This window comes from Neltuma alba, unplaced genomic scaffold, assembly GCF_004799145.2.
Source record: "Neltuma alba isolate B1F8T4 unplaced genomic scaffold, ASM479914v2 tig00013514_pilon, whole genome shotgun sequence".
Classification (NCBI taxonomy): Eukaryota; Viridiplantae; Streptophyta; class Magnoliopsida; order Fabales; family Fabaceae; genus Neltuma; species Neltuma alba.
In genome coordinates, this window is record NW_021637736.1 from 1 (window position 1) to 71,155 (window position 71,155).

The window sequence follows — 71,155 nt, forward strand, 5'->3', positions numbered from 1 at the left end:
TATTCTACATATGCATCTTAAACGCTATTATTGTTCTAAAACATTTCATTGGTGAATTTCAGGTTAGTCTCGAGGTGCTGAGAAGGAAGCATGTGTTGCTGCTGATATCAGATCTTGATCTCTCACAAGAAGAGATCATAATACTTGATAACTTGTATAAAGATGCAAGAGCAAGGGTTGAGACACAGTACGAAATGGTGTGGATTCCAGTAGTGGAACAGAGCGACCTGGAATGATTTGGCTCGACAGAAGTTTGAACATTTGCAAGCATTAATGCCATGGTACAGTGTGAGGGACCCCCTGATTATTGAATCATATGTGATAAGGTATATCAGAGAGGTATGGAATTTCATAAAGAGGGCTATCTTAGTGGCCCTTGATCCGAACGGCAGGCTATGCTCTCCCAATGCCCTCCACATGTACTGGATTTGGGGCAACCTGGCCTTTCCCTTCACTCGTGAGAAAGAAGAATCCTTGTGGAAGTCAGAAGTCTGGAGCCTTGAGCTGCTTGTGTTGATGGCATTGATCCTACAGTTCTAGAATGGGTAAGTCTCCATACACCTTCACCTGATGGCTTGAATTCGAAGAACAACCTTTTTACTGACGTATAGATATTAATGTGATTGAATGTGTACCAGATCGCAGAGAGCAAATACATATGCCTGTATGGAGGTGAAGATCTTGAATGGATTCAAACATTCACAAGCACTACAATGAGTGTGGCGAGAGCTAACAACCTGTCATTGGAGATGGTTTATGTAGGAAAGAACAACGCCAAAGAGAGGATGTTGAGAATGATCAACACGTTTGCCACCAGAAAGTTCAGCTACTTCTGGCCGAACGTCACGTCCATATGGTTCTTCTGGACGAGATTGGAGAGCATGTTATACTCAAACTACAGCACGGGAAAAAAGTGGAGGACGACCAGATTATGAGTGAAGTGATGTCGGTGCTGAGCTTCGACGGCAGCGATCAGGGGTGGACCATATTCTGCAGAGGAGCACATGAAATGGCGAAAGCTAAGGGAGAGACGGCACTAAAATGCCTGAAAGAGTTCGAGAATTGGAAGGAGAGTGCAACAAGAGATGGATTCATTCCGGCCATGAATGAATATCTGAAGCAGCTTCAGTCGCCACATCACTGTAATCGCCTCATACTTCCAGGCACCGCTGGGGGAATTCCAGAGCAGGTGGTGTGTGCTGAGTGTGGGGTCCAATGGAGAGGTACTTCATGTATCGCTGTTGTGTGGAGTGAGAGGCAGAGAACATTATATAGAGGCGTTATGTATATGTGTGTGTCTATGTTGCTTGGCGAAATAATGTGTTTGGTTTGAGAGCTAGTGGGAGCTCTATTCTGGGCTTGAATCGTTGTGGTTGGTGTAGTTAGCTAGGAATGAATGATGAAGATGTGAAGTTAAAGAAGGATGATGTTTGCGTGTGTTTGTTTTAAGGGCTCTAAGCGTTTGGTACTGAAATAAAATACCTGAAGTGTGCATTTTCACTATTTCCTCATTCTCTCTAAGCGCCTTCTTCTCGTCATCTATTTTAAATTTTGTTTAGAAATATTAAATCCACCCTTAATATATGTTCATTGTAGTTTCTTTCACACAAACTTTAAACCTGAGAGGATCCATTCTTGTTGAAGCCAAGTGGACAGTGTTCTTGCATCAGAAGGGGAATAAAACAGTATGACATCATCTTTTTTTTATTTTTGTTAAATCTTTTTCTTGTTAAACAGCTGAAATGGTGGTCCCGTACTTAATATAAGATTTCGTTTGATTTTTATTTTGATTCTAAATATAAGATTTCTATCCACTTGTCTCTCATATTTATGCATTTTTTCTAAGATAGTTTTTCTAATAATAGTAGTTCTACTTAATATATTTGATTAGCAAGAATATTTTAAGAAATGTAACACCTATTTATTACAAATAACTAACTTAATTTTTTTAATCTATTTAAATTAGTCAACTAACTCTTATATTTAGAACCAAAGATAGTGTGTATATATATGTATATATAAGCAATAAATAGTAGAAGGCATGCTCCTTATAACCTGCCTTTGGATGGAAGGGCTAATTTCTTATAACACAATAAATTAATATTCAAATCTCTACTAAGAAAGTGTTCAAATTTAGTATTCCAGATGGGATTATGCTTCTCTAGTACTGGGAAAACGGCCCGGCCCTGCAGGGCTGCTTTTGTTGACTGATATGTGACCCAGTTCAGGGGAAGAAAGAAATGAACTTTCCAAGTAATTATCTGTGTTTTGCATTTGCATCTTTTTTCCTTTTAAAAAATAAATGAATATGGATGCCTTTTTTCCTTCTTTTTCTTTATTATTTAAAGTGGAAATACCACTGAGTGAAAAGCAAAACTATAAAGTGATCAACTATATAGCACTACGTATACTACTTGTAATGTAATAATCAATATTCTACCTCCACTCCTCAATATGAAACTAGTTAACTAATTTGAGACGATTGAAGAAATAAATTAAGTTAGTTATTTGTAATAAATAGACGTTATCTTTCTTAAATATCATTGCTAATCAAATGTATTGACTAGAACTATCATTAGTAGAAAGATTATCTTAAAAAAATAATAAATATAATAGATAAAGTGGATTGGGGTCTCATATTTAAAACCAAAATAAAAATCAAATAAAATATTATATTATGTACTGGAAGTAGCATTATGGTTGATAGAGCAAGATGAATTAATCATGAATATCTTCGTCGTGTGATACGTACGGCAAAAAATGATTTCATATTTAATATTTTAATCGTCACGACAAAATTGTAAGAATTGTGAGTAGCAGCAAATGTTCATGAGTGAGAAACCTAGGCCCGCACTTCAGATTTCTGCGACCCATTTGGGTAAATTTTAGTTTGGTCTATTTTAGTAAATTGTTTTAGACTCGACACTAATACTATTAAAATTAGTTTGGTCTGGTTTAATTCGTGCAAAGACCAGTTAGATAACAACAAAGACTTGTTGACTTGAAGAGTTGAGTGAGGAAAGGAGCGTTGTGTTGACCCAACTAATTTCATTCTCAAACCAATCAAATTCATTGATCATTCCACCTCCATCAATTTTTTTGAACGCCACTTCTACGCCGGCCGTTCCATTTACGCCCTGCCGATGTGCTCAAAGAAAATAAATCAACTTGACTGTCTTACCCCCACGCCTCCCTTAAAAACCAATTTTTCCTAATGACAACGATATGGGGTCGTTAGCACATTCATATTGTCTTTTAATATATACTATCTTGTGAATTGAATTTAACTTTTTGGTGACTTGATTTTACACGTGAGACTTTAATTCTATTATTTATTATTTGCTCTAAATTAATTTATATAAGTTAATATATAATATAGTGTTATATATGTTAAAAAAATTTTAAAGAGACCATATCATATCTATTATAATTAATTGATTTATTTAAATCTTTTAATTTATTCAAATTAGTTAAATTAGCTATTATATTACCAATCAAAGAGAATATTATTTACAACTATTAATTAGAGAGCTCCATATGTCTTTTTTTTTTTTTTTAAAGTTCTTTGAGAATCTCCTTTTGGACATTTTTGTTTGGTATGCGTTACAAAAGAGCTTAACTTGGCTATGCATTGTTGTATTGGATTTAGCCATCCTTTGCTTAAAAAAATTTATAATTATCAAGAGGATTATTGATGATGACTCCTACTTCATAACCTTATGTTAAACACGTTTTCTCCTAGTAATTTTATCAAAAGAAAAACAACCAACTTTAACCCTATTTTGGTGTAAAGAGAATGGAAGGAAAGGGAGAAGAGAAATTTTTTTTAATAAAGCTGGTTTAAAAAGTAAAAAAAAGAATGACCATTTGTCTCATGCCAAACAGACCTTAAAGTGTCATAGATAGTGGCTTTACACAATGGCGTATTTTTGTGTTTTGCTCTAATTAGGGGTGAAAATAGGCCTGGCGATCTATTTCAAAACAGAAAAAAACTCAGACCTTTTTTATGGCCTATTTAACCTAATGGGCCAAGACTAGACTTTTTGAAAAGCTTATTAGGCCTATCAAGTCTAGTCTGGCCTGTTTTTTAATTTTATTTTTATTTTTTATTTTATACTTATATCTAGTTTTATTTTAAATTTTAATATATAATTATAACTTGTTTTTAATAATATTAACTGTAATTAAGATTTAAAATACTACTTATGACATTAAAATTTAAATATAAGATAATGATAAAAAATAATTATTATGTAGTATGTATATTTTATATTTTTTTATTAGCATATGTGTTTTGAAAATATTAAAATTAAATTTTTTTTAACAGGTTTAGGCTAGGTCAAGCCTTTATACAAGCCAGACTTAGGCAAGAACAAAAAGACTATTACAGGCCAGTGTGTTACTAAACAGGTCTGGTCTATTAAGGACGAAACCTGACTTGACCTTTTTCTACCTCTAACTCTAGTTTACATTTTATTGGGTAACTAAACAGGTCTGACCTATTAAGGACGAAGCCTGACTTGACCTGTTTCTAACCCTAACTCTAGTTTACATTTTATTGGGCACACAAATATCTAATCAAAATTACACATTATTCCCTTGGTCACCCTTAATTCTCTATATATGAACCACTACCACTGTCTATTCTTTAAAACAAGCTAGCTCTTATTTTACTTCGTTAATACTGCTGTAAAGTATTAGTCAATTTTTTAAAAAATATTGTAGCTATTATTATTTATTACCGCAAAATTTATCATAAGAAATGCACCATGCATCCTCAACTCAGAAACACAATGATTGAAAAAGTTATCGCTTCATTTTCTGGAATATTTTAAATGAAGTTGAAAAGTTAAAACAATAATAGATTATTTTTTTATTCAATTTTTTTAACCAAAAAAGTACAACACACGCTTTAAGTTGAAGGTAATAAAATCAAAACCTTTCCCAAAAAAAAAATCAATGTAACCTACACACAACTCACGAACCAGAAAGTAAATTAAACTATACTACGACACCAACCACTAAAAACACAAAAAACAGCAAAACATTATCTATTAAGGAAAGCCTGTCCATTAGCCAATGCCTTTCTCGCTGAAATAATGGGGTGTGTGATCTTAAGAACCCTTTTAATTTGTTAAAATGCCAACATAGAAAATGTGGGTACCATCACTCATTAATTATGGAACATTTTCTTACAAAACAAACATCAAATGCAAGATAATCTGTAGCTCTAATTTCCCCATGATATATGCTAGTATATTCATATAGTTGGCTTGTTTGGATTAATATTAATATAAATGTGATTTTAATAAATCAAAATTAAGATAATGTTATGAATATAATAATATCTTCGTGGATGTCCATATATCTCCTATAATCTCTAATATCTCATATTATCTCTCTATCCCACAATTATCTCATATTATTATGTAATCTGTAGATTCTATCAAATGTGTAAAGCTGTATCTATAAGTAAAGGCCATGTATAATGTATTGAACATATCTGAATGGAATGAGAAATACTCTCTCTTGTTGATCCTCTCTTCCTCTGTATGATTCTTCTCTTTATTTCTTCTTTATTTATGACAGATAAAAGTTAATTAGGGTAATATGTCATTTATATTTGGATAAACTTTTCTGAAAAAATTAATTTTTAAAAAAGTTTGAATAAATAATATATTAAAAATTTAATTTCAGAAAATTCAAATTTAAAAACTAGAAGTCAGAAGTCAGAAGTTAAAAAAAATTACTTAACTTTAGTTTCACTTTTAAGGTCGCCGTAGGAAAGAAGGACTATTGGCCGCCGGGACTGAGATTTTGCTCCCTGTTCTTTATTTAGTTTTTTCTTTTCTCCATGTTTCTCTTCCTTTTCAGTATTATATCCCCAAGCTCCAGGTGTCCGCTGCATATTATTGAAGGGGCATGCACCACGCAACTGAATAAAAACTGTTCACCTTTTGTCTCTATTTAAATAGGAGGAGTTGCCATGGAACTTGGAGGATGTAAACTTTGCTACACAAGAAAAATGAGTGCAGGGAATGGTATTGATATCATCGTTGATAGAATATGAAAAAAGAATGTGGTGGAGGTTAAAAGGTTTGAGAACAGAATAATATCTTTAAAATAATTGTTGGTAAGGATACTATCAATATTATTAGTACCTATGCACCTCAGGTTGTGACAGAGGCACATCTTAAAGATAAGTTTTTGAAAGATATGGAGGGGTTGGTTCAAAACATACCACTTGAAGAAAAAAAATTTGATCGGTGAGGATCTTAATGGACATGTTGGTAAGGAAGCAGGACAATTTGGTGGGGCTCATGGTGGTTTTGATTTTGGGGAGCTTAACAATAGAAGACAATATATTCTTGACTTTTCTCTTACATATAATCTCAAAATTGTCGACACTTGTTTTAAGAAGTGAGAGGAGCATTTAATCACATACAAGAGTAGTGCCTTGATTTCTTTTTGGTTAAGAATCCGGATAGAAGACTGTGTACTAATTGCAAATGATTACTGGGGATGGGATGACTGCCCAACATAGAATACTTATCCTTAATGAACATTTCAAGAGTATTAGACAAAAGCATCATCAAGTGGTAAAACCTAGGGTTAAGTGGTGGCAGTTAAAGAGTGAGAAGCGGGAGTTATTCAAAAGGACTCTTTTGGAGGAAGGGATCTGGGAGTTGTAGGGAAATGCAAACATAATGTGGGAAGATATAGTTATAAGGGTTCGTTTGGTAGCTAAAGCAATTTTGACAGAATCTAAAGGTCGTGGTCAGAGAGATAAGGAGACTTGTTGGTGGGATAAGAGTGTGCAAGAGAAAGTCAAACAAAAAGAGATTGTTTTAAGGCCATATATGTGTGCAATAGTACAGAAAACTAGAAAAGTGTCATTTGACTCTAAAAAAAAAAAGATGAAGAGAACAATGAGCGAAGCACGTACTAAAGCTTATGAGAAGTTTTATAAGGAGTTAGGAACAAAGGTAGGGAAAAGAAATATTTACAAGATTGCGAAGCAAAAGGGGGGAAAAAGAGAGATCTGAACCAAATGAAATGTATAAAGGATGAAGATGGTAAAATTCTAGTTACTAATAGTGATATTAAAGACAAATAAGAGGCTTATTTTTACAAGTTGTTTAATGAGGGAAGTGAATGTGCGACTTAGAATTTACAAGACTTGCTAATTAGCGAAGATGATACGAATTTGGCCTTTTACTACAAGATCCACATCGGAGAGGTTAAGGCAGCTCTCAAGAAAATAGACAATAGTAAAGCCGTTGAGCCTGATAATATTCCTATTGAAATTTGGAAATGTTTAGGCGATAAGGATAAATTGTAGCTAACAAAGCTTTTTAATGAAATTTTATGCTCCAAGAATATGCCGGATGGTTAGTGAAAAAGCGTTTTAGTTCCTATTTACAAGAATAAAAGAGACATTTGAAACTATGCAAGCTATAAAGGGATAAAACTTATGAGCCATATGATGAAGTTGTGGGAAAAAGTGATTGAACATAAGTTGAGGTTGGAGGCTTCTATTTCAGAGAACCAATTTGGATTTATACCAAGAAGATCTACAACTGAAGCAATCTATATTTACAAAAAGGGTTAATGAAAAGATATAGGAGTAAAAGAAGGGATTTATATATGATTTTTATTGACTTGAAAAAACTTATGATTGTGTGCTAGGAGAAGTACTTCGAAAGGCTTCAGAAAAGAAAGGTGTACGGATTGCTTATATCAAAGCCATACAAGATATGTATGAGAGGATAACTACTAGTGTAAGAATGCCTAGAGGTAAAACAAAAGACTTCCCTATTAAGATTGGCCTACGTTAGGGATCTTCTTTGAGTCCTTACTTGTTTAAAATTGTTCTAGACGTACTAACCAAACTTATTCAAGAAAGAATCCCTAAGTCTATGCTCTTCACAAATGGCATAGTCTTCATGGCAGAATCAAAAGAAGATATTAATCTATATTAGAGTTATGGAGAAAGACTTTGGAGTTGAAAGGTTTTTGCTTGAGTAGGAATAAAACAGAATATATGCATTGTAATTTTGAGACGAGGCAAGGCAGTGGTGATTTGGAGGTAAAGATGAGGGATTAAATCATTCCTCAAGTATCAAAGTTTAAATACTTAGGATCTATTGTACATGAGAATGGTGAAATTGATGAAAACGTTTCTCACAGAATACAAGCTAGCTAGTTAAAGTGGACGAAAGCTACAGGAGTTATTTGCAATAAGAAGGTACCTGAGAAGTTTAAAGGAAAATTTTATCAGGTTACTATAAGACTAGCTATGTTGTACGGTGGTGAATGTTAGGCAATAAAAGGAAATGAAGATGTTGAGATGAATGTGTGGTCATACAAGAAAAAATAATATTCAAAATGAAAATATTAAAGCAAGAGTTGGTGTGGCACCTATTCAAGAGAAAATGGTTAAACACCACTTAAGACTGTTTGGACATATGCAAAGAAGGCCATTGGAGGCCCTGGTGAGGAGGGTAAATCAGATAGTATGAAGTTCCATAAAAAGGGGCAGAGGAAGACTAAGAAGAATGCTCAATAAGGTTATTGAACGAAACCCGTTAGTTAACAACATATCTAAGGACTGGGTTGTTGACAACGTACAAAGGCATCGTGTGATTTATATAACTGACTCCACTTTGTAAGATAAGGCTTATTGTTATTGTTGTTGTTTTGTCTCTATTTACCTATAAAGTAGAACTCTAATCCATATTATGTGGACCCATAATCCCAGATCTTTTCAAATAATTAATGTCTACCGTAGAAGAGATAGAGAGGATCCATAAATTTATTAGGACGGAAGCATATGTATTTATGCTTGATGCACTGATGACGCACTATAACAGACACAAAAATACCACCTATAAACATGCACTGTAACTGCATAATCTTGTCCAAATCAAGAGGCCACTTTTGCTTTTGTTTTATACCCAGTTGCAAGCAAAGTACATGGTCAATAAGACTTTATTCCACGTCCTCTCATTATACAAGTCTTGCTCCTTAGGAGGCTACCTCACACACACACGTACATATAAAAACCGAACACTACTTCTTATATTCTGTGTTCTGATAACATCAAGTGTTGAGGACGATATGGCAAGCAACCACCCTCGCCAACTGGCAGCGATTCCCCCCAGTAAGATGAAGCAGAGAAGACAACGTAGGATGTTTTCAACCTCGGACAACACTGCTATGATGAAGCAAGTTCAAGCCACTCATGCCTCTGATGGTCGTGAAGTTGATGTCAAGCCTGTTCTCCAAATCATAGAGGAAATCTTGATTAATGTCATTGGTAGTGCCGTTGATGGTGATGTTGATGTATTATTTACCATTTTGTGTTTTTATGTCCATTTTTATCATTTCTGTGTTATAATCAAATAGTAAACTAAGCATCTAGCTGTGTGGTGTATTTTGTTCATAGGGGAAAAGAGAACATGCTGATCCTATGGAGAAGGCTGCTATTTTTGCTGAGTTGGACATGCTTGATACCTTGTCCTTTATCATATACAAAATTTCCTGCGAGGTTGTTTTCTTATGCCAAAATATGCAAAACTTTAACCAAAGTTATGTTTATTTATTACTATCGTTAAGGTTGAATGGATTTTCTAAAAAAAGAACTGACAATTTTCCCTCCCCTATTTTCTTTTCTTGCTTTTCCCGAGGGCAAATAATATATACTTATCTTGACGACTACGGTAATTTCTTTAAGTATATACCCTTACTATGAAAATACTTCTACAAGCATTAATAGTTCTGTAACTCGCCATTCAGTGTGATAATAACGTTAATTTTCTGCCTCTAAACGAACGTAGGAGAGTGAAAAGTTACTGTGAAAACGGATTGCATGACTATAAATGTACATTGGCAGTTATGTTACCGGTGCCAAAGAGGTGGAGATGTACATATGACAACCATGGGGATCCTAAACATGTTGTCTAGCTCTTCATGGCATGCAAAAGTAGTGCTAACTTTATTAGCCTTCGCTGTTAACTTTGGAGAATTTTGGCTCGCTGCTCAATTGGGTGCTACAAATACACTTACTAAATCTGTGGCACTGCTCAAGCAACTCCTTGATCTCGTAGGGAACTACGCCTATTTGAAGCAGCAATTTGATACACTGATCAAGCTAGTGAAGGCGATTCTGGATGTGACTAGATGTATCATCGTGTTCAAAGATCTACCCTTTGAGTACATTTCAGAGGACACTCCTCCAACATCCGATGCCAGTGCTCATATTCCTGTTACCACCTATTGGACCATCCGAAGTATCGTGGCTTGTTCTTCGCAGATTGCAAGTCTTGTAGGATTGAGGAACGAGTAAGTTTGGAAGCTCTTACACTCCATTCCCTTACTTTAATCAAGAAGTGACTAATAAGCTCTGTTTTTTTTAATGGTTATAATGATTATAGGTAGGGATCAACCCCCACGGAGGAATGGGAACTGTCAAGCTTGGCACATAAGATGAGTAGTATATATGAGCATCTTCAGAATCAACTGGCCATCTGCTACTAATACATAGGTGAGAATATCAGAATTAGCATTTTAGTGCAAGAATCTTTAATCTGAATTAACATAATATGGTTTATAAGAATATCTATGGAAGTGCAGATGAGAAGAGGCACATCGAGGCCTTTCGCAATTTGGTTCGTCTTTTTGAGACAGCCCACGTAGACAGCATGAAAATTTTCAGGGCATTGATATACGCCAAGGAAGATCCACCCCTCTCGTAGATGGTTCTACCAAAACAAGGGTTGGCTCTAAATTCCTGTACTTTTACTGTTCTACATATGCATCTAAAACCCCTATCATTATTCTAAAACATTTCATTGGTTAAATTTTAGGTTAGTCTCGAGGTGCTGAGAAGGAAGCATGTGTTGCTGCTGATATCAGATCTTGATCTCTCACAAGAAGAGATCATAATAATTGATAACTTGTACAAAGATGCAAGAGCAAGGATTGTGATGTACTACGAAATGGTGTGGATTCCGGTCTTGGACAAAGCGACCTGGAATGATTTGGCTCGACAGAAGTTTAAACATTTACAAGCATTAATGCCATGGTACAGGGTGAGGGACCCGCTGATTATTGAATCATATGTGATAAAGTATATCAGAGAGGCGTGGAATTTCATAAAGAGAGCTATCTTAGTGGCCCTTGATCTGAAAGGCAGGCTATGCTCTCCCAGTGCCCTCCACATGTACTGGATTTGGGGCAACATGGCCTTTCCCTTTACCCGTGAGACAGAAGAATCCTTGTGGAAGTCAGAAATCTGGAGCCTTGAGCTGCTTGTTCATGGCATTGATCCTACAGTGGGTAAGTCTTCATACACCTTCACCTGATGGCTTGAATTCGAAGAACAACCTTCTTACTGACGTATAGATATTATTGTGATTGAATTGTGTACCAAATGAAAGAAAGGAAATACATATGCCTGTGTGGAGGTGAAGATCTTGATTGGATTCAAACATTCACAAGCACTGTAATGAGTGTGGCGAGAGCTAACAACCTGTCATTGGAGATGGTTTATGTAGGGAAGAACAACACCAAAGAGAGGATGCTAAGAATGATCAACACGTTTGCCACCAGAAAGTTCAGCTACTTCTGGCCGAACGTCACATCCATATGGTTCTTCTGGAGGAGACTAGAGAGCATGTTATACCCAAAACAACAGCACAGGAAAACAGTGGAGCACGACCAGATTTTAAGTGAAGTGATGTCGGTGCTGAGCTTCGACCGCAGTGATCAGGGGTCGACCATATTCTGCAGAGAAGCACATGAAATGGCGAGAGCCAAGGGAGACGCGGTGCTAGCATGCCTGATAGAGATCAAGAATTGGAAGGAAAGTGCAATAAGAGAAGGATTCATTCCAGCCATGAATGAATATCTAAAGCAGCTTCACCAGCCAATGCACTGTTATCGCCTCATACTTCCGGCCAGCACTAAGGAAATTCCAGAGAATGTGGTGTGTGCTGAATGTGGGCGTCCAATGGAGAGGTACTTCATGTATTGCTGTTGTGTGGAGTAAGAGGCACAGAACATTATATAAAGGCGTTATATATACATATATATATGTTGCTTGGCGAAATAATGTGCTTGGTTTGAGAGCTAGTGGGAGCAGTATTCTGAGCTTGAATCGTTGTGGTTGGTGTAGTTAGCTAGGAATGATAAAGATGTGAGGTTGAAGAAGGATGATGTTTGTGTGTTTGGCTTTAAGGGCCCCAAGCGTGTAGGTTTGGTACTGAAATAAAATACTTGGAATGTGCATTTTCACTATTTTCTCATTCTTTCTCAACGCCTTCTTCTCGTTATCTATTGTAAATTTTATTTAGAAATATTAAATCCACCCTTATATATGTTCGTTGTAGTTTCTTTCACACTAAACTTTAGAGGATCCATTCTTGTTGAAGCCAAGCGAGGCGGTGTTCTTGCATCAGAAGGGGAATAAAACAATATGACATTATCTTATTTTTATTTTTGTTAAATCTTTTTCTTGTTAAACAGCTGAAGTGTTGGTCCCGGCCGCTGGGCCCAAAACGAAACCATGTGGTTGGCATATAATAGTTTCCATATTTAATGTAAGATTTTATTTAATTTTTATTTTAATTTTAAATATAAAATTTTAATTTATTTTGTCTTTTAGATTTATGTATTTTTTTTTTAAAGTGGTCCTTCTAATAATAGTAGTTCTAACCAATACGCTTGATTAGTAGGAATATTTTAAAAAAGATAACACTTATTTATTACAAATAACTAATTTAATTTATTTTCTTAATATATTCAAATTAATCAACTAGCTCTTATATTTAGTATCAGAGGTAATATATATGCAAACAATAAATAGTAGAATGCATACTCTTTATAATCTGCTTTTGGGTAGAAGGGCTAGTCTTTTATAACACAAAAAATTAATATTCAAATCTCTACTAAGAAAGTATTCAAAATAGGATTATGCTTCTCATAGAGATTCTCATAAGAGAATGACTGTATCCACCCCAAAAAAAAGAAACAACATCAATACCTTTTGTAATACAAAAATTCATCAAATCATTTTTACCAGTAAAATTTAGTGGGTGATTTTTTTCTCAGTTTTTTTCTAAAACTTGTTCTATTTTAACTCATCTTTTATTCTTTTTCCCCCGTTTCTTTAAAGACTAACCGTGATTCACACATAAATTTTTTGTGACTTTTAAGGGATGTTTGGTTGACCTAAAAAAACATTTTAAAAAGTGTTTTCAAGTAAATTGAGATAAAATTTTTATGTAACATATTTATTTCATATATGATAAAATTACTTTTAAAATAATAATTGGTTTCCACTCAAACAGTCCATGAGTCTTATTTTGAGACTTAGAGGGTGTTTGGATATCCCAATAAGTACTTTTTAAAAGAAAAAATTCACAAATTAAGACAAACTCATTTACATATTTATTTTGTATATCGTAAAATTATTTTTAAAATCATGATTTAGTTTTCATCCAATCAGTTTTTTACAAGCTATTAGGCCTGTGGTTTTTTACCAGACAATTTATTAATTTAGCAATGAGAGGACATACAAGGTAATAACTAAGAAGGTTCATAAGAGAGGTTGAATGAAGTTGGGTCTAGCCTTTGGTATGAATATAAAATGAGACCATTGAACCTTGGAAGCACGCTAGACTTTTTGTTGCTTTGGTTGACTGGTATGTGACCCGGTTCAAGAAAGAAATGAACTTTCCACGTAATTATCTGTATTTTGCATTTGCATCTTTTTTTTCCTTTAAAAAATATACGAATATGGATGCCTTTTTCCTTATTTTTCTTTATTATATACCACAGCGAAAAAGCAAAGCTATAAAGTGATCAACCACATAGCACTAAACTACTTGTAATGTAATAATCAATATGTTATGGTTGATAGAGCGAGATGAATGAGTCATAAATATCTTCGTCGTGTGACACGTGCAGGAAAAAAACAATTTCATATTTAATATTTTGCTCTTCACGAAAAATTGTAAGAATTGTGAATGGCAGAAACACTTATTATCATGAGCACAATAACACGATAAAAATGACCCTGCTAAAGTCGAGATTATAAATAAATTTGTCCAATAAATTTGCATACAATAACCAATATACTCCTCTAATCCTTAATATAAAACTATTTAACTAGTTTGATTAAATTAAGAAAGTTAAATAAGTTAGTTAATTATAAAAAAAACATGATATGCTTGTCCTAAAATATCATAATTATCTTCATTAATATCCTTTCTCCATTTTCTATTGGATTATGGTTGAAAGAGTATCCATAAGAGTACTTTAAAAAAAATTGATAAATATGATAAATAAATCTTATATTTATGATCAAAATCAGCTCAATAATTAGGTCCTGTATTAAGAGTCGGAGGAGTATTATATCTATCCAACTAACCTTTTGGCAACAAAAAAAACTAACCTCAAATTTTGTCAAAACATAACATATACTCTGATTTTTTTCATCCACATTAAAAAAACTAAGACGTCAAGAAATTCTTAGATACAATCAGTATACCACATCAACTAAACTCTCTTCAATAAAAACGCAACAACTCATTTAGTTTTAATATGTGTCAATTATTTAATTTACATTTTTTGTAACGAAAAAAGTGTGTAGTAATATAATACCCCAACATCGCATGAGATCGGACTCTCCATCCTTCCCCATCCCTGGGCCGTATCCACAGCCTCTCTTCAAGGAAAGCTTGCGGAATAGTTTCCCTCTCTTAATTTTCTTCTCAGGTGTCGGGGACGATGGCCAATTAGTGCTGTGCTGGTTGCTTCTTTTTCAGAAAGCCATTCATGGGTTTCTGTGACAATCTTAGGCTCACACTCCAGACTTCCGCGACCCATTAGGCTAAAACTTAGTTTGGTCTATTTTAGTATAAATTTAGAATCTGCAGAGATCATTTTCGACTTGACACTAATCCTATTAAAATTAGTGAGGTCGATTTTAATTCATGCAAAGGCCAGTTAGGTTACAACAAAGACTTGTTGACTTGAAGAGTTGACTGAGGAAAGGAGCGTTGTGTTGACCCAACTAATTTAATTCTCAAACCAATCAAATTCTTTGATTATTCCACCTCCGTCAATTTTTTGAACCCCACTTCTACTCCGGCCGTTCCATTTACGCCCTGCCGACGCGTTCAAATAAAATACTTCCTCCTGTCATAATTCTACACAAACGAAGTCTTGTTATTAAGACTGAAAAGTAGTGAATTAATTTGACTGACTTATCCCCATACCTCCCCAAAATACCAATCTTTTCCTAGCGACAGTGATATGCCGTCGTCACTCGTCAGGACATTCACATTGTTTTTTTGAATTGAATTTAATTTTTAGTGATTTGATTTTACACATGAGACTTTTAGTTCTATTATTTATTATTTTGCTCTAAATTAATTTGTATAAGTTATAAGTTAATATATAATATAGTGTTATATATGTAAACATTGAATTGAAGGAGATCATATCATATCTATTATAATTTATTTATTTATTTAACTCTCTTAATTTATTAAAATTAGTTAAATTAGTTATTATATTATCAATCAAAGAGAATATTATTTACCACTATTAATTAGAGAGCTTTTTTTTAAAAAAAAAAGTTCATTGGGAATATCCTTTTGGACATTTTTGTTTGGTATGTGTTACAAAAAAGCTTAACTTGGCTATGCATTGTTGTATTGGATTTAGCCATCCTTTACTTACACAAATTTATAATTATCAAGAGGATTATTGATGATGACTCCTGCTTCATAACCTTATGTTAAACCTGTTTTCTCCTACTAACTTTATCAAAAGGAAACACAGCCAACTTTAACCCTATGTTTGGTGGAAAGAGAATGAAAGGAAAGAAAGTTGAGAAAAATTTTAATAAACTTAATTTAAAAAGTTAAAAAAAAAAAAGACCATTTCTCTCATGCCAAGTAGACTGCTAACACTGTCCATTATTTAAAGCAGGCTAGCTTTTATTTTGTTTCGTATGTACTGCTGTAAAGTACTAGTCAAGTTTTTTAAAATTTTGTAGCTATTATTATTTATTACCGAAAAAATTATCATAAGAAATGCACCATGCATCCTCAACTCAGAAACACAATAGCCTTTTAATAGAGTGAAAAAGTTATCGCTTCATTTTCTGGAAGAAAATACGATAAAGAAACTTCGTATTTTAAATGAAGTTGAAAAGTTTAAAACAATAATAGATTATTGTTTTTATTTAAAAATTATTTTTTACCAAAAAAGTACAACACAAGCTTTAAGTTGAAGATAATAAAATCAAAGCCATTCCCCCCCAAAAAAAAAACCCTTAAGCTTCATTTTCTGAAATTATGGAACATTTTCTTACAAAACAATAACCTCAAATGCAAGATAATCTGTACCTCTGTTTTCCCCACGATATATGCCATATTCATATAGTTGGCTTGTTTGGATTAATATTAATATAAAAGTGATTTCAATAAATCAAAGTTGAGATAGAAGTTGATTAGTGTAATGTGTCATTTATATTTGGATAAACTTTTATGAAAAAATATTAATTTTAAAAAGGTTTGAATAAATAATATATTAAAAATTTAATTTCAGAAAATTCAAATTTAAAAAATGACGTAACTTTAGTTTCACTTTTGTTCGCAAAAAATTTTAAAATACCTTTTACTCAGAAAGCAAATTGCCGCTAAAAACATGTTAAGCATCCTTTTTTTTCTCATTCAATTAGTTTTTTCTCAACTGATCTGTGAAGCTTCATAAGGCTATGCCAAACATGCATTGTAACAAGACAAAAGGGCGTCACACACATGTATATCACTACATAAGTCTCTAATTATCACGATATGATACGAGTATACTTATAATTAGTGTTAAGTCATGCTCGTCGACAGAAAACATAACAGCTTCAAGATTCTTTGATAAAAAAAGGGGATATACAACTTTTTGTCCCTCAAATTTAAATCCATTTAGGTTTTAGTCCTTGAAATTTGAGATCCGAGATATTGGTGTCTGAAATTTATTCCATCACAAAACGTTAGTTTTTGAAAGTCAGATGCCATTACACTTTACTGAGTTGACACAAATGGTGTCACTGTGATCATTTGGCTTCTTACTTGGCCACATGGCATGAGGAGTTAAATATCTGACTGCAAAAATTTAAAAAAGAGAGAGAGAGAAGGGCCTCTGCAGAAGTTATGCCACGCCTCCAGCTTCTGTTCCTCGCCTTCAGTAAGCGCCTCGTACATAGAAGTTGCAACGCTTCTTGCAGCTTCTCTCATCTCCGGTAGCCTATCATTCAGCAGATCAGCCGCCACTTTGATCATCTCTCCCAACCCAAACTCCCCCATTTCTTCGAGCCCCTGATGGTGAGGTCATGTCATGTAATTTTTGAAGTACAGGAAGAGGGGTTATTGAAGCCACCATTGAGGTCAGAGCCTTATCTGCTTCTTCACACACAAACCATTTGTCCTGAGACGCTTTTAGCAGCAGCTGCAGAAGCTGTTAAGATTCGACCCTCAGTTAACCGCAATCCATCCATTCACAATATTAATAAACGGAAGCAAGATCGTGGGAAAGGAAAGGGAGTCACACCAGGCTGTCCAATGCATCAGAGGTGGAGGGATCCAGCAATTTATCACCAAAGGATTTGAAAATATCAGAAGCAGCCATAATAGAGGTTTTGCACAGAGCACTTCGAGGATTTTTCATTGCCTTGGCCACCACCGACGCAACTTTCCCCCTGTTTCACAATTTCAAATCATATATTTCAAGAAACCCAAATATACATGCCTATACTAAAATGGACAACGTGCGCTGCGAAAAATTGTGAATGAACGACCCAGACCAGAACAGGTTACTTGCAGTTCTGGGAATAGAAGAAAGGAGTGGTACAACTTCTATGTCATTTTGAACAGAGGCCCTTCTGTCTCCCTCTTTTTTTGTTTTTGTTTTTTTGAATTTTCCTAGTAAGATATCCAGCTCCCCATGTTATATGGCCAAGTTAGAAGCCAAATCACCATAACTGATACCGTCTATGCCAACTCATGTTTGAGGGACTCCCAAGGATTAATGTTTGCAACGGAGTAAATTTCAGAGACCAATACCTCGGGTCTTAAATTTCATGGACCAAAACCTAAATAGTCCTAAATTTGAGGGATGAAAAGTTGTATTTTCTTAAAAAAAAATTAAACAAACATAAAGCGCATTAATTGGCTGAACAACTTTTTGACACAAATTTAATAAAATCTTGCAAAACATGTATTAATAGGTTGAAAACAAAAAATGATATTAAAGAGCCGATCTTTATCTTTACTATGTTAAAAAGTGACCGTCATTAACGCTTTTTTTTAATTTTCCCAAAAAAAAGAAAAAATTGGTAAAAAAATCACTGTTTGAAAATTTAATTAGCTAAATAGATTTGAATTTGAGCAAGTATGATTATAATTCATGAGCATAACATATCTTCTGCTGTATGCAACATATCATTAATGATGTGTAACAATTATCAATACACAAGTCACTAGCACACAATGAAAGATATGCTACACATAGTAAAAGATATGTTGCACTTATTAATCATACTTGCACATGTTTAAATTCAGGTTTTTTTTTCAGCTAATTAAATTTTCAAAAACAAAATTTTAACCAGTTTTTCCGGAAAAACAAACTGCACCATTGATGTGCTTGCCTTGTGGGTGACCGCTGATATTGAAGTTTTCTGGGACCCTCGTACCGCTACATTATTGAAGGTTTTTGTTTTGTTTTGTTTTTTTGCCAGTAGGATTTAGCAATTCTATTAATGGCTTGAGAGGATAGTCTTACTATATTTTTCTTTCTGCCAATATATACTTTAAAGACAAATTATAGCTAAAATAAATAGTCCTGAAAATAGTTAGTATAATCTAATAAACGCGTAAATTATACGCCTCGGTTGTATAATGAAGTTTGAAAGTGTTTCAAAAGCCCCGATGGGCACGTTACTACCACTTGTACAATAGCACTGAGCAAGATTATCAATCAAATGATCCAAATACAATGCATTTTCTACTTTCAAATAAATTCTAAGTTGAAGGTTAAGACTTATAGATCAGTTAATACTTTAAAGGATTTAGTTAGATCCCTTACCCTCATTTTATTTTTTATATGCATCCAACACTCTGATTTTTTTTTTTTTGGCATTTAACATCCTAATTTTATTTTAAATGCATCTACCATTTTAAATATTTAGTATTAAATGACACTAAAAAATAACACTAAAATGCTAGATGCACCAGAAGAATAAGATTAAGGTACTGAATGCATCATAAATAAAATTATGATGTTAGGTACACCATGAAAAATAAAATTAAGGTGCTGAATCCACCTTTACTATACTTTAAAAAGATTTTTTTTTTTTGTATAACTCGGAATATCCTCAAATTACTTTAGACTTGAGATTAAGTTCTGTTGGGTCAGGAGCGTTAAAGAAAGCCTTCCCAATAGATACTCTACCTAATATTCAAACTTGTGTTATCTTTCTTGTAAGGATGAGATTGTTTACCATATTAACTTATAGTTTATTAGTTTGATATAATATTTGATCTCTCAAATTTATATTGATTTTGGTTTTGATAGCTCAAATTTCAAACTATAAGTTTTTTGGTCGCTTAAAAAGCAAAATAATCAAAATTTTTATTAAATTATAAGGATTAATATTTTAAATAAAAAAATTTAAGAAACCAAAATTAACAACAAATTTAAGAGGCTAAAATTTGTATTCAACCTCCTTCATTTCTTTAATTTGTTGACTCCTCGAATTAAATTATAGCGTATATTTAAAAAAAATGAAAAAAGAAAGTAATAAGGAGGACCAATAAACTTTGCCCTTGACATTTGACCCGTTCAGCACTCGATTGGCAGCTCGATAAAAAAATTCCAGCAGTGGAGCCCAGTGCTGCAAGTATTCCACACGGTTAGCCGCTATAAGAATTATCAAACGAGCAAACACTCACATAGGAAGCAGCCTCATCTTCCCCCTATCCTCGCCTTCATCTTCCTTTGTTAATGGCTCTCCCTCCTGCAAAATCACACCTCTTACTCTTTTCATTATTCTCCCTTCTCTTCATCATCCATGCCAAAATTGATATCGATCCTTCAGATCTCAAAGCTTTCTTGGCTTTTCAGAAGCAGTTGGGTTTCAACGGTCAACTCCACCCGTTGACCGCACACCCATGTAACACCGACGGTGTTTTCTGCGAGAGGAGGCTTTCCAGTAATGAGAGCTATGCTCTCAGAATCACCAGAATCATCTTCAAGTCTAAGAAGCTTAATGGTGTCCTGTCCCCAGCGATTGGGCGTCTCTCTGAGCTCAAGGAGCTTTCTCTTTCGGGCAACCAACTCGCGAGCCAGATTCCACCTCATATAGTTGACTGCCGGAAGCTGGAAGTTCTTGACCTCGGAAACAACCACTTCTCCGGCGAGGTCCCGTCTGAATTGTCCTCCCTCATTCGCCTTCGAGTCCTTGACATATCTTCCAACAAATTTTCTGGGAATTTGAATTTCTTGAAGTATTTCCCCAACCTGGAAAGTCTCTCCGTGGCGGACAATCTCTTCACGGGGAGAATTCCGGCGTCTATACGTTCATTTCGCAATCTCCAACGGTTCAACTTTTCTGGGAATCACTTCCTTGAAATTCCCGGGCCATTGATGAAGAGATTTGGACACTCAGCATCTGATATCCCCAGAAGATACATCCTTGCTGAGAATTCAGCTCCAACAACAAGTGAGGGAGCTTTTGCTCATGCTCCAAAATCCAGTAGGAACCATTCAAATCATTCAGGGGCTCAAGCTTCTCCAGCTCCAGCTCCAACAGCGCAACATCACGAACACAAGGAAAAAAGGAGGAAACTAGGTGGGTGGATTCTCGGATTCCTAGCAGGAGCATTCGCTGGGAGCATATCTGGGTTAATATTTTCTTTGCTGTTTAAGTTGGCCGTAGCTGTGATCAAAGGAGGAGGGAAGAGCACAGGCCCTGCAATTTATAGTCCATTGATTGCAAAGGCAGAGGACTTGGCTTTCCTGGAGAAAGAAGATGGAGTGAGTTCATTAGAAATCATTGGAAAAGGTGGGTGTGGAGAAGTTTACAAGGCTGAATTGCCAGGAAGCAACAAACTTGTTGCTATAAAGAAGGTCAAGCAACCTCCAAAAGATGCAGCCGAACTGTCTGAAGAAGACAGTAAGATTTTGAACAAAAAAATGCGTCAAATTCGCTCGGAGATCAACACGGTTGGTCAAATTCGACATCGAAACCTTCTACCTCTGCTAGCTCACGTGTCAAGGCCGGATTGCCACTACCTTGTATACGAGTACATGAAGAACGGAAGCTTACAAGATGTGCTGAATCAAGTTCAAGCAGGCGTAAGAGAGTTAGATTGGTTAGCACGTCACAAGATTACAGTTGGCGTAGCAGCTGGCCTCGAGTACCTTCACATGCACCATACTCCTCGTATAATTCACAGAGATCTCAAGCCCGGAAATATTCTTCTTGATGATGATATGGAAGCTCGAATTGCAGATTTTGGGCTTGCAAAAGCAATGCCAGAAGCTTATACCCATGTCTCAACTTCAAATGTGGCAGGAACGATGGGTTACATAGCACCAGAATATCACCAAACAATGAAATTCACTGACAAGTGCGACATATACAGCTTTGGGGTTGTTCTTGGCATCTTGGTGATGGGAAAGATTCCATCTGATGCGTTCTTTCAGGAAACAGAGGAGCTGAGTTTGGTGAAGTGGATGAGGAATGTGATGACTTCAGCCAATCCTACTAGGGCCATTGATGAAAAGCTCTTAGGCAATGGATATGAAGAGCAGATGCTTCTGGTTCTCAAGATTGCTTGCTTTTGTACTCTTGATGATCCCAAGGAGAGGCCTAACAGTAAGGATATCAGATGCATGTTGTCCCAAATCAAACACTGACAGTGCTCCTACGCTCCTGAAGAATGTCGAATAATAGCATGTAATGCTTTTGTGATAAAGTGTCTATGATCACGCTAGTCTACCTTTAGTAGTTTTGTTGGGTCAAACGTAAGACGACACTGTAAAATATACAGTTTCTGATTACATAATGTAAGATATTTCTATGTCTAAATCCTGGTAAAATGATGTTCATGTATTGTCCAGCTTTTCTATAGAATTCATCTGGACGTTGTTATGATTAAGAACAAGAAACAGCCCTTCGCAGTTCGAGTGTTTACTTTTTCGGTGCGTCTGTGAGTGCTAAAACTGACAGAATATTCCTAGAGTGAAGCTAAAGGGATGTTCCTGTGCTAGGTCTTGAGAGTTAGGACAGAAAGAAAGGGGAAGAGAAGAGAAAGAGAAAGATAAGGGGGAAAGAGCCTGGAACCAGAATCTGAAATTCTAGGAGAAGAGGAAGTTTAAGGCAAACTGAATATTGCTTTTCATTCATCTCCCCTTTTGGCAGAATACATGTATGATATTTATAGTATGGTACATAAACTGAAAATAACTTCCTTATCCTATTCATATAGAACTAACAATGATGTAACCAACGTTAGACACTTGTAACAGTTAACATAAGACACATAATAAAACATAAAACACAAAACATAATAATTCACTGAACAATAAACTAGTAAAGGCCCCTGGTTCCCATCATCCTGAGTTCTGAAAAGTATGGTACTGAGAATAATAAAGTGTTCGATCTGACACAAGATGAAAAAGGAAAACTAAAAAAGGAGGAAGATACGGGAGATGGGGAGAGAGATAACTCCCCAGCAATTGACAAATTTGAACCAACTCGTCAGTCTTCCACTTCCTCTTCTCAGTATCTTCCATTAATCAAAACTACTAATTAATAGTATCAGTCTATCTAGTTCTGCCGGCACCGACTTATAAGGATTAGCGTTCTGCTATAAACTTATACTACCATTCACGATAGGGTGAAGCAAATTAAAAGTAACATACTAGCAGATTTGGTTTGTGATTTTCTCTGACTTCAAAATCTGAGGATTTTTAAAGTTATTTGGGGTTACAGATATATCTTGCTCCTAGGCTAGGTCAATGTACTGCGAAATGTGAGAGATACGACATTTATTTCATTAGTGAGATGTTTGATGTAGAGATTTTTCTGTTTTAATTTTAAAGCCAAAAAAAAAATCAAATTGTTCGTCTTGGAAGATCGTTTTAATTTTTCTCGATGTTTTTAATTTACCAAATGCGGTTATATTGTCTGAAGTTTATACCAGTAGCTTCTGCAATGAATTTTAGATTGGCATTGGCTTATATTGTGGGCATCTTTTTATTTTAGGTCCTTATGGTGAATTTTCAAAATGTGTTTTCATTGTCCTCCTGAAGGCAAAAGCTCAGTTAGGTTCATGTTTGTGCTCGCATATATCTCATTATTTTGAATCTTTATTTGTTTCCCACTGTCAAATTTGTTGATAGAGTGGAATCACACCTGAATAATATAAATAACAATCATGGCTCATGAAATGATCTTAATTTGGCACGGCTATTTGTGTTTCAACTTTAACACTACTTACCCTATTGTATGATTGAAGGAGGTTTGCTAATCAAACGATTTTACTGTGGCAGCTAGCAACTTTTGTGTCTGTTTCAATGAGAAATTATTCCTTGCTGCATAATGTCACACTGACAGAACAAAAAATCCAATCTAATATTAGAAATTAACAAGCAAGTCATATGACAGAACTCATCCGCTTCAAAATATTCTAACATGGATGCTCATGAAGCGAAAATCAAGGACTGGGGGCTCAAAAGGCTGGTTGGTAGGTTTCTTTTGTTAATAGCATCATATTGTTGATTGCTCCAGTATCTCTTAAGACAGAAAATTATGAATCTAATGTGTATAAGGCCCATGCAATGGAGAAAAAGGAGGTTAAATTTATTGTGTTCTAGAAAGCATGTCTGCATACGAAAATATGTGTAAGTTCTCAAATGGCTAGGAAATCTACAAGAGTAGCTCTCTGTCTCAGTCTCAGTCTTTGCAATAGCAGAAGGGTGGTGAACAGACTCTTGCAGGTTTGTGTCAAACTTCATTTACCAATGGGTCAACAAATACAAGTGGCAAATTCCCAAATCGCAAGCCACATTTAATGTCGTGAAATAAATATCAGAAGTTGACTGTTCTTTTTTTTCTTTTTTTTTTGGGGCCTAATGCCCAATGTGCAGTTACGTCGAACTTTCTTTCTGAGGGAGTAGACTTCACGGCCATTGACGTCGTCGCATACACGTACCCAGTTTGAAAATGCACATCACAAGGGTCGCTGTGCAGGCCCTACCGCAGAAATTGTATGTTAGAAAATCCAATGAGGGATGAAAACTTTAGTCGGGTCTGTCATCGTTTTCATACTCTTTACAAGTCAAATTAGCTGTATAGAAAATATTTAATCGCCATAACATAACTCTTTCTCTCTGCAAGAGTCTACGAATAAGGGGGAAATCATCCGATTGAATCCGATCTAAGAAATGAATGATCCAGTGCGTAAAACACGCATGTAAAAGAAGAAGGGGGAAAAATTAAAAACAAAAAGAAATCGACTTTTATCAGTAATAATAATAGGAAAGGGCGGAGGCCAGCGAAGTTTGACGGTGAGGAATTTAACAATTTTCAAATGCCATGACAAGCAGCCCCTATAGCTCAGTGGTAGAGCGTCAGTCTTGTAAACTGAAGGTCTGTAGTTCGATCCTGCATGGGGGCAATTTTTTTTTCTTCTTCTGAAGCATCAGTATTCTGTATTCTTGTCCCTTTTTTTCCCGAGCGTATTATTATTCTCATCTGCAACATCATTTTGTTTCATTATGTATATCTCCGTTTCAACTTTCAAAAACAAGATCAGAAAGATGATACTTTGGGGAAAAAAAATAAAATGAGAACTATTCTCTTTAAGAACTCAATGAAAATAAATGAAAGGATTAAATTAAGTTGTAATGTTTGATATTTTTGCTATCAGATATTTCAATTAAAAAAATGACAAATCTATACTTTAATTAGATAATCATGTAACTAGATATAAACTAGAGATTTGTCATCATATGAAAGATCTATATGATTATCGCGTTTAAGTAAAAATTTTGATAATATATACGATATCATTAGATTTTTTTTGGGTCAAATACTATATCATTATTCATTAGATAATTCTCCCTTTCTTTTGTTGAAGATGAATTTTTTTTTTTTGGGTTGAAACAATTGGTGAATGAGTAAAACAGTATGATCCGCCCTTTGATGGGCTGCAATTTTTTTCCAGGCCGGCCCTTGGAGGCGTCCTGCTGCTTGCCTGTAACAAATACGGCGTCGGTTTTGCCCTTAGCTCCTGAATTTTACCTTCATTAAAAGGGGTGATCGACTGATTGCGTCTGCGAATTCTGAGCTAAATCCTTCGACCTTCGTCTTCCCTTCGACCTTTGTCTATAATTATTCAAATTCGCTGCTTAAATGGCTAGCCTGATACACAAGATCTCCAGAAACTCAACGCCATCTTTTAGAGTACTATCAGCTATTAAACCGCCAACAATTCTGAGACGCACTGATTCTCCAATCCCCCTCGAAACCCTTCCGGGCACACGCTTACCGGATCCCACTAGCAGCGCAGCTTCCTTTTTGAGTCTTTCGGACTACAAGCCGAATTCTTCTCAAAGCTTGGGCTTCCAATTTTTTCCCTCTTTCCCGTTTGGGTTTTGCTGCAATCCTGTTGTTTCGGCTGAGTCCGAAAATTTTGGGGGGGCTGATACTCCGCGAATTGAGGATGATGAAGCACGGACGATTTGGGCGGATAGTGTTAAGAGGAAGAGGAAGCGAAAAATGAATAAGCACAAGTACAAGAAGCTTAGGAAGCGCCTCCGCCGTAAGACTTGAAGAATGGTCCGCTGTGCATACTATACTGTGTTCTAACTACTAATTGGAAGGTTGTTTCACTTTTTCTTTTCTTTTTTTTTTTTAATTTTCTGGGGCTGTTTTTTCTGAATATAATTTATTCCCTTTTCCGGCTAAGTTATTGACAATAAATTTGAGATATTTCAGCATTATTTTCTCTATGCTAAAGTGTCGCTTTATTTCTTCAATATAGTAGCAACGAGAATCAATATTCACCATTCGACGTAGAGCACTCGCCTCAGATCTATGCCTGTGTAGTTTGTGATTAAAATTGGATTGTGCATATTCCTCGGCTGGAAAATTCTTTATGCACTCAACCATTTGGGCGGATTTGTGTGTTAGTCTTTTTGCTGCACTGCGGTACCCACGAATTTCCATATATAGACACAGTATGGAAGTAGCTATACTAAGAAGTAGTTTAGGCTGTGGAATGTGCCCAAGTAAAATGTTGATTCCATCCAATTTGAGTTTCAGTATCTGGTGGAAAATGGATGGGTTTTTTTGTTAATAACACGCCTTTAAACTAAGAGGATGTTGAACTAACATTTTCAGTATTTGAGAGTGCATTCTATCACTTATGTAGATGTAGTTTATTGCTTTTTTTCGTGTTTAAAATGTTGTTATGCTCACGGTGCTGGCATAGACTTGGTAAAACGTTTGGAAGTTGATCACCCAGACTGGATGTTGAGAATCTGGTTGGCCTGACTCATAAATTATGGTTCAAAATGCATAATGGCTGAATAAAGAACAAGAACCTAGGCAAGGCTAGAAGAAGCAGCAGCGGCCGCCCAACGATGATAGAAAACCCTTTTTTCAGATGGGTGAACCATGTCTTATGTTTTAAGAATTCCCTGAAAAAACGGAGTATGCATGATTATTTGACTTCCAATATTGTGTTCTGCTGTGCATGCTCAGTGCCAGCTTCGTATGGTGCCTCCTTTATATTGCTGAACTTTGTACTATTTCTAATTAGGTAGGCCATACTCATAAGCTAACAAACCAATGTAAGGGTTAATTTAACCAAGACTTTGTCATATTACATATCAATTCACTTTTATGTTCTGCGCATCCCTTTGGCTGATCGAATTCATTTGCGGTGGGCACTAAGCGGGCAGTTGGTGGATTTTGCCCCGGAAATAATGATTCAATCTCCAAATCTATACAGTGAAACCCATCTCATCGATCTTCATAACAAAAATCAATTCAAGTTTTGGATCGAACCAATCCATTGACACAGATAGTTCATGGTAGAAAATTGAATTATTTGGGCCCTAGAGGATTGACAGGGCGAACAGCCGAACAGGCCCTTCTTCTTGCGCTAGACGCCTATAATTAACCGGAAAAACGAAGAAAAAATTCGAATGGAAGGGGTGGCAGTAGTGTATCAAAATCATATTGCCTTTCCTTTTATATGCCTCGCTCTTCCTATCACGTGGCTGAAACTTGTACGTGCAACACATTCTTTGGTTCGGTATAATGAGAGACTGGGAAAAAAATATATTATATTTGATTTGTATTGGGAGAATCACAAATAAAGACCCTCGAATTAGCAAAATCACTCTATGGTCACCTGAATATGTCAAATTACCATGAGGGACTCGGTCTCAAATTGTAATTATGAAATCATAACCAAATTACCAAAATACCCCTCTTTATTTTATTTTTTTTTAAAAGAAAGCCACTGCCTCACCGGAATCCGGCCACCAGCGCCGGAGCTCCGGCAGCCGCTTCCGGCCACTGTTGACGACCGGCCGCCAGAGCTCCGGCGCCGACGGCCGCTTCCGGCGGCCTTCCTTTGTTTTTTTTTTTTTGCAACTGTTTTTTTTTTAAATAGTGGGGAAGTGAGGTTGGGGGGATTTGATCCCCCAACCTAATGCTTCCCAAAATAAGAATGACCATTGAGCCAACAAATTTTTGTTAACATTATGATGCAAAAAAAATAATAAGTTAACTCATTTACTTTTGTTCCAGGTGATAACAACAATACATTTGGAAATAACAAGTTCTGATTGTAAAATAACAAGTCTGGAATAAAAATTAACAATATGTTTTTTTTATAACATAAATTTTGTTGCAGGCAATAACAACAATACATTTAAAAATAACAAGTTCTGATTATAAAATAACAAATTGGGATTAAAATTTAACAACACGTTTTTTTTTATAACAACACACTTTGTTTCAAGTGATAACAACAATACATTTAAAAATAACAAGTTCTGATTATAAGATAATAAGTTTGGGATTAAAATTTAACAACACATTTTTTTATAACAATTAATTATTTTATACTTTTCAAAAATAAATTATTTATAACTTATAAAAAATATTTTTAATATATTTATTTCTCTAAAAAATACTTTTTAATCTGTATATCTATACAACTCATTATAAATCAAACTACTTCTTATAAATTATAAAGTATTTATAATAAGGCTTTTTTTTTTTGCCAACTATAATAAGGCATTTTTAATCTATTAATCATAGTATAAATTTTATATTATTTCATTCTTTAAATATTAAAAATAGTTTTTATATTTAAAGAATAAAATAGTATTTTTAATTATAAATTAGAGATAAATTTCATTTATAAATTTAAACAGTCAAAAAGTATTTTTAATCCACAATAAATTGTACTATTTATAACTTATAAGAAGTAGTTTGATTTATAAAAAGTTGTATAGATATATAGATTAAAAAAAATTTTAAAAAAATTAAAAAAGTGTGTTGCCATTTTCCCTAAATTTGATTTATAAATTTGAACAATAAAAAAGTATTTTTAATCTATAAAAAATTATACTTCAAGTTCTAATTATAAATTGGAGATAAAAATTATTTTTTTAGCAAATTAAATAGAGTACAAGTACTTTTTATAAGTTATAAATAATTTATTTTCCAAAAGTATAAAATAATTAATTGTTGTAAAAAAAAAGGTGCTGTTGAATTTTAATTCCAAACTTGTTATGTTATAATCAGAACTTGTTATTTCCAAATGTATTGTTGTTATCACTTGAAACAAAGTGTGTTGTTATAAAAAACATGTTGTTAAATTTTAATCCCAGACTTATTATCTTATAATCAGAACTTGTTATTTTTAAATGTATTGTTGTTATCACTTGAAACAAAGTGTGTTGTTATAAAAAAAAACGTGTTGTTAAATTTTAATCCCAAACTTGTTATTTTATAATCAGAACTTGTTATTTTTAAATGTATTGTTGTTATTGCCTGCAACAAAATTTATTGTTATAAAAAAACATATTGTTAAATTTTTATTCCAGACATGTTATTTTACAATCAGAACTCGTTATTTCCAAATATATTGTTGTTATTACCTGGAACAAGAGTAAATGAGTTAACTTATATTTTTTTTTTGCATCATAATGTAAACAAAAATTTATTGGCTCAATGGTCATTCTTTATTTTGGGAAGTATTAGGTTGGAGGATTAAATCCCCCCAACCTCACTTCCCTCACTATTTAAAAAAAAAACAGTTGCAAAAAAAAAACAAAGGAAGGCCGCCGGAAGCGGCCGCCGACGGCCGGACCCCAGCGTCCGGCCGCCGACAATGGCCGGAAGCGGCCGCCGAAGCTCCGGCGCCGGTGGCCGGATTCCGGTGAGGCAGTGGCTTTCTTTTAAAAAAAAAATTAAAGAGAGGTATTTTGGTAATTTGGCTATGATTTCATAATTACAATTTGTGACTGGGTCCCTCATGGTAATTTGGCATATTCAGGTGACCATAGAGTGATTTTGCTAATTCGAGAGTCTTTATTTGTGATTTCCCCATTTGTATTCTCATGAAAGTAAGGAACAACGATGCTTACTCTGTTCCATGTTTTTATATTCTGCAAATAGTTTTGAGAAACTACCTTAAATACTTAGAATAAAAACTAGTTAACTAATTTAAGTAAATTAAAAAAATTTAATTAAATTAGTTATTTGTAATAAATGGGTATTGTTTTTTTTAGAATATCTTTATTAATCATGTGTAATTAGTTAGAACTGTCATTTTATAGAATATTTAACATGTGTAACTATAACAAAAGTTATTTTGAAAAAAATAGATAAATATAATAGATAAAGTGGATTGATGTCTTATATTTAGAATTAAATTTAAAGTCAAACTAACTTTTATACTACCTTTAGTCCTTAATATAAAAGTTAGTATATTAATTTGAGTAGATTAAAAAAAAATTAGTTAAATTAGTTATTAGTAATAAATAGGTATTATCTTTTTTAAAATATCCTTGATAATGAAATTTAGTGGTTAGAACTATCATTATTACAAGAACTGTCTTAGAAAAAAATAGATAAATATGAGAGACAAAGTAGATTGTAGTTTTATATTTAGAATTAAAATAAAAGTCAAATAAAATTTTATATTAATAACCGGAGGTAGTATTAAGGATAGGATGTAGTATTCTTTATGACTTTTTAATCATTTGCCTAAGAATTTCACAGATAAACAAAAGAAAATCACACAAATTTTATTCTTTTTTTACGGAGGTCGGTCATTCTGGGCGGTGGTCGGGTGGCGTCGTGATATAGTTGGCGGTAAATGAGAATAAAAACAGCTTTAAACTACTTTTATTTATTTAACTATTCTAAAGACGCTAAAAGCACATGAATACTAAGTATAAAGAATGGGCAAACATAAGGACAAAAAAAAAGAATGGGCAAACAAAAGGCGCATATCCAAACAAGGCTTTATTTTTATTTTCATAAAAACAGGATAACAGGTTTTTTTTTAAGTTTAAATTAAACAAGCATGGATGTTATTTTGATTCCTTTTAGCATCTGTTTGGTACGGGGAAAATGGAAGGAAATAAGTAGAAGAAAAAATTTAATGAATTCAATTTTAAAAAATTAATAATATGAGATTGAAAGGTTTTAATTAATTTTTTACTCTTTTATCTTACATATTTTTCTATTAAAATTTTATAACGCCACTTTTCTAATTGTTGAAGGAATTAATCTCATTAAATTTTTTCCTCCCCATTCCCTCCATTTCTCCCGTAACAAACAAATAGTTAGGCACATTTCCCTCCCTGAAGTCGTAAAAGGTAAAGAAAGGGAGAGGCATGGAGGGGCCATTTGATTTAAAATTTCTTGCTTGTTTGATTTCCCAATGTTAATGCTGTCATTCCCTCTCCTTTACAAGAGCACCTTTGAATAATTAGAGTAATTGGATCCAGTTATTAATTCATTCAGTCGGTGTGATGAAGACGTCTTTTTCCATTGCTTTTTCAATTTCAACTACATAGATCTCTGTAGTATTGGACCAAAGTCATAGATTGGGATACCATGCGATACGCTTGTGCTTTTTGTCAACAAATGTTCAAACTGAATGTACGAGGAATCACAGATAATGGCCTCCAAATCGTCACATTCACCTCTGAGATTTTGGAAAATGAAGAAATAATAAGTTTAAGTAATAGGTCTCTCCCTTGTCAAAAGAAAAATAGATATGATTATTTTGCCAGTTCACTCTGACTGAATAAATCTAATTGATTAGTTATGTCTACTCATATGTGTGCTGACATTTTCAAATACATTATCTTACTCTTCCAACATGACAATGAAATAGATGCATAGCTCTGTTGTGATGTAATTTTTAAAAATATTTTTCCTATGATTCACAAGTAAGCAAATAGCACAGCTGATTAGGTTGATAATACCTCAATAAAGGGTTCGTGACCTTCTAATTAGCTAGTAAAACCCATGCTAGTATTTTCAAAAGTTATCAAAGTTTTATTTTTAAAGGATTACTATATAAGGTTAAAAAAACATTTTTGTTGTTCTTTTTTGTTAATTTTGTTGGTACTTTCAGGTTAATCTTATATGTCCCTTTTTATGTTTGAAGAAATTATTTTTATTAATTTTATGTTAAAACATCTTTGATCAAATTTTGTGTGCACTGTAAAATTTATGACAAAATCATTCATAATTCACACCCCTGTGCATCACACGGGAGCACTTTCTAGTTTCGATCTTAAATGCTGGAGTTAGTAAAGAGGTTTACTTTGTCATAATTTGTTCTCGAAACCATCTCAATAATTAATTGTATTTATTAGGAGAATTTTCATTAGGCGGTAGTTTCCATTGCAAATTATTCAGGAGTTGTCTTGAAAAATTAACACATTTCTTATGAATAATTAATTTAATTAGTTTTCTCAATATCTATAATATAATTATGTAGCTCCTAAATTTAAGATCAGAAGAGTGTCCATTATTTGAATATTTAGAAACTATAACTGGGAGCGAAGGCTCTGGTTAATTTTGGGAGGAAAGAAATTAAAATCATAAAGGTAATGGTGGTTATTATACTATTGCATACAGCAATGAAGACAAAAGCATATGGCTTTGACAAACATAATCATGATTAATGAACTTAATGACGCTAATTCGTGCTCAGCATTCAACCCCCGAGTGCCGAAAGCGCAGGTTTTATTATTATTGTGATTATCCATCCGTCTCTTTATACCATGCATCGGATCTGCTACCATCTTTTTGTTTATACATTCAACACACATATATATACTGAGGAATATTCTCTCGTGTGAATATGTTAGTTTAATCCTTAAAAAATATCAAGGGAACCGTAGAGATTTGTGCGTATGTGTAGGGATCAGAATGCCTGCTGGTTTTCGCTCGTTCTTCAGAAAGTGCTTTAGAGCCCACTGCTCAATAATGTGGCCACAAATCCTGGCCGTCCGATCCATTTGATTTAAAAAATGAAATGATGTGCTTCTTCGTCGTACGGCAATTTATCTGGAAAAGGAGCACAACATCTCAAGCGTCGGAAAAGCTAAGGCTTGGTGGGACGTTCATTAATTACGTTAATGGCGTGTGTGAAAGCGATTGGAAAATAATGGTCGTCATTATAATGTAATGATGATGCATGATTAAAAGAAAAGCTGTGTCTTTTCAAGCTCGTAAATCTTGTTTCTCAGAGGAAGGAAGTTTTGATGAAATATGGTTTGTGGTGGTTGGTTCGGTTGTTGTTTGGTTCGTTTTCAAAATAAGCATCAAGTGAGGTTTAATTTTCATTTGTATTTTCATCCTTCACGTACTACTATTATATATTTTGAGAGGCTTTGTGTGTTTCTGCAATATCCAAACTACAACTTTCTGCCGTTGACAACAGAATTGTTATACCAGAATTATTCTCCACACACACACACACATAAGCAAAGCAATCACTAATCCATTCCTTGCAAATCAATTGACTATAACTCTGTGGTTTGGTATGAGAAAATTAGAGAAAAGAAAATTTTTAATGAGCTCATATTAAAAAATTAGAAAAGTAAGATTATAAAATTTCCACAAAGGAAAGATGTAAAATAAAAGAATAAGCAAAATTAATTTAAAGTTTTTAACTCCACTTATTCGATTTTTTTAGATGGAGTTCATTAAAATTTGTCCTCCGCTCTCCTTCTCTCCATTTTCCTCAAATATGCACGTACGTCACATATACTCAGCTCGGATCTAATCTCTTATAGAGATCAAGTCACAGTGTCTATCAGAAACGTCAAATAAACCTTTGCAAGAACGATTTTGCGGCACATCTCATGCCCTTCTAATTCGTCGCAAAGAACACATGTTTGTGGTTAAAAAGGCACACATCACACGTTTTGCCTATGCAACAGCCGTGCTTTTATCCTTTCATCAATAGCAAGCATTCTTTTTAATCTGCCCTCTTATCGCACCCTATAGCTATATTTATTAATTAGGAAAAAAGGAATCGGAATTTTCTCAGGAAATTTTTGTGTGTGGTACTACCCCCGTTTTTAATATTGAATCTAGAAAATTTATTTATAAATATTAAGAAGATTAGTTAAGTTAGTTATTTGTGGTTTCCTAAACTATCATCTTTAACCATATGTATTGAAATTGCTTTTTGATTAAAAACCTACTAATATGTGAAATCAATAGAGGTGCTTTAGATGAAAAATTATAAATTTTTTGGCAAAATCTATTGAGATATTATGTTTGAAATCAAAGCCATCAAATCCTTTGTCTATAACCCTATATATTTATTCAGCTCAAAAAAAAAAAAACCCTATATATTTAGGATGGGAGGTATTATATGAGTTTTGAAATCAAGTTTTCAAGAATATTATTTCCTTCAGCTGAAAGCGTGGAACAAGCAATTCTTCATGATGAATAAATTCCAATCAATTCTTCCAAGAAACTTACAAATTTGTCGGAAGAAAGAGCATCATACGATTCTGAATTGATTCCGATTTCACGAAGCCTCAAAACAGCAAGACGTAATAATATTAATGCACGCATGTCCAGAGAGCAAATCCGAGGAAATCACATGCAATACGCAATTAATTAATTAGCTTGCTGAAGTGATCACAATTACACAGAGTTTAGATACATCACGAGACCTTCAATCATCCATGTTTAAATACTGTCTGCTGCAAAACAAGTAATATATTTATGATCTGCAATCAATTACCTGATTATCTCTATATATACATCATCACGTTCTCATATTATTGACCCATTTATTTAATAATGCTCCCTTGTTGCTATAATTTTCATACCCATATTCCCTATAGCATCGCTTTCATATTATAGGAAGACCTCCTGTATTTGATTTTCAAGGTAGAGTATTCAAACCCAATAACTCCCACACTCTGATATCCCCGTCAAGGCTTCCGCTACAGACTGTGACGACGCCGTTTCCCGCATCCTCGCCGCCTGAAAATGCCACCACTGACTTCACCGGCTTCTCATGACCTTCCAACACTGCTTTGCAACCGTACCCACCTCCCCTTTCCTTTCCCCAAATCCTCACCGTCTGATCTGCTGATCCACTCGCGATCCACGATCCTTCCACGTTGATTAAGCACAGGATTGCCCCGCTGTGACCCCGAAGAGTTTCCAACAACACGACGTCGTTCGTCTCCTGCTTCCTCTCCCACACCGAAATCTTACTGTCACAACCCCCCGCGAACAGCACCGTACCGTCGCCGTTCAACGCCAGTGCATTCACGGTTGATTTCTTCTTCTCCAGACTGTTCACCAGTCTGTACCTTTTCACCTTCTCATCCCTCTCCCAGACCCTGATGCTCCCGTCGGCCGAAGCAGTGTACACCGTTCCGTTCCCCGAGACGGCGACGGCGTTGATGGCGTCTTCGTGTGCCTTCATGGACTCCATGCACCGGTAATCGGACACGTCCCAGATCTTTAAGCTCCTGTCCCAAGAAACCGAGTACATGAGCCCTTCGTTCACGGCCAAACCCGACACCGTATCGCAGTGCTGAATCCACAGCCTCCTCTTGTGGCGGCGAACGCTGACGTAGTTCTTGGGAAGCATGAAACGACGGAGCTGGTCCTTGACGGTGGGAAGGGTGCAGAGGAGACGGTGTCGTTTGGAGGGAGAGATGGACCACACGCGAATCTTGCAGTCTTGATGAGCGGTGAAGATCTTGGAATCGCAGAAGGCAATGGACTTGACGAATCCTGAGGCGGGGTTCTCGTTGAATGCGTCTGTGTGAGTGTAGTGAGAAACATGGAAGACGTTGATTACATTAAGTGAAGCGGCGTACAGAAGGTTCCGGTGGACGGCGAGACAAGTGATGTGAGGTGTTAGGGTTTTGAGAGATGCTAAACAACGGTAACTAAAAGGGGGTTCGTGGGAAAGCGAACATGGTTTTTTAACACTGGTGCTGATTCCACAGGACGCTCTCTCTGTGTCTGTGAAGCTCATTTTGGAGTTGCAATGAAGCAAGGGAATCGGAGTTTGAAGAAGCGGGAGTATAAGTAGCAGTTGGGATACGGTTCTGCATCCTCTCAGAATCTTTCTTTCTCCTTTTCTTCTCGCCATCTCATCTCTACTTTAGATCAAATAACGAATGGTTTAGATTTCATACTTTATAAAACTATTATTATAACATTATACAAATAGAAGAGAGAATGTGGATATTTGTTTTTTAAAATATTAAATCTGAATCATCTATTATTTGATCTAATGGTGGAGATCAAATTCTAAGAAGAAAAGGGAAAAGAAAGATTCTGAAAGGATCTAAACCTGTTAAGATATGGAGGGAAGACCAAAATCAGCCCTTTTTAAAATCTTTTTGACATGATTTTAAAATGATATAAATGTAAAATATTTTCATATTACAAATACATAGATAATTCAGTACTATTAGGAATATAAAACTTACTGAATTAATATTTTTTAGCAGTTAGAAATAAAGGGTGATTTATTTTAGTGCTTGTCTGGGATAGCGGGGGATTTCCCCTATAAACACATTTAACGTAAGCCGAGACAAAATTCTTCTTACATACTTGTTTCATATTTCATAAATCACTATTAAAAAGCAGCTTATAAACTATTCCAAACAGGCCCTTAATCTCATGCAATATACTAATGAGCTAATTTTTTTTTTTGACCAGAAATACTAATGAGCTAAATTGATTGACTGTATAAGATGGCCCAAAAATAGGATATACAGATAGTGTATCGTTTTATATAAATATTTTATAATTAATCAACTAATTGTAGGAACAGATGGGGAAACTAAAAGAGCAGCACGTGGCGGGCGGAGAAGGCGAGGAGGAGGGACTTAGTGGGCCAATAACCAGAGTGGCAGGACCCACTGACGATCCAATGGACCCAATGAATCAGAGTCAGCAAAATCTCCCATGTACGTTGTACCTGAACCAACTCGGCCTCGTCCTTACAATACTCAACCCCCCCCCCAAAAAAAAAAGTCCTCGCAAAAGCTGGGACCCTTTTCACATGAGAAGACGAGGATTCGAGATACACAGCAAAGATACTCCCTCCGTTCTTTATTATAAAAGACAAATAACTAAATTATATTGATAAAAAAAACAGTTAAAATTAGTTAAGGACAATTAATGTATAAAAAGTATAATGATTTTTCCAACAATGCCCCCATTAATAAGGAAAGAGAGTATGAGAGAGAACAATTAAATTATTAAAAGAAAGAGAAGTGGGAGGAGGAGAAAGTATGAGTTGGAGACAAAATAAATAGAGATAAAATAAAAAATCAATATAAAAAAATAGAGACAACTTTTAAGTGTCTCTTATATATGGGAACATAGTATAAGCATCAAATGTCTCTTATAATAAGGAACGGAAAAAGTATCAGATAATAACCTTTATCAAATACGCCTACACGATAATATTATCATGTTCAATAACATATATCAAATTATCAATTAAATGAATAACATATTCTGTGTAACGAACATTTATCTATATATATAGGTCCAACCAATTAATTAAAAAGAATTTCCCTTTATAAACTTTTGAAACATAATTAAGTTGAACTCTCTAACAAACTCACGAGCAAATACAAAAAGTTTTTATCATTCAAAGCAATGATGGTTCGTAGGTTGATCTCTGGGCCGTCCATATTTCGAAATAATCGAAGTTCAGATGATAGTGAGCTAAGTTGTTGTCTTCAATATTGCGCGACGATACGATTCCTGTTTTGCTGCCCTGGCAATTTCGAAGCATGCCGTGCTCACTTCACTACTTCTCTATTATTAACTTGCTTTAATATAACCTTTTCCACATTGTTTATTATATTATTTAAAAATCATTTTTATATGTGTGCCTTTAATGTTCATGCTCATTTGGCATCGTTTTCGCGGACGCTATGTTGCTCTTTGGCTGCGTCGTCGCTCCTCAAATTCTCCTTTTTGCGTTGTGGGTTGTGCCTTTTCTTCCACTAAAAGTTGATCTTTCTTGTGCAGACGCGTTATTAGCATCAGCCTAGGCGTAGAGACATGAGGTTTAAGGTGCAAGTAGAGAATCCCACCAAAGACCATTATAATATTAAAACCATTATTATATCGTCCCTCCTATTTATACATAAACAAAGCTTAAATCATGACATCTTTAACGATTTCCCGATTAATAAACTATGGGGATCAAAGTGTTAATTATCTCGATGCTTGCGTGTGGATAGGGTTATGCATAATTCGGGGCCTATAGGTTGATAACGTGTAGTTTCTGATATGAATTGTTTACGTTTAAGACAAAGCATGTCTCCAATGCAATTGACCTTAAAGTATGCCAATTTTGTGATTCATGGAATGTAGCACACAATCCTGTGTTTGTGTTGTGTGAATATATTTATAATGTTAATTAGATGCTTTGTTAATGATGGGGTACGTCAGTTGTGTAATATTGCAATGAATTGCACTTTGGTTGAGCTTCATTGGCCGTAGATCCGAAAAGCTTTTGCGTGTTCTTCCCACGGACGGACGCGAAGGGTTCGTTGTGTCACATTCCTTGTAGTTTCCGCTTTTACTTTTTTCCGTTATATGCGCGAACAATCAAGAATTAATAATTTATATTTTCTCATATTTCCCCCAAAAAAAAAACTCATGAGAGAAAAACAAATTAAAAAATTTAAATTCGCAACTATCCATGGCACCTTTTTTTGGGGCAAATTTTATTATCTTTGTTTGGGTCCGTTTGAATTTGTTGTAGTGAGGTTGAACTTAAAAACTTTACCCATACTTCTGTTAAATTCAAAACTAGCTAGGTGGTAGCTAATATTTGAAAATTTAAACAGAAAAGAACGAACTACGTGGGACAATTTTATTTTATTTGTTATTTTTCTGAATGGACGCACGCCAGCCCGTCTATTAAAGAATAAGCAGCATTGCTATGATTGGCAAGAGAAGGTGGGGGTTGAAAACGAACGGTCGAACTGTTTAAGGTAAGTTAGTTAGTGCGCGCGCTGACTTAACTGCTGACCAGTGACCACATCTACGGATGAGGGCATAGGAGATGCCTTCTATCCGTAGCTACAAGTGGCCGTCGTTGACGCGCTCCCCCACCCCCCCGCCCCAAAAAAAAAAAGTACCTCGCTGATTCGGCTTTTTAGAAAAGAAAATCGGTTATGACGTAGGCGACAACTTTATGTTCTACATACAATGTACCCACTTTTAAAAAAGATTCAAGAAAAATATTTAGGGTGTGTTTGGCAAGCACCCCAAAATATAGTTTTGGGATCCAAACCATGGTTTGGGAAAAATGTTAGCCAAACGCCCTTAAAAAAATCAAAACCATAGTTTTGGAAAAGCAGAAATTTTTTACTTTTAGAGAAAAAAGGGAGAGTGTGAGAGCCTATAGGATATGTATCTTGTTGTATTTTTATAAACATATTTAATCTTATATCTTATAAATATATATACATATTAATTATTTATTAATTATATTATCTTATATACTATTAATATATGTTAATAAAAAATATATTATTAACAACTTTATTCCTTCAAATTAAAATATATCATAAAATATATTTTTTCTATAATTATCATATTAATTTAGGCCAATTTGTATATATAAAAAGTATTTCTAATAACAACTATCCAAACACTCACACTTCTCAAAATCACTTTTTCACAAAATCTATTCTTCCCAAAATCTATTTTTTTCAGAATCTATTCTCCAGAAACTATTCTCCAAACCATGGTTTGGTTTCATCCAAACACACCCTTAATGTCGTTGGACTATAAAGTATAAACCCCAACTGGTGGCTAATTTTTTTTAAATGTACTCTACTATACTATCTCTGGTCCTTACTATAAGATTTTGTTTAACTTTTATTTTAGTCTTAAATACAAGACCCCGATCTATTTTGTCTCTAATATTTATGTATTTTTTTTAGATTATTCTTCTAATAATAATAGTTCCAATCAACACACTTGATTACTAATGATGTTTTAGGAAAGACAACACTTATTTATTACGAATAACTAACTTAACTTACTTCTTTAATCTCCTCAAATTAGTCAACTAGCTTTTATAATTAAGACCGGAGGTAGTATATCACAAAAATATAAATCCATTCTTATGAATTTTACTCTTTCCACTTTAAATTTTAAGACATAATTAGATTATTTGTTTTGACCTTCAATATAAAACTTTAATTTTCTTATTTAATATGGGTATAACTTCATGTTCATTAATTTCATGTTTTTTCTATCTCTCTTCTTCATCTTTGACATTTAGGAGGAGCTTAGCATCTGTCACGAACATTTGAAAAAAAAAAAAAAAAAGGCTTCCACTCATGTCGAGACAAACAAACGCCCTTGATATGAAGGGAGCAAGCGGTAACCTTCATTCCGTGTTTGTGAGCCCCCACTCCCACTTTCTTTTTCTTTTTATAACGGATGAGCTTACAGTTGCTGTGTGTTAATTTTGTGTCAATCAGCTTTTAAACATTAATCAGGTTTTAAACAGTTCCCGCTCTCATCGCGTAATTGATCGGCCGTTTCGTTCTTATAATTATGTGAACAAGCCTGCAATTCTTTTTTTTATAATACTTGGGAAGCCTTACATAGTGTCTACATGACCGCTACCCGTAGGATTGCGATCGAAATCTAGAATGTGTGCCATCTCATCGGGCACAGAATCAATGTAGTGGAATCCTCTCATTACTTGAAGACCCTTTTTGGCGAGAAAGTCTGCAGCTTTGTTAGCCTCCCGATTCACATGCGTGATACGAACCTCCAAGCTCCCGTCCAGTAGCAGTCGAATTTCAGCGATAACAGGATATTCCGCATGTAGCTCGTCAGGTTCTTTCTTGATCAGCTCAATAACCGTGTTGGCATCAGATTCCAACACTATTCTACGGTGTCCACCATCCCATGCAAGCTTCAGCCCGTGTAGACAAGCCCAGAGCTCGGCGTGCAATGCATCACCGTCGACGAGATGAAAGCAAAACCCTCGAAGGAAAGTTCCTGCTTCGTTACGAAGCAGTCCTCCACAAGCACAGTCGCCAGTACTAGCAGCGTACGCTCCGTCGACATTGATTTTGATCCACCCTTGATCTGGAGTGCACCATCTTCTTCCCGTAGTCGTTCTTCTAACGTTTGGCAGTGCAGCCCCTGAGAGCCGATCCTGGACCTGCCCAATGCTAGATAAGAGTGCGGTAGAATTGGCAATAATAGCTTCATTAGTTACCTTCTTTCCTTCGAAACAAGAGAGGTTTCTACGTCGCCAAAGCCACCAGCAAATGACAGAAAACATCGCATTCCAATCTTCACCATTGATACTCTTCGACGTGATATTCCATCTGATCCAGTCATTAAGCTCAGAGTACAAGCCTGCAATTCTACTCCCAATTCCATTCCGTTCCCAGATTGCGTCAAACGTTAGTTAAGTATGGCGCCACTTAACTAACCCAGCAGGGAAAACAAATTAACTAACTAACCGAAATTATGGCCCAAAGTATGAGTGGGCCCAGTCTATAAAGACTCCACAACTTTTGAACAGTATTTTAGGCCTTAAGGTTGGAAGAGTTTACTTCTCATTTCTTCCTCATTAAAACCATCCGAACATTGTACCAAAAAAAAAAAACCATCCGAACATCTAAAATTTATAGCATATTTTTCAACAATGAAGATTTTTAAATTTCTAACTAAATCAAACAATTGCAACTGAGTGAATTCTCTCTCGTTTCACTCTCATCTCTCCGTGACTGTATTATTAGTCTTGAACAATTGAGCTTTGGTCTATATTAGGAGAAGTCATTCAGAAGATCCGTTTGGTAAGATGTTTTGATAATTTTAATGAGTGCTAAATATTTTTCTCCACATATACCTATATTTAACAAGAGTAATGAGAAAGTAGACATTAATATGATGTTAGAATTTAGTGTGGTTAATAAAAATAATATTAAGAATCATTTAAACTTTACGATAGATTTAATGCTTGTAACTATTTTTATTGATACGTGAGAATTAAAAAACGCGCAGGAGTGGACCCAACTGGCCTTTAGTGGGATCGATCCCACCCAGCAAGCATTTTTCTTGAGGAAGAGATATGCAGTTTTAAATATGCCATCACCTTCTACAGTGCTCTCTCCCATATTGCTATTGTCATTATTCGTAGTTGCCAACGCTCTGAACTGTGAACTATTACTTCGAATTGAAAGCACGCATAAAAAGAGACCTCTGTGCAGGCATCATCCACAAGAAATTTTGTGGATCTCAACATTTTGATTTGCGCTGGGCTGCGCAATAATAAGAAACTCTTTCACAGGCTTTCGCATGACTCCGTCGGCTATCATTTTTCTTCCCGAAAATTAGCCTTCGGCTTCTCATTTTTCACCAAAATCTGTCTATTTATCTCTCTTTCCTCTTATGATTGCCGTAGAAATTATTTTTCATGCTTCAGTTCTGTTTCGGTGTTAGTTTCTATAATTTCTGCCGGTCGCCGAAGTAAGATGTGAGATATACACACACACACACACACACATATATATATAGCATGTCTATCCGCAAGCACATGGCAGCAATTCTATATATCCACAATTGGATATGGATGAGCGACAAAAAAAAATTAGAAAAAAAAGCCACACATAAGATATTTATCTATACTTCAGCACCCAGCCTTTTGAAGTAATATTTGGACATGCACCCTTGAGAAGAGTTATATCGTGGCTGCTTCAAATTGTGTGTTGATTTTAAGACAGAATTACAGCATAAGGAAGGACTGGCTTTGACCAAGGAAAAAAGGGTATAAGGACTGACTTGAAAAGAAAATGCAAATATAGGAAGTGATTTAAACATTACGATAACATAAAAGGAGCCAAACGAATTAATTCCCCGTGTTCTCTTTCAAACACCGGTAATGAAAGCAACGTAAGAGGCTATCCGAGTCTCACATTGTTTCTGTGGTCAGCAACAAGTTTGTGGGAAAATGGAGGTTTCAGGAATTAGAATAACCTGGACCGGGGCATTGAAACGATGGGCCCATTCATTTAGCTTGGGCTTTTATTTGGTCCGAGTCCTCACCGAAAACAACTCTCCCATGAAAGAAAATAAAAGGGGCAAATATAAAATCAGGGAAAATAATCTAAATTCTAAAACTGGTGCTCTGTATGTGCGAAATTTTTATACGCCAATTTTTCGAAATAAGATTTCTAACAGATCCAATTTGAGTTTCAGTATCTGGTGGAAAATGGATGGGCTTTTTGTGAATGACGTTGCCTTTAAACTAGGAGGATGTTGAACTAACATTTTTAGTATTTGCGAGTGCTTTCTATCACTCGTGTAGGTGGAGTTTATTGCTTTTCTTGCATTTAAAATGTTTTTATGCTCACGGTGCTGGCATAGACTTTGTAAAGCGTTGGAAGTTGATCAACCAGACTGGATGTTGAGAATCTGGGTGGCCTGGCTCATAAATTATCGAACGGGCAGCAGTAGTGTATCAAAATCATATTGCCTTCCCTTTTGTATGCCTCGCTCTTCCCATCTCCTGGCTGAAATTGTACGTGCAACACATTCTTTGGTTCGGTATAATAAGAGAGATTGGGAAAATATATATATATTATACTCCTCCAGTTTTAAATATAAGACCCTTATACTAGTGTGTATAAGAGTCTTATATTTAAAATTAGAAGAGTATTTGATTTGTATTCTAAGGAACAACGATGTTTACTCTGTTCCATGTTTTTATATTCTTCAAATAGTTTTAAGAAACTACCTCCCATGCTTAGAATAAGAACTAGTTAACTAATTTAAGTAAATTAAGAAAATTAGTTGAGTTAGTTATTTGTAATAAATAGCTATTATCTTTTTTAGAATATATTTTTTAATCATGTGTATTAGTTAGAACTGTCATTTGATGGAGTATTTAACATGTGCAACTACTACAAAAGCTACTTTGAAAAAAATAGATAAATATGATATATAAAATTGACTGATATCTTATATTTAGGATCAAATTTAAAGTCAAACTAACTCTTATACTTCCTCTAATCCTTAATATAAAAGCTAGTTAACTAATTTAAATAAATTAAGAAAACTAATTAAATTAATTATTAGTAATAAATATGTTTTTTTAAATATCATTGTTAATCAAGTGTATTGATTAGAACTATCATTGTTATAAAAATTACCTTGAAAAAAAAAAGATAAATACGAGGAATAAAATAAATTGGGATATTATATTTAGGACCAAAATAAAAATCAAACAAGATCTTATGTTAATAACCAGAGGTAGTGTTAAGGATAGGATGTAGTATTCTAAATTCTTTATGACTTTTTAATCATTTGCCTAAGAATTTTATACGTAGACAAAAGAAAATCACACAAATTTTATTCTTTTTTTACGGAGTCGGTCATTCTGGGCGGTGGTCGGGTGGCGTCGTGATACAGATGGCGGTAACTAAGAATAAAAACAGCTTTAAATTACTTTTATTTATCTAACCATTCCAACAACGCTAAAAACACGTGAATATTAAGTTTAAAGAATGGGTAAATAAACGGCGCATATCCACACAATTTTTTATTTTTATATTCATAAAAACAGAAAAACAGTTTTTTTGTAAAGTTTAAATTAAACAAGCATGGATGTTGTTTTCATTCCTTTTAGCATCTGTTTGATACGGGAAAAATAAAAGGAAATAAATGGAAGAAAAAATTTAATAAATTCAATTTAAAATAATTAATAATATGAGATTGAAAGCTTTTACTTAATTTTTCACTCTTTGATCTCACATATTTTTTTTATTAAAGTTTTATAACACCACTTTTCTAATTATTGAAGAAATTAATCTCATTAAATTTTTTCCTCCTCACTCCCTCCATTTCTTCCATACTAGGCAAACAATTAGGCACATTTCCCTCCCTGAAGTCGTAAAAGCTAAAGAAAGGGAGAGGCATGGAGGGGCCATTTAAATTTAAAATTTCGTGCTTGTTTGATTTCCCAATGTTAATGCTATCATTCCCTCTCCTTTACAAGAGCACCTTTGAATAATTAAATCAATCGGATCCAATTATTAATTCATTCAGTCGGTGTGATGAAGACGTCTTTTTCCATTGCCTTTTCAACTACATGGATCTTTGCAGTATTGGACCAAAGTCATAGACTGGGATACCATGCGATACCCTTGTGCTTTTTGTCAACAAATGTTCAAACCGAATGTACGTGGAATCACAGATAATGGCCCCCACGTTGTCACATTTACCTCTGAGATTTTGGAAAATGAAGAAATAATAAGTTTAGGTAATCGGTCTCTCCCTTGTCGAAAGAAAAATTGATGTGAGTATTTTGCCAGTTCAACCCAATATTTAGTACTTAATTACATTTCGATCTTAAATGCTGGAGTTAGTAACGAGGTTCACTTTATCATAATTTGTTCTCCAAACTATCTCAATAATTAATTATATTTATTAAGAGAATTTCCTTTAGGAGGTAGTTTTCATCACAAATTATTTAGGAGTTGTCTCAAAAAGTTAACGAAGTTTTTATAATTAATTAATTTCCTTAATATCTATAATTATCTAGCTCTTAAATTTAAGATCGAAAGAGTGCCTGTTCTCTGAATATTTAGAAACTATAATTGGGAGGGAAGGCTCTAGCTGGTTAATTTTGGGAGGACAGAAATTAAAATCGTAAAGGTGGTAGTGCGTATTGTATACTGCCCAGCAATATAATGGAGACAAAGGCATATGGCTTTGACAAACATAATCATGATTTATGAACTTAATTACGCTAATTCGTGCTCAGCGTCCAACCCATGGGTGCCGAAAGCGCGGGTTTTACTATTATTGGTGATTATCCATCTGTTTGTTTACACATTCAAAACACACACACACACACACACACACAAACACCGAGGAATATTCTTTCGTGTGAATATGTCAGTTTAATCCTTGAAAAATAATTAAGGGAACCATAGAGATTTGTGTGCGTGATGTGTATGTGTAGGGATCAGAATGCCTGCTGGTTTCTGCTCATTCTTCAGAAAGTGTTTTAGAGCCCATTGCTCAATAATGTGGCCACAAATCTTGGCGGTTTGATCCATTTGATTTAAAAAATGATGTGCTTCATTCTTCCTCGTACGGCAATTTATCTGGAAAAGGAGCACCGCATTTCAAACGTCGGAAAAGCTAAAGCTTGGTGGGACGTTCATTACGTTAATGGTGTGTGTGAAAGCGATTGGAAATTAATGGTCGTCATTATAATATAATGACGATGATTAAAAGAAAAGCTGTGTCTCTTCAAGCTCATAAATCTCGTTTCTGAAAGGAAGGAAGTTTTGATGAATATGGTTTGTGTCGGTTGGTTCGGTTGATGTTTGGTTCCTTTTCAAAATAAGCATCAGGTGAGGTTCTTATTTGTATTTTCATCCTTCATGTATTATTTTGAGAGGCTTTGTTTGTTTCTGCAGTATCCAAACTACAACTTTATGCCATTGACAATAGAATCGTTGTACCAGAATTATTCCAAGCACACACGCATACACATAAGCAAAGCAATCACTAATCCATGCTTTGCAAATCAATTGATTATACCCCTATGGTTTGGTATGAGGGAATTAGGGGGAGAAAAAATTTTAATGAGCTCATATTAAAAAATTAGAAAAATAGGGTTATAAAATTTTGATAAAAAGAAAATGTAAGATAAAAGAGTAAGCAAAATTAATTTAAAGTTTTTAACTCCACTTATCCAATTTTTTGAATGGAGTTCATCTAAATTTTTCCTCCCCTCTCCTTCCCTCCATTTTCCTCTCATACCAAACGGATCAATCACATACGTCATAGATACTCGGCTCTAATCTCTTACAGAGATCAAGTCACAATCTCTATCAGAAACATCAAATAAACCTTTTAATTCGTCGCAAAGAACACATGTTTATGGTTAAAAAGGCACACATCACCCGTTTTACCTATGCAACAGCCGTGCTTTTATCCTTTCATCGATAGCAACCATTTCTTTAATCTGCTTTCTCATCACACCCTAGCTATATTTACCAGTTAGGAAAAAAAATAAATTGGAATTTTCTTCAATACTTTTCTCAGGAAATTTTTGTGGGTGGTACTGCCTCCTGTTTTCAATATTAAATCTAGAAAATTAATTTGTGAATATTAAAAAAATTAGTTAAGTTAATTATTTATAATAAATATATTTTGGTTTCCCAAACTATTATTTTTAGCTATGTGTATTGGAGCTGCCCTTTAATTGAGAACCTCCTAGTATGTGAAATCAATAGGGGTACTTTAAATAAAAAAAGGTATAATTTTTTTGGGCAAAATCTATTGAGGTATTATATTTAAAATCAAAGCAATCAAATGCTTTGCGTTGACTCTGGAATTTAAAGATTTGATTTCGATCCACGTACGCTTTCAGCACAAGATCACACGCGTTCCATTTTTTCTTTTTTAATTTAATGCACTCGGCTAATTATATTTTGAAGACGTTGCATACCAGTAAACACATTGAGTTTTTGGAGAGAGAGAAGATTTTGACTGTGAATATATAGGTATGGTGTATAGACATATACGGCCGATGGAACAAGCAATTCTTCACGATGAATAAATTCCAATCAATTCTTCCAAGAAATTTACAAATTTGTCGGAAGAAAGAGCATCATACGATTCGGAATTGATTCCGATGTCACGACGCCTCAAAACAGCAAGACGTAATAATATTAATGCACGCATGTCCAGAGAGCAAATCCGAGGAAATCACATGCAATACGTAATTAATTAATTAGCTTGCTAAAGTGATCACAATTACACAAATTTAGGTACTTCACGAGACCTTCAATCATCCAAGTTTAAATACTGTCTGCTGCAAAACAAGTAATATATTTATGATCTGCAATCAATTACCTGATCATCTCTATATATACATCATCATGTTCTCATATTATTGACCCCTATATTTAATAATGCTCCTTTGTTGCTATAATTTTCATATCCATATTCCCTATAGGATCGCTTTCATATTATAGGAAGACCTCCTGTATTTGATTTTGAAGTTGGACTATTCAAACCCCATAACTCCCACACTCTGATATCCCCGTCAAGGCTTCCGCTACAGACTGTGACGACGCCGTTTCCCGCATCCGCGCCGCCTGAAAATGCCACCACTGACTTCACCGGCTTCTCATGACCTTCCAACACTGCTCTGCAACTGTACCCGCCTCCCCTTTCCTTTCCCCAAATCCTCACCGTCTGATCTGCTGATCCACTCGCGATCCACGATCCTTCCACGTTGATTAAGCACAGGATTGCCCCGCTGTGACCCCGAAGGGTTTCCACCAGCACGACGTCGTTCGTCCCCTGCTTCCTCTCCCACACCGAAATCTTACTGTCACAACCCCCCGCGAACAGCACCGTACCGTCGCCGTTCAACGCCAGTGCATTCACGGTTGATTTCTTCTTCTCTAGACTGTTCACCAGTCTGTACTTTTTCACCTTCTCATCCCTCTCCCAGACCCTGATGCTCCCGTCGGCCGAAGCAGTGTACACCGTTCCGTTCCCCGAGACGGCGACGGCGTTGATGGCGTCTTCGTGTGCCTTCATGGACTCCATGCACCGGTAATCGGACACGTCCCAGATCTTTAAGCTCCTGTCCCAAGATACCGAGTACATGAGCCCTTCGTTCACGGCCAAACCCGACACCGTATCGCAGTGCTGAATCCACAGCCTCCTCTTGTGGCGGCGAACGCTGACGTAGTTCTTGGGAAGCATGAAACGACGGAGCTGGTCCTTGACGGTGGGGAGGGTGCAGAGGAGACGGTGTCGTTTGGAGGGAGAGATGGACCACACGCGAATCTTGCAGTCTTGATGAGCGGTGAAGATCTTGGAATCGCAGAAGGCAATGGACTTGACGAATCCTGAGGCGGGGTTGTCGTTGAATGCGTCTACGTGAGTGTAGTGAGAAACATGGAAGACGTTGATTACATTAAGTGAAGCGGCGTACAGAAGGTTCCGGTGGACGGCGAGACAAGTGATGTGAGGTGTTAGGGTTTTGAGAGACGCTAAACAACGGTAACTAAAAGGGGGTTCGTGGGAATGCGAACATGGTTTTTTAACACCGTTGCTGATTCCACTGGACGCTCTCTCTGTGAAGCTCATTTTGGAGTTGCAATGAAGCCAGGGAATTGGAGTTTGAAGAAGCGGGAGTATAAGTAGCAGTTGAGATACGGAGGGAGGGTCAAAATCAGCCGTGTGTTTTCACGTTACATTACAAATACATAGATAATTCAGCAGATCTTGTAAAAATAATATCAAAATAAATCAAGGTCAATGTGGAAGATATATAAAACTTATTGCAATAACATTTTTTAGCAGTTAGAAATAAGTTGTGATTTATTTTAATCTTATGCAATATACTAATGAGCTAAATTGATTGACTGTACAGGATGGCCAAAGAAAGGAATATACGGATACTGCATAGTTTTATATAAATATTTTATAATTAATTGACTGATTGTAGGAACAGGTGGGGAAGCTAAAAGAGGAGCACGTGGCGGGCGGAGAAGGTGAGGAGGTGGGTCTTAGTGGGCAAATAACCAGAGTGGCGGGACCCACCGACGATCCGATGGACCCAATGAATCAGACTGAGCAACATCTCCCATGTACGTTGTACCTGAACCTACTCGGCCTCCCCTCACAACACCAACAAAAAAACCCCCTCAAAAGCTGGGGCCCTTTTCACATGAGAAGACGAGGATTCGAAATACACAGCAAAAATATCAGATAACAACGTTTATCAAATACACCTACACGATAATATTATCATGTTCAGTAACATGTATCAAATAATTAAATGAATAACATATTCTGTATAAGGTACATTTATCTATATATGTGTGTGTGTCCAACCAATTAATTAAAAAGAATTTCCCTTTATAAACTTTTGATACATAATGAAGTTGAACTGAAAACAAACTCACGAGCAAATACAAAAAGTGTTTTATCATTCAAAGCAATGATGGTTGATGTGGGCCGTCCATATTTCGAAATAATGGAACCTCAGATGATAATGAGCTAAGTTGGTGTTTCCAATGCGTGATGATACGATTCCTGTTTTGATGCCCTAGCAATTTCGAAGCATGCCATGCTCACCTCACTACTTCTCTATTATTAACTTGCTTTAATATAACCTTTTCCCGTTGTTTATTATTTAAAAATCCTTTATATATATGTGCCTTTAATGTTCATTCTCCTTTGGCATCGTTTTCGCGGACACTATGTTGTTCTTTTGCTGCGTCGTCGCTCCTCAAATTCTCCTTTTTGCGTTGTGGGTGGTGCCTTTTCTTCCACTAAAAGCTGATCTTTCTTGTGCAGACGCATTATTAGCATCAGCCTAAGCGTAGAGACACGAGTTTAAGGTGCAAGTAGAGAATCCCACCAAAGACCATTATAGTATTAAAACCATGAATTATTATATTGCTCCCCTATTTATGCATAAACAAAGCTTAAATCATGACATCTTTAACGATTTCCCGATTAATAAACTATGGGGATCCAAGTGTTAATATAATTATGTCGAAGCTTGCGTGTGTATAGGGTTATGTGTAGGTCGGGGCCTATAGGTTGATAACGTGTCGTTCTGATATGAATTGTTTGTGTTTAAGACAAAGCATGTCTCCAATGGAATTGACCTAAAAGTATGCCAATTTGGTGGTTCATGGAATGTGGCACACAAGCCTATGTTTGTGTTGTGTGAATATATTTATAATGTTTTTAAAGGCGTTAATTAGATTTTGTTAACAATGCGGTGCGTCAGTTGTGTAATACTGTAATGAACTGCACTTTGGTTGAGTTTCATTGGCCGTAGACCCAAAAAGCTTTTGCGTTTTCTTCCCACGGACGGACGGGAAGGGTTCGTCGTGCCACGTTCCTTGTAGTTTCCGCTTTTACTTTTTTCCGTTCTATATTATGCGTGAAAAATCAAGAATTAATTAACATTTTCCCAAGGAAAAAACTCACGAGAGAAAAACAATTTTAAAAAATTAAACTCATAACTTTAGATGCTATTTTTAATAATGTTTCAATAAACGCACCCTTTTTTGGGGCAAATTTTACTCTTCTTGTTTGGATCCGTTTGAATTTGTTGTAGTGAGGTTGAACTTAAAAACTCTACCCATACTTCTGTTAAATACAAAACCAGCTAGGTCGTAGGAAATATTTAAAAATTTAAAATAGAAAAGAATGAACATTGTGGGACAAGTTTATTTTATTTGTTATTATTCTGAATGGACACACGGCAGCCCGTCAATTAAAGAAGAAGCTGCATTGCTATGATTGGTAAGAGAAGGTGGAGGTTGGGAACAAACTGTTTAAGGTAAGTTAGTTAGTGCGCGCGCTGACTTAAGTGCTGACCACATCTACGGCTTAGGGCGTAGGAGATGCTTTCTATCCGTAGCTACAAGTGGCGGTTGTTGACGCGCTCATTTTTTCCCCCTCTTAAATTAATAAAATGGACCCTCGCTGATTCGGCTTTTTGGAAAAGAAAATTGGTTGTGACAGGTGCCAATTATAGTTTCTACAGACGGTGTAAACTCACAAAAAAACTCAGACTCACACTTAAAAAAGATTCCAGAAAAATATTTAATGTCGTTGGACTATAAACCCCAACTGGCTTTTTTTTTTTAAATGTGCCATGTATTATATAAAAATATAAATCCATTATTATGAATTTTACTCTTTCCACTTTAAAATTTAAGAGATATTTAGATTAATTGTTTTGACCTTCAATATAAAACTTTAATTTTCTTATTTAATATGAGTACAGCTTCATGTTCATTAATTTCATGGTTTTTCTATCTCTCTTCTTCATCTTTGACATTTAGGAGGAGTTTTGCATCTCTCATAAACATTTGACCAAAAGAAAAAAGAAAAAGCTTCCACTCATGTCGAGACAAACAAGCACCCTTGATATAATGAAGGGAGCAAGCGGTAACCTTCATCACGTGTTTATGAGCCCCCAGTCCACTCCCACTTTCTTTTTCTTTTTAACGGATCAGCTTGCAGTTGCTTTGTGTTGATTTTGTGTCAATCAGCTTTTAAAGATTAATCAGGTTTTAAACAGTTCCCGCTCTCATCGCCTAATCGATCAGCTCCTACGTTGTTATGCGAACAAGCCCGCAATTCTACTCCTAATTCCAGTCCGTTCCCAGATTGCGTCAAACGATAGTTAAGTATAGCGCCACTTAACTAACCCAGCAGGGGAAAGAAAATTAACTACCTAACAGAAATTATAGCCCAAAGTATGACCGGGCCCAGTCTCTCAAGACTCCACAACTTTTAAACAGTGGTTTAGGCCTTAAGGTTGGAAGAGATTTACTTCTTATTTCTTCCTTATTAAAGCCATCCGAACATCTAAAATTTATAGCATATTTTTCAACGGTGAAGATTTTTAAATTTCTAACTAAGAAACTTCTGTCATCTACAAAATCAAACAATTGCAATTCAGTGAATTCTCTCTCGTTTCACCTTCTCATCTCTCCATCGCTGTATTATTAATTTTGAACAATTGAGCTTTGGTCTGTATTAGGAGAAGTCATTTAGAAGATAGTTTGATCCATTTTGTAAGATGTTTTGATTATTTTAACGAGTATTAAATATTTTTCTCCGCATATGTTTATATTTAATAAGAATAGTAAGAAAGTAGATATTAATATGGCGTTGGAATTTCATGTGGCTGATAAGAATAATATTAAGAATTATTTGAACTTTATGATAGATTCAATGCGTGTAACTATTTTTATTGATGTGTGTGAATTAGAAACGTGCAGAAGTGTGCCCAGCTCTGCCTTTAGTGGGATCGATCCCACCAAGCAAGCATTTTTCTCAAGGAAGAGATATGCAGTTTTAAATAATCCATTACCTTCTACAGTGCTTTCTCCAATATGCCTAATGTCATTATTCGTAGTTTCCAACACCCTGAACTGTGAGCTCAGTAATAAAAATTACTTGGAACTGAAAGCACGCATAAAAAGAGACCTCTGTGCAGGCATCATCCACAAGAAATTTTGTGGATCTCAACATTTTGATTTGCGCTGAGCTGCACAATAATAAGAAACTTCACACGCTTTCGCATGACTTCGTCGGCTATCATTTTTCTTCCTGAAAATTAGCCTCCGCCTCCTCATATTTCACCACTGTTCTCTCAACCGGCCCCTATAATCTATCAATTTATCTTTCTTTCCTTTTATGATGGCCGTAGAAATTATTTGTCATGCTTCAGTTCTGTCTCGGTGTTAGTTCCTATAATTTCTGGCAGAAATAAGATGTAACACACAAACACACATGTATATTTTGCATGTCTATCCGCAAGCACATGTCAGCAAGATCTGTCCCCGGTTGGATATGGATGAGCGACAAAAAAATTAGAAAAAAAAGCCACACATAAGATATTTATTTATACTTCAGCACTCCACCTTTGGATGTAATTTTTGGACACGCAACCTTAATTAGAAGAGTTACATCTTAGCTGCTTCAAATTGTGAGCACTAATTTTAAGACAGAATTACAGCATAAGGAAGGACTGGCTTGAAAAGAAAATACAAATGTAGGAATTGATTTAAACATTAAGATAAAATAAAGGGAGCCAAGAGAATTAATTCCTTGTGTTCTATTTCAAACACCGGTGATGAAAGTAACGCGAGAGGCTATCCGAGTCTTGTATTGTTTCTGTGGTCAGCAACAATTTTGTGCGAAAATGACGTCTCGGGAATCAGTATAACCTGGACCGGGGCATTAAAACGATGGGCCCATTCATTTAGGCTGGGCTTTTTTTTGGTCGGAATCCTGGCCGAAAACAACTCTCCCATGAAAGAAAATGAAACGGGCAAATTTTTTTTTAAAATCTCTCATTAAAAATTTTATCAGAGAAAATAATCTACATTCTAAAACTGGTGCTCTGTATGTGTGAAAGTTTTATTGGCCAATTTTTCGAAATAAGATTTCGAATAGATCCCACGAACATGTGACATGAATAGATCCCAAGAATGGAAGCTCAAATCATCATTCTTTTTCCTTCAAGAGTGGGGGCGATATATCTGTAAAAAAAATGATTCTTTATTTTCCCTAATCATCCTCATTTTCTCATGGCGATGACATTATTATTGTTATTGCATAAAAAAAGTCAGGAGCAAAATTATGAACCCAATCTCAAGTTTCCCCCATAGAATAATGCTAGTATAATCTGTCACTGAATCCAACAATTCTTTTTCCCCCAGGAAAATATATATATATATATATATGAAGAGCAGAAAAGGGGGCAGAAAGCATGGAAAGTGGAAAGCGTGCAGGGAAAGGTACGGGGGGAGGAGCTGGAGGGCGGGAGGAGTGATGATTTTGTATGATGAAGGGCGGGGGGAGGGGGGTAGCCTTAATAGACACAAAACATGGGAACGGCAGAATATTATTGTTGGTGTGGGTCCCAGGGGCCGAACCCGATGTAGGCGTGTCGATGCGTGAGATGAACGTGAGACTAAATTAAAGGGACAATGCTGAGAATTGGGCAGCAGGACAGGACTGTGAATGAGTAAGTACTGAGTCGGAGGAGGATGAAGAAGAGGACATTCATTCATGCCTCAATGTGAGGTCCCATTGTGCAGCTCAGCCGAAAGTCCCTCCCTTCTCAAAATCAAATCATGTTCAAACCAAGTCAACCCATATGCCACACCCTGTTCCTTACCCCACCCTCCCCCTCCCTCATTTTTATATTCCTCCATCTTCACCCTCCCTTTTTATTTTGAATTTTTCGAAATGTTAGACATTTTTTCTGAATCTTATTATTAAATATCTGGATAATAGATTAATATGATTCAAATTCATGACTATGCCTCTCATCACAGGTGTCCCTTGTCTTATGAGACTCGAGCATCTAACATGTATCGTAATACTCCTCTGATTTTAAATACAAAACCCACTTTCTAGTGTAACTATAAAGTGACTCTTATATTTAGGATATGAGGATTATAATATATTTTGTTTAAACGATTAATTCTTTTTATCTAATACATTTAACTAGTTTGATATGATCTTTTTTCCTATTTTGGGTGTTGATCCAACCCTTTGATTCATTGTAATTATTACTCAATATTTATGTATGTATAAACCTCCTCAGATGAACGGAAATGTTAGTATAGCACATTTTTTTTACCCAAGTTTGCCACTTTAGATGTTTGCCACTTTAATCTCTTCTCTTTCCTAATTTTCTCTTTGATGTATTATGTTGTTGTGTGCCAGTTTATCAAAGCCAGAATGTTAGAAAAAGTAAGGAAAGGAAGGGGGACGGCGTGAAAATACAGAAAAGAAGCAGGGTGGGAGTGCAAAAAGAAAGAGGGACCATTAAGGGAGTAGGAGGGAGTTCTCAGGTCAATAATGGAACACGTGAGGGTGACCGGGGGACAACTAAGCACAAATTCGCTGCCCTTAAAAATACGAATGGATGGGAAGGTGTGAAAGACTAATCTATGGTTGCGAATGCCTAGATAGCGTGGATGCGAGCAAACCAGCCCAAAACCAAAACTGTTCCCACTCTCTCAACTGTGCTAATACCAACAAAAATCCCTCTCAAAAACTGTGAACATTTTAGTAGGGGACGAAGGTGAAAGAAGAATTAAGGCATGTTCATTGGCTTCTTCTTCTGTCTAGCGGCAGATTTTAGTCACTCTTAGACTGAGAAAGAGAGATATTCCTTTCTTGCTGAGGAGGATGGGTGGGGTTACTTCTTCCATGGCTGCTAAGTTGGCTTTCTTTCCTCCGAGTCCGCCGTCCTACAAGCTGGTTAAGGAAGAAGCTACCGGCCTCTTGCTCTTGGACCCCTTTCCCCACCGCGAGAACGTTGAAATTCTGAAATTGCCCACCCGTCGGGGCAATGAGATCGTCGCAATGTATGTCCGCCATCCCCTGGCCAAATCCACCATTCTCTACTCTCACGGGAATGCCGCCGATATCGGGCAGATGTACGAGCTCTTCGTCGAGCTGAGCATCCATTTGCGCGTCAATCTCATGGGGTAATTCAAAATTTACCCTTCCCTTTTTCTCCAGTTCACGATACTTGTCTGATGTATGAATTTCCCAGTCTCCATGCGTGCGCATTTCCGTGTTTCGTTTTGTTGAATTTTCTAGAAACTTTCTTCGTTACCCTTGAGGAGGTACCTTCGATCCTGCGATACTGCCCTTACTAATTTTCCCAAATTATATTTTTTATTTGATGTATTTTGCAAATGACAAATTTACCATCGTCTTGATTAAAATTAGTGCGTTTACTTGACGAAGGCAGGTCGATGGTCCTGTTCAGCCTGGATATGGCTCCAATGTTGATAGGTTGGATAAAATAAACGATTCCTTTGACTCATTTCTCTTAGTTTATTGACGAGCGAATGGGATCGGTTAAATTATGCTTTCTATGTTATCTGGCCTGAGGGCTGAGGATAACTAATGCTTTCCTGTGGTTTCTTTGTGTAGATCTGCTTTGCCTTTAGTCTAAATTGATGAGACCAACCATATCTTTTATGTAATTATTGCTTCATTGGAAGATAATAGCTGAATGTGTGAATGTTAATGTCATACCCCCCCCCCCCGGGGCCAACCAAAAAAAAAAAAAAAACCTTTTGTTTTAATAATATACGCACAAAACAATGTCCATTCTAAATGTATTAATTCTTAACCTAGTTGGAAATTTGCTTGTAAAAATATAGTTAAGTCTAGTTAGATTATTTCAGATATGGAGGTCAACAATTTTGTCACCTATCTAGGCTGTTAAACTTAGTGGATGATTTCCCCTTTGGCAATAAGTACATGGGGCTTTGTCGTTGTATGCCAAAAGTTATGATTTTGAGCTCTATCTCTAATCCTAAAGAATTATAACAAACTTTGAGTAACCGTTGATTGGTTTGACGGCTGAAACCTAATTTATTGTCTTTCACAATCTAGAGTAGCACCACATCTGAAGCACACGTGGTTTTATCACTAACATTCCGGCCAAACGTTACGATTCTGAGCACTATTTTTTCTAACAATAACAATTTGCTCATAATGAACTTTGAGTTAGATTCGATTGATTTGACAGCTTGCATCAAATTTATTGTTTCCTGTGACCTATATTAACATCATATACACCTCATTATGATAAATGGAATTGTAAACCCGAGGGAGATTACTCTTTCTTTGTTGGCAAAGTATACTCCTTGTGTCTCGCAAACAAAAATGGAATTGGAGACCCTAGTTGATTGATTTTTCAATCAATGACGCATGTCCAACTATTTTAAGTGGAACTGCATCAGCTTCTTATTTCAGTTTCCTAAATGGTAAATCTTTGTCTTTCACTGGACTAGGAAAGGTTCTGGTGAGGCAGGTAAAAGCCTCAGGAGGCAGTGATGCTGCATATTTAGCATCCATGGTTGAGGCGGTATTTTTCAGATTGCTCATCCCTGTCGCCACACCCAAAAAAAAATCAATCAAAAAGACCCTTTACAAACCATTTTATGAGGAAGTTGAAAGACTGTACTTGCTTATCAGATGATAGCTCCGTAATTTTTGAAGGAAAAGTTTACCAAGTTGATGTTTTAAATGTTCTTAAACGCTTTTGTTCAATGTTTGCAGATACGACTACTCTGGCTATGGACAATCTTCAGGAAAGGTAACATATTTATGCATTTCTTTATGGTACATTTGATTCATCTTATATCCTAGCAGGCAAATGTAACCTAAAAAAGGCTAATGGATTTTTTTCCCCTACAGCCAAGTGAGCATAATACATATGCTGACATTGAAGCTGCATACAAGTGTCTGGAAGAGAACTATGGTGCCAAGCAGGAAAACATAATCCTTTATGGTCAATCAGTTGGAAGTGGCCCTACCTCAGATCTTGCTGCCCGTTTACCCCACCTGAGGGCTGTTGTTCTCCACAGTCCAATACTATCAGGGTTGAGAGTCATGTACCCTGTAAAGCGCACATACTGGTTTGACATTTATAAGGTCAGATTCTTTTCATTATTATTGATGCTTGATCTCACTTGGTTATGAATTTATTTCTACGTGCTATTATGCGTCTGAATTTAGTTTTGTGCTATTGGTGTGCAGAACATTGATAAAATTCCGCTGGTGAAGTGTCCTGTGCTAATAATTCATGTGAGTCCTGGACCCTTGTTTTGTTGGAATTTCCACTTGCTAATGTTTATAATCTGGATGTTATCATATAGTTTTGGAATTGTTGTCACCAGTACTGATTTAGTCCTGAGGTCATAGTGATGAGTGCTGCCAGCTATAAATTTCTTTCTGGTACAAGAAAACCATGATATGAAATATGACCTCTTGACAGGCAGAGAACAACCCATCCTAGCTTGATAACTAACACTACATCGAGGAATTTGTTTATTGGAGCAGTCTTTAATGGCATCAAAGTGGGAGAGACAAAGGCTTGTGTTGCTCAGATAAACTTAGCTATTTTCTTGAGTATAGTTGTGACTTGTTTTCACATAAATCGCTTATCTCTGATTATTGTTTGTGCAAGATGAGCTAGATAGGGGCTCATACATTATAAGGAACTTGAGAAACTGTGCAGCTTGTCATAATCTTTTTAAATATATATATATATCTATATGTAGATAGATGTAGAGTTAGATTCCTATAGTGGAACTGATATGGCATCATTCTGATGCTTTATTCAGGGGACTGCTGATGAGGTTGTTGACTGCTCTCATGGAAAGCAGCTGTGGGAGCTATGTCAAGAGAAGTACGAACCTTTATGGCTCAAAGGAGGAAGCCACTGTAATTTGGAACTCTATCCAGAATACCTTAGACATCTCAGAAAATTTGTGTCAACAGTAGAAAAACCTCCATCTCAGAGACCAAACTTATGGAGAGGCAAGGATAGAGTTGACCAACCAAGAAGAAGTACTGATTGCTTTGAAGCTCCAAGGAAGAGTACAGACCAGAGGGACAAACCAAGGAAAAGCACTGATAGGACAGAAAAACTGAAACATCATGAACATAAATTTAACAGTGGCGAAAAATTTGACAAGGTAAGGATGTCTTTTGACCAGTCGGAGAGGTCTAGGAAAAATGTGGAGCACCATGACAAGTCCAGGAGAAGCATTGATGTCCAGTTCGAGAGGGCTTGGAAGAGCATTGATTGGCGGGAAAGAATTCGAGCTGGTTGAACGTCCTATAGCAATGGAAGATTGTTGCTGAGGTTTATACATTGGAGGGGGAAGGTGTGAAAGATACATATACAGTTACTTACATTGGGGGGGTTTAACTTATGGTTTGCAGGATTTGTGTATGTTGTTGCAGCTACATTTTAATGTTCATGTAGATTTGATATGTTGGAAGTCGTCATCTTAGTTTTTTCCCCAATTCAAGTGACTCTAACGTTATTTTATTTGAAGAAAGAAAATGAAGTTCCTGATACAAGGTGATTATTAATGCTTTTTATACCTTGCTCTCTGGGATTCTCCCGGCCATTTATGTTTTCTTAGCATTGGCTTTATTTAGATTTGCCAAAGAGGATGTTACACATTGAGAGAAAATATTTTCATGGCTGGTGCCGTTGGTATTCAACAATTAATCGTATTTATTTGTCAATTATTGAGAGCATAAACAAACGGGAAGACTGAACAATGCCCAGTTTCATCGTCAGATAGACCGTGTTTGAAAGGTAACAGGGGAGGGATACTGAATTACATTGCGCTCCTCCCATTCTCTTTTAATTGACATTTTAGCAATATTTTTTTGTTTTTCAATTTCACTTCAGCTGTCATTGTATAATATTGATATACTGCTGAAGCATTTCAGGTAAAAAGTATAATTACAATTAAAATCATGTAAAATGTCCTAGTTACTGAACTTTCCCCAAAAAAAAAAAGGAAGAAAACAAGTCTTCTTCAGTCAATTCGCAAACGAAAAGGGGTTATTAATGCAACGATCTTTTTTTTATTATAATTTATGACTTGATTGCACCTGCTTATTTTAAATTCTTATAAATATTTTTATAAAAATAAAACTCTTTCGCTTTGTCCTTCTTTTTTAGGCGAGATTTCAGTTTGTTCCTCGGCCCATTTTTCTAACCCAAACTTTTGTTGGGCTGGAATTAAATCAGACGTTTTGATAAATTTCGTTTTATACGAGACCTTTGATTTTTATTTTTGGTACAAAAGAAGGCTCAGCCCAAAAAGAAAAACTAACTCAAAGTGGGACTAAATCCCAAACTGTCACGGTGCACAAAGCCCTTCAGATCATCAGGGCACACATCAAAATAAGCCGAGGTATTGATACCTTGATAAAATCATAAAAACATGGTAATTGAAATGTTGAGCCCAACTGCCATGCGTACCAGAAAAAGAAATGTTAAGCCCAAATCAATGGGATTTCGTTGTACCAAAAAGAAAAATAAGAAAATAATTTGACGAAGAAGAAGGCGATCAACTGATGATGATGAAGAGGGGATTTGGTGACGAAGCTTCGATGGTCGTCCGCTATTATCTTCATGGTAAACGCACAACTTTCCAGACTTGGCCGAGCGAAGCGAGATATTTTGGGGTTTCTACCGTATTTCGAAATATAAGTACGCGATTCTAAGTCTTGCCTTACGGATCGCGTTAGTTCAGACCGAGCACAGCATTCTCAATGTGTAAGTGAAATTAGGAGGAACTTAGGGAATAAAACGGTATCTAAATCGCTTTAAAAACATGGAGAAAAACGCATGCACTTGATTCAAGTCGATTTCTTATCGAAATTATAATACTTTATGTTGATTTCTCTAATAGATCTTTCATATTTACTTTTCATCCAATTGAGCAGGTGATATAATGGCTAAGTCTTGTTGTAAATCACAAGAAGATATTGCGAATGAAGCTATAAAGCACGCTTTGAAGGCTCTGCGAAAGCGTCATTTAGCTGAAGAAGGCGCTCATGCTCCGGCTTTGGAAGCTCTTTCCAGGCCTATCGCTTCCCAGGTCCCCGAATTTTATTCATGCTATCGCTAATTGGAATTTTATCGAATTCATAAAAGTTAAGATCCAGCTTCCAATTTAACCACTTGAAATACTGGGAGCATAGTTACTTTTCCTGTTACCATCTATAAACTTGTTGAATCATTGGTTACTACTGGACAGTGTCAGCAGAGAAATAATTTTTCCTTTTGAAAAAATAGAGAATATGCAAGGATCCATTTATTAGAAAAATAAAAAAGATTCCAATTTGCGATGTTTCAGTGCAATATCTCTTCTGCACCAAGATGTTGGTTCTGGATGCCTGCTTCATCGCTTTTTGTTTCTTTTTTTTCTAATTTTCCCGGTTGACACTCTGAACTGAGGAATGCTGCTTTTGAATGTTTAGGCAATGAGAAATCTATCAATGCTTGTCATTGGTGTTTTTGGTGCTATTTTAGCTACTCGGATTATGTTGCTGGGTCAGGTTGAGTTCATTTAAAAATTGGAATGCTTTATTTAGTTAAACATTGCATGTTCTTGTAGGGCTCCGAGTGGAAGGAGAAAGCAGAGAATCTGCAGTTGGAACTTCAACAATGCTACAAAGCGCAATCCCGATTGTCTGAGCAACTGGTTGTTGAAGTAGCTGAATCCAGAGCTTCAAAAGCTTCGGTTCAAGAGAAAGAGGCTGCAATCAATGATCTACAAAAGGAGTTGACTGAATTCAGGTTGATTTCTATTCTTTCTATGTGTTAATTTTTGTAAAGTCTAGTTGTTTTGTTCATGCTGTTGCACAATTGATTGCAACTTAAATAAATGTTGCAGGGATGAGAGCTCTCAATTAAGGAAAGACTTGGAAGAAAAGATTAAAGCTCTGGAACTGGTTATTAGTGAGAATGCAGAACTTAAAGCACAGTTGGAACAGATGATTGTCAAAGCCAAGAATACTGAGGCTGAAAACAAGATGTTAGTTGACCGGTGGATGCTGGAAAAGATGAAGGATGCTGAACGCCTCAATGAGGTATAATTTATTCGTTCTCCATGTCTTCTTTTGAGAGGAGATGGCTTAGTGTTTCTACACAACTTTTTGAGGAGGAATTTGGCTTTATCATTTGATTGGGTAGCAACAGTCAAGTGTTGTGGGTACATCAAAGGGTATGCGAGCAATAAGCCTCTCTCAGGATAATTGTATTATAATTGGCTTATGTTACTACTGTAGTTGTTAGCTTGATTCCATCTCTGTTGAATTACCTCCAAACTGGTTAGGCCCTCTGCCCCTTTTTTTTTTTTTTTAGGTGGGGATTTGGGAGGGGGGTTCAACTTGACTCGAAATTTAGACCCTGCGTGATATAGTTGAATCAATTTGATATTCATGCGGCGCATCCTTAAACTGTGGTGCTGATAATTTTAGCTTGCAGGGTTTTAAATGCTTCCTTGCTAAATTGAGTATCTTATGTTGTTATTTTTATCTACTTAGGTAAATGCACTGTATGAGGACATGGTTGAACGGCTAAAGGCCAGTGATTTGGAAAAACTAGCCAAGCAGCAAGTAGATGGCATAGTTCGACGAAGTGAAGAAGGTGCCGAGTTCTTTCTAGAGTCAACTAACCCCTCCACGTGCAAATACAGGCTCCAAGCCCATGAAGGTGGCTGTGCTTCCGCATTGTTTGTGTACAACTCCAGTAAATTGATTACTGGGGGACATGATCGGTCAGTTAAAGTGTGGGACACTAATACAGGATCCTTGAGTTCTAATCTTTATGGCTGCCTTGGCTCTGTCTTGGATCTCACAGTTACCCATGACAATCGATCTGTTATTGCTGCTAGCAGCTCAAACAACTTGTACGTGTGGGATGTGAATACAGGCCGGGTTCATCATACCCTCACTGGTCATACAGAAAAAGTGTGTGCTGTTGATGTCAGCAAGGTTTCGAGTCGCCATGTAGTCAGTTCGGCACATGATCGAACTATCAAAGTTTGGGACTTGGTGAAAGGGTACTGCACCAACACAATAATCTTTTACAGCAACTGTAATGCTCTTTGCTTCAGCATGGACGGACAGACCATATTTTCTGGTCACGTTGATGGAAATCTTCGGTTATGGGATATTCAGTCTGGAAGGCTACTTAGTGAGGTTGCTGCACATTCGCTTCCAGTCACTTCTATATCTCTTTCTCGGAATGGAAATGTTGTGTTGACCAGTGGAAGGGACAATTTACATAACTTGTTTGATGTGCGGACTATGGAGGTTTGTGGCACACTGAGAGCCACAGGAAACAGAGTGGCTTCTAATTGGAGCCGCTCGTGCATCAGTCCTGATGATAACTATGTGGCTGCTGGATCTGCCGATGGATCTGTTTATATTTGGTCTGTATCCAAGTCTGATATTGTCAGTACTCTGAAAGAACACAATTCGCCTGTGTTGTGTTGTACGTGGAGTGGACTTGGAAAACCCCTTGCCTCAGCTGACAAGAATGGGGTTGTTTGTGTCTGGACATGATGGGGTCGTGTTTATACGAATGCACTTGTTCATTAGGAAGTGGTTTCTTTTAACTTTTATGCTCAGTTTTCAGACTCGCCAGCTCAATTCTTTTCTCAAAAAAATCATGTATGTTCATAAACTGTATATCATTCAAAACTTGGAATTGGGGATGATGTAAATATTCATTGCAACTACAGTAATCATTCAATAGCTCAACAAAGCATGGATTATTAATCGATATATTAAGATTATATATTATTATTCCTTTACCGTTAATATAACTTCAGTATATCATCGAAACAATTTGAAATTAACATAAAATGGATACGCGGGGGGGGGGGGGAGCTTGGCAAAAGCTGGGTAAATACGGGGTGCCTGTCTTTTGAACTGTAACCCTGGCTGCTGAGGCGATCATAACGAAGAAACATATTATGGGAAGAAAAGGAAGAATCTTTTTTTCTTTTTTCTTTTTTTTCCTGGGAGAATTGGATTGAGAAGCAAATAATTAAAAGTTATGAGGCTTTTGGGGAGGAGAATCGTAGAGGGCTCCTCAAATGGTTCGAAGAATTCGTGTGCAGTTGAAACTCTGAGAATTGTCAGTGTGTTCTATTATATTAATAATACCTTTTGGAAAGACTTGGACCTGAAGAACCCGACAAGCGATGTGCTGGTCTTTCCACCGAATGTGGACTTGTGCTTTGAGAATTTGGGGTAACGCTTGTGGGTTTGTGATATCAGATGAAGCATATCCGTTTAAGGATGAATGCAATTAAGGCACGCGACCCATTTGGTCGTTTTCCATGACACACCTCAATCCGAATCCCTTGCCTCTGACATAACATGGCTCTCCTTGTACTTCACTCAGAAGGCATTGCATTGCTTTATTAACACACTTCCTTTATTTAATCTAAAATTTCTCATTACGTTAAGTTAATGCAATTCTTCACCACAAGCAACGGCTTCGCCCTGCAGTCAAATGTCTGTCAGTGTGAAACTATTATTATAATATTGTCCCTCACAGTAGCTTCTACACAATGGAAGTTCTGATAACCAACTTCTGATAACCATTTTTGGAATATCGGAATAATTAACTAGAAGCCAAAACAGTGAGTTTTACGTTTACAAGGAAGCTTATATCTATATTTAATAACTCACCCATAACACTTTTGTTTTCCATGTTGAATAAAGCAAAACTGAATGTGAAATGAATGGAATTCAATCAGTATTAGAAATTTGATTACTTCATAACTGTTCTAAATGCACTTTTTAGATCCATAGTTTCCATATCAATGATCAAAACTTTTCTGAAGTGTATATGCATTTATGAGAAGGCTATGATGCACTTGCAACGCATATCACACTATTCAAAACCAGACGAAACCATGCTTTAGCACCCCTTCTCTGCCCACCCTGCTGCTTCATGTAATAGCGTGGTGGGCATGCCAACGAAAGATGATCCTTCAAGCTCACAATGCTTCACATATGGCAAAACTTCCTGTATTATTTAACACATTGAAAGGGATATAATATTCATTTCTGTAATAAAGAAAATTGCTTCGTTCATTAAACTAAACCAAACACATCCTTCCTTGTACTTCTAGAGTGCCAGCCTTAGCATGTTGTCAATTATAACACATTGTTGATTCCCGTAAGGATCCTCTAACTCCGTCTCCTACCTCTTATCCTATTTCTCTATATAAAGCATCTTCACGCTATGTGTGTTTCCCCTCTAATCATCTTTTCCTGAATTGATATTCGAAGCATTATGGAGATGAAGAAGCTCTTGTGGGTTGCCTTATCACTTGCCTTGGTTCTCAAAGTGTCTGAGAGCTTTGATTTTCACGAGAAGGATTTGTCGTCGGAGGAGAGCTTGTGGGATTTGTACGAGAGATGGAGGAGCCACCACACAGTGTCTCGGAGTCTTGATGAGAAGAAGAAGCGATTCAATGTGTTCAAAGCCAATGTCATGCACGTGCGCAACACAAACAAGATGGATAAGCCGTACAAACTCAAGCTGAACAAGTTTGCTGACATGACCAACCATGAATTCAGGAATGCCTATGCTGGATCAAAGGTTAATCATCACAGGATGTTCCGAGGCATTCCACGTGGCAATGAAACCTTCATGTACGAGAATGTTGGTAGGGTTCCTCCTTCTGTTGATTGGAGGCAGAAAGGTGCTGTCACTCCAGTCAAAAATCAAGGCCAATGTGGTAAGCATATCATTGAAACATTCTCAAGTATTTATGTAATTGCTTTTTGATTTTTATGAATGTGATGAGAATCTTTTTATTGGTATAGGTAGTTGTTGGGCGTTTTCTACAGTAGTAGCAGTTGAAGGAATCAATCAAATCAAGACACACAAGTTAGTGTCATTGTCTGAGCAAGAGTTAGTTGACTGTGATACTGAACAGAACCAAGGATGCAATGGTGGATTAATGGAATATGCCTTCGAGTATATCAAGAAAAAAGGTGGCCTAGCAACAGAAAAAGATTACCCTTACCTGGCCGAAGCTGGAACTTGTGATGCGTCAAAGGTCCACACACACAACTTCGTTTTCCTCAAGTTTGATTCAAAATACGTTTGACTAATAATAATAATCGTAAAACTTACGAGGCTACGTTTGCTGATATTGCAGGAGAATGACATTATAGTTTCCATTGATGGGCATGAGAATGTTCCTGCTAATGACGAGGATGCTCTGCTCAAAGCCGTAGCCAACCAACCTGTATCTGTAGCCATTGATGCTGGAGGCTTTGATTTCCAATTCTATTCAGAGGTAGATTTCATATATATCTTCAAATCACTGAATGTTTGAAACATACTTAGGAACAACATGTGCTTGAAATTGGACAAACTTAATGTTTTCATGGGATCTTATGTATTCTAGATCAAAAACAAACGGTTCCTAAAATTGATGAGTGAAATGATTGCAGGGAGTATTTACTGGAGATTGTACAACAGAGTTGAATCATGGGGTGGCAGTCGTTGGGTACGGGACGACTGTGGATGGAACCAAATATTGGATAGTGAAGAATTCATGGGGACCAGAATGGGGAGAAGGAGGTTACATCAGGATGCAAAGAGGAGTATCAGACAAGGAAGGCTTGTGTGGCATAGCAATGGAGGCTTCCTACCCCATCAAAAACTCTGCCACTAACCCAACACCACATTCATCCTCTCCTAAAGATGAACTGTAGAACAAGTTCAGCTCTGACGTTTAATTGTTTGTCGTGTGTTAAGATGTTGCCTCACTCAAATTTATCAATTCAATAATATTCATGTATTTTACCTTTGTTGTGTTTATGTCGTCATTAATACAAATAGCTTGCCTATTCAAAGACTCGTCTCTGTATTTGCTGAACATTCTTAATAACTACTGTTATGTCCGTATCCCACTATATTGAAGTCAAGACCCATCAAAGTGATCTTCTCTTCATAATAATTGTTTGCGCTTCACAATCCAAGTAAGAATACAGAAGGTTATAGATACATTGAATATGAAATTTTATTTGAGAGGAAGACAAAAAATATGAGGAGAAGGATAACATACCCTTCTCAGAGAAACTGAAAAAAAAAAAAAAGGATATGAATAGAGGTGTAAGAAAATTCTCATCCTTTTGCATGTCAAACAAGGAGTATATTCATAGGGATTAAAGGGTATTTTTGCAATAAGTATCCTAAATTATTAAGTGGCGTAATCTGACCTTCAAACTTAAAAAAGTTGCAATGTGATCCATACCATTTAAAAAAAAAAAAAAAGGAAGTAAATCTCAGTTAAAAGCAAACATAGATGCGTTTGTAGGCTACACACCACACAATTAATAGACGATTGCTCCATTTTAACAGTAAGAGTAATACTGTAGCATTTTTTAAATTTGTGTTAATGTTGCACCATTTGATAGTTTAGGATAGCCAGTACACTTGTGAGATAGTTTGAAGGCAAAAATACATTTGTAACCCTGTTAATAAAGCTATGCATAGTGAAGCACTGAAGAATCACAACTCTAGATCATACGTTAGGGCAAAGCAACACTAGGAGAACAAGAAAATCTTATAAAACCATGCCAGGCATGTCAGAGAAGGGAATTTTGTATAAAACTATGCATAGACCGAAGAAACTCAACCCTATCTTATAACCCATGCGAGGGCAAGGAGACTATTAAAATGTGAACATATTATTTCAACCGCGGACACCAGAGAATAATGCAACCCTTGCTACTACCATGATGTTTTTAGTTGTATTCTGTTCCTGAACTCAAATGTATCAAAAGAAATCGCTCCAAAGGACATGTCCAGTGTTCAACCAGAATTCCAAACAAGTTATTCCATAAGTTGCTGCCTGATGATGATAAATTTAATCCCCCACCCCCGCCCCAAAAGAAAAAAAAAGAAAAAGCAAAGAAGAGAGGAATAGGAACAAGAAAAGAGGAAAGCGCATCTGTACTAGGCTGGCAAAACAGAAATATCTGAGGCAACAGCTGTGTAAGGTCTGCAAATACACACAGAATTTTTGAAGAAAACAGATTAAGGTGCTGTTAAGGTGAGCAATTTAAAAGGAAAAACTTGGTGCACATGGTTCTTCTTGTTACTCTGAGCAACTCCTAGTTTGAGTTATGGCTGGGAGAAAGAATTTAGAGAGGATCTATGCAAGGATTTTGAACAGTTAACTGTGGACTTTTACCATAAGATAAGGGCAGTTTGTACGGTCTGAAAATTTTACTGCACAATTGGAATTGATCCGGGATTGCTTTGGGGTCATTTTGTTATAGCGGGGCATTTCACCATTATCGTGCAGTACAGCAGTACAGGAGCAGAAAGAACCGCTGAGCTAACACCTAGATAGGGTGTTCATGGGCAGGGCTAGGTAGGGTATGCCCTTTGCCCGATGCTGGCCCGAAAGATAAGCGGCTGCATTTTGCAGCCCGCTGCCCTGCCCTGCCCTACCCATAAAAGCCTTAACCATTTTTGAGCTGGGTAATAATGGGCTGGGCAGGGCAGGCTTCTAACCCTAAATAGTAATATCTTGGTGAAAAATATTTTAGTTGAAGTAAGGGTATCTTATAATAATTATAAAGAAATAAATACTTGAATAAACAATAAATTCAACAAATCAATAACTTTGATTTGTCTTAAATTGATATATCTTTTAATACAACACTAAAGTGAGTTTGTTTTTGCATCTTTACAAGACAACCAACAATGAAAACAAACTCAAAGATACTAAACCAGATTAGAAAAACATTAAAAAGATACTAAAAAGGAAGAATTACACATATCACTAAATGTATCTAGGGCAAATAGAAGAGGGGAGAATAATATATATTATTACATATATTATATATCATTATAAGTATTTTTGACTAAAAAAAGAATTATAAATATATATATCACAGGCAGGGCAACATACCGTGCCCGCAGTTCAGCCCTGCCCATAATATGCCCAGCCCAAAAATGCTCTTTTTTTTTTTTGCTGTTTTTTCTCGGGCTGAGCAGGGCCATTTTTTCACAGGCTCGGGCACGTACATTGGGGTAGGGGGCTTGATGAACACCCCTACACCCAGAGGTACATAAAAGAAGACTTCAACTAAATTTACTGATACAAAACCCTTCTGGCAGAGAGTTTTGAGTCGAAATCTATATAACGTGACGTGACAGCGAGTTGAAGAAGAAGCGGCCCCCTTTCATCATAAATAATTAAACCTTTCCTATTAAATTGTTAATATGAATATCAGTTACAACCCAAAAAAAAAGAAAAAGAAAAGTAGCAATCTAACATGGGCTCACCTTAAGGTCCAGTCCAATAAGCCTGCTTATATTGGACCATAAGAGTTCCTATCCAGCAGTAGGGAAAAAAAGATTTTTTTTTTTTTTAAGATCACTATTTGGCATTGGGGAAAAAAACAGTGGCGGTTTTAAGTCGCAGACTTCAGTGGAAAGTTCTAAAACCTATGCCGCCCACCGCGGGCTGGATGCAACAATGATTGCGTGGTTATGATTCATCAAAATTTATTCATAATGATTGAATGATAAGAAGTTATAATACTTAGTAACGCGTAAAGACAATAATTAAGTAATGATGAATTTATTATCTTAACAAAGAATATGAAGTATCTTTTAGCGTGGCTAACAATTTACTACTAATAAAATTAATAGTTGATCACAAATAAAAAAATAAAATTCGTTAGCTGTTAGATGTTAGTTTACAAATTCATAAGTACTAAAAATTTTTAAATTACACTGAGTTTAATTTTTATAATAAGAAAAATGAAAAAAAAAAAACTGTCCACCTTATAAGATTTTCATAATCTCTTGCTGAGTAATATGATATCCAAGTTAACGTTTGACATGATAGGGGAAAATAGCTCTAGAATACAAAATATTAAAAACAAATCATAATTATTAATTTACAAAAATGATTTTTGACTTCCTGAATGACATTAAACTATAAGATTATATTAACTTATTATTACGTTTTACAAAAATTTATCTAATATATATGTGCTGAATTTTCTGTCCAAATTTTGTTTTGTTTCTGCCAACATAACTTTCACAGTAAGATAAATGAAATACTCCTCCGGTCCTAAATGTAAGACCCTTATACTAGTGTGTATAAGGGTCTTACATTTAGGACCGGAGGAGTACACACACTTCATATCATCTTGTTTAGTTGTTTTAATAGGAGTCGAAGACTGCGAAGGAGAAGAAGAAGAATCTGATGCCGTCTTGGAGGGAATCAAATGGAAGGCTTCATACTCACGCGCGCAACAACATCCTCTTGTTATTTTCTTTTCCTTTTCCTTGTTTATTTTTTTCCCCTGTCATTTCATGGCATTAAATATCATTTGAAGAAATCTTGCAGATTTTTTTAGGCCTCAAACCCTAAGGGGGGGGTCCCACTCCTTCGGGTCCCTTTTTCTGTTTTGGTACCAAGGAAAGGGAACGGACCAAAAACGCTTTGATTTAAATAAATAAAAAATTAGAGTTAAAATCTTGGGAAAATTCCAAAAAAAAATTCTTGAAATATAAGAAATTTCAGATTTGATCCTAGAATTTCGAAAATAACAGAAAGGATAAGTGACTCAATCTATCATTTGTAAAATTAAGACGAATTGACAATTTTGCCCCTAGCTAAGCAAAAGTAAGTAGTTATTCTCTAAATAAATCTAGGTAACGCTTACACTGTTCTAGTGATTACAAGATTAGTTGTAGTTAATAATAAAGTACCTGACTATGAAAAAGTGAGTAGTTATTCTCTACACGAATCTAAGTAATGCTTACAATGTTTTAGTGATTACAAAATTAGTTGTAGTTAATAACAAGACATCTGACTATGAAAAAGTGAGTAGTTATTCGCTACACAAATCTAGGTAATGTTTAAACCTTTATAGTGATTCCTTAAATCATTGTAGTAAGTAAATACAGATGAGGGCAAAGTTGTCAATTCTTCTTGATTTCACTTCTATCATTTTCGAAATTCTATAACCCAATTTGGAATTTCCTATATTCCAAGGGCCTTTTTTGACATTTTCCCTAAAATATTTTAATTAATTTTTTCACTATTTTATTTTTCATTTTTAATTAAAATTTTATAATCATATTTTTACAATTTTTAAAATCAAAATTATTGAAATTTCTCCTCTGTCTCTCCCCCTCTCCCCTCCCCATTTTTTGTTAATATGTACATCCAAGAATATCAACAGCGGCAAGCACGAACTGTTTGTGATTTTATAAAAGTTGTGCCATAAAAATGAGCGGTGGTAATTCACTGGGGCAAATCATGTTTAATCTCCTAATACAGTTCCTCTCTTCTGACGCAGAAAGCTCATCAAGATATTTTTTTTTAAAGTGACATCTGCGATGTATTTCTTTCCTCCCTCATCCCAACGAGCTGCCAATTAGAATTAAGGAGAAGATTAAGCCATAAAAATAATCATCACGTACATCATCTCCCATAAGAAAGACAAATCAATAGGTCATATCATAATCAAGAAAGAGAAGCCAGTGTCACGAGCTACGGACATTTTTGTGGTTGGCAAAAAAAG

General features: G+C 35.8%; 8 protein-coding genes, 1 non-coding gene and 2 pseudogenes across 11 annotated transcripts; 8 read left to right on the top strand and 3 right to left on the bottom strand.

Annotated features, from left to right (window-relative positions):
* Positions 1-62: 62 nt before the first annotated feature.
* On the top strand, positions 63-1,456 carry LOC114738004 (protein SIEVE ELEMENT OCCLUSION A-like; the record flags this gene model as incomplete). Its single annotated transcript, XM_028926018.1, is given in 6 exon segments — positions 63-218; positions 220-510; positions 513-545; positions 639-888; positions 891-1,208; positions 1,211-1,456. Coding segments are annotated over 6 exon segments (1,092 nt in total), but the record flags the coding sequence as incomplete, so codon positions are not given.
* A 7,664-nt stretch (positions 1,457-9,120) lies between these two features.
* LOC114737985 (protein SIEVE ELEMENT OCCLUSION B-like) lies at positions 9,121-12,052 on the top strand (annotated as a pseudogene).
* Positions 12,053-17,162: 5,110 nt separating this feature from the next.
* Positions 17,163-18,362, bottom strand: LOC114737986 (uncharacterized; annotated as a pseudogene).
* Positions 18,363-20,026: 1,664 nt separating this feature from the next.
* Positions 20,027-22,190, top strand: LOC114738006 (leucine-rich repeat receptor-like serine/threonine/tyrosine-protein kinase SOBIR1). Its single transcript, XM_028926021.1, has one exon. The coding sequence runs from the start codon at positions 20,071-20,073 to the stop codon at positions 21,985-21,987; it is 1,917 nt and encodes a 638-aa protein (XP_028781854.1). The 5' UTR covers positions 20,027-20,070; the 3' UTR covers positions 21,988-22,190.
* A 2,490-nt stretch (positions 22,191-24,680) lies between these two features.
* On the top strand, positions 24,681-24,752 carry TRNAT-UGU (transfer RNA threonine (anticodon UGU)). The gene has a single exon. It is a non-coding gene; the product is annotated as a tRNA-Thr (tRNA).
* Positions 24,753-25,407: 655 nt separating this feature from the next.
* LOC114737982 (uncharacterized) lies at positions 25,408-26,142 on the top strand. The gene has a single exon (XM_028925989.1). It carries the CDS (start codon positions 25,490-25,492, stop codon positions 25,907-25,909), a length of 420 nt encoding a protein of 139 aa, XP_028781822.1. The 5' UTR covers positions 25,408-25,489; the 3' UTR covers positions 25,910-26,142.
* Positions 26,143-34,535: 8,393 nt separating this feature from the next.
* LOC114737987 (protein JINGUBANG-like) lies at positions 34,536-35,765 on the bottom strand. The gene has a single exon (XM_028925992.1). The coding sequence runs from the start codon at positions 35,763-35,765 to the stop codon at positions 34,536-34,538; it is 1,230 nt and encodes a 409-aa protein (XP_028781825.1).
* Positions 35,766-47,671: 11,906 nt separating this feature from the next.
* Positions 47,672-48,811, bottom strand: LOC114737988 (protein JINGUBANG-like). Its single transcript, XM_028925993.1, has one exon. The coding sequence runs from the start codon at positions 48,809-48,811 to the stop codon at positions 47,672-47,674; it is 1,140 nt and encodes a 379-aa protein (XP_028781826.1).
* Positions 48,812-50,301: 1,490 nt separating this feature from the next.
* LOC114737999 (autophagy-related protein 16) lies at positions 50,302-63,349 on the top strand. 3 transcript variants are annotated; one of them, XM_028926013.1, is made up of 5 exons: positions 50,302-50,307; positions 60,500-60,654; positions 61,174-61,355; positions 61,453-61,648; positions 62,105-63,349. In XM_028926013.1, exons 2-5 carry the CDS (start codon positions 60,508-60,510, stop codon positions 63,125-63,127), a joined length of 1,548 nt encoding a protein of 515 aa, XP_028781846.1. In that variant the 5' UTR covers positions 50,302-50,307; positions 60,500-60,507; the 3' UTR covers positions 63,128-63,349. The 3 variants fall into 3 exon arrangements, with proteins under 3 accessions (XP_028781846.1, XP_028781844.1, XP_028781845.1); XM_028926011.1 differs by lacking the exon at positions 50,302-50,307 and adding an exon at positions 60,137-60,329 and having other exon boundaries at positions 60,497-60,654; XM_028926012.1 differs by lacking the exon at positions 50,302-50,307 and adding an exon at positions 60,137-60,329.
* Positions 55,165-59,134, top strand: LOC114738000 (alpha/beta hydrolase domain-containing protein 17B). The gene is made up of 5 exons (XM_028926014.1): positions 55,165-55,710; positions 57,302-57,338; positions 57,440-57,676; positions 57,782-57,829; positions 58,369-59,134. The coding sequence occupies exons 1-5, from the start codon at positions 55,409-55,411 to the stop codon at positions 58,858-58,860; spliced, it is 1,116 nt and encodes a 371-aa protein (XP_028781847.1). The 5' UTR covers positions 55,165-55,408; the 3' UTR covers positions 58,861-59,134.
* A 1,431-nt stretch (positions 63,350-64,780) lies between the features above and the next one.
* On the top strand, positions 64,781-66,511 carry LOC114738001 (vignain-like). Its single transcript, XM_028926015.1, has 4 exons — positions 64,781-65,322; positions 65,411-65,646; positions 65,749-65,889; positions 66,047-66,511. The coding sequence occupies exons 1-4, from the start codon at positions 64,875-64,877 to the stop codon at positions 66,308-66,310; spliced, it is 1,089 nt and encodes a 362-aa protein (XP_028781848.1). The 5' UTR covers positions 64,781-64,874; the 3' UTR covers positions 66,311-66,511.
* The last annotated feature ends 4,644 nt before the right edge of the window (positions 66,512-71,155 follow it).

Bases quoted from the DNA above. Each gene is read 5' to 3' on its own strand.
- LOC114738006 (XM_028926021.1), top strand. From the start codon at position 20,071: ATGGCTCTCCCTCCTGCAAAATCACACCTCTTACTCTTTTCATTATTC.
- LOC114737982 (XM_028925989.1), top strand. From the start codon at position 25,490: ATGGCTAGCCTGATACACAAGATCTCCAGAAACTCAACGCCATCTTTT.
- LOC114737987 (XM_028925992.1), bottom strand. From the start codon at position 35,765: ATGGCGAGAAGAAAAGGAGAAAGAAAGATTCTGAGAGGATGCAGAACC.
- LOC114737988 (XM_028925993.1), bottom strand. From the start codon at position 48,811: ATGAGCTTCACAGAGAGAGCGTCCAGTGGAATCAGCAACGGTGTTAAA.
- LOC114738000 (XM_028926014.1), top strand. From the start codon at position 55,409: ATGGGTGGGGTTACTTCTTCCATGGCTGCTAAGTTGGCTTTCTTTCCT. The intron at 55,711-57,301 runs GTAATTCAAAAT...CAATGTTTGCAG, and splicing joins TTGCGCGTCAATCTCATGGG to ATACGACTACTCTGGCTATG. The intron at 57,830-58,368 runs GTGAGTCCTGGA...TGCTTTATTCAG, and splicing joins GTCCTGTGCTAATAATTCAT to GGGACTGCTGATGAGGTTGT.
- LOC114737999 (XM_028926011.1), top strand. The intron at 60,655-61,173 runs GTCCCCGAATTT...ATGTTCTTGTAG, and splicing joins CCAGGCCTATCGCTTCCCAG to GGCTCCGAGTGGAAGGAGAA. The intron at 61,356-61,452 runs GTTGATTTCTAT...TAAATGTTGCAG, and splicing joins AAGGAGTTGACTGAATTCAG to GGATGAGAGCTCTCAATTAA.
- LOC114738001 (XM_028926015.1), top strand. From the start codon at position 64,875: ATGGAGATGAAGAAGCTCTTGTGGGTTGCCTTATCACTTGCCTTGGTT. The intron at 65,647-65,748 runs GTCCACACACAC...CTGATATTGCAG, and splicing joins GAACTTGTGATGCGTCAAAG to GAGAATGACATTATAGTTTC. The intron at 65,890-66,046 runs GTAGATTTCATA...AAATGATTGCAG, and splicing joins ATTTCCAATTCTATTCAGAG to GGAGTATTTACTGGAGATTG.